The 72,089-nt window shown below is 43.7% G+C and overlaps 2 protein-coding genes across 2 annotated transcripts in view; one reads left to right on the top strand and one right to left on the bottom strand.

The window, feature by feature from the left end:
* Window positions 1–24,297: 24,297 nt before the first annotated feature.
* LOC140588347 (uncharacterized) lies at window positions 24,298–49,171 on the bottom strand. The gene is made up of 4 exons (XM_072710364.1): window positions 49,123–49,171; window positions 46,856–47,478; window positions 24,719–25,259; window positions 24,298–24,350 (listed from the first exon to the last, which is right to left on the bottom strand). Exons 1-3 carry the CDS (start codon window positions 49,133–49,135, stop codon window positions 24,741–24,743), a joined length of 1,155 nt encoding a protein of 384 aa, XP_072566465.1. The 5' UTR covers window positions 49,136–49,171; the 3' UTR covers window positions 24,298–24,350; window positions 24,719–24,740.
* Window positions 49,172–71,768: 22,597 nt separating this feature from the next.
* LOC140588335 (uncharacterized) overlaps window positions 71,769–72,089 on the top strand; it is a 4,866-nt gene continuing 4,545 nt past the window's right edge. The window contains exons 1-2 of the mRNA XM_072710347.1: window positions 71,769–72,003; window positions 72,086–72,089. The exon at window positions 72,086–72,089 is cut by the window's right edge and continues 62 nt beyond it. The gene's annotated coding sequence lies outside the window, so the exon portion shown is untranslated. The remainder of the gene's footprint in view (window positions 72,004–72,085) is intronic.

The raw sequence follows: 72,089 nt of genomic DNA on the forward strand, positions 1-72,089 counted from the left end.
GTTTAAAACTATTAATTGTTCAAAAAAATGTTTGGTTTTTATGATTATGAGGTCCTACTAATCCTAAATGGCTAAAGGAAATAACACATGCACACCAAACAAAAGCCCGAGAGTCAGGAGGATAGTGCTAATAGATAGCCCTAACGCTAGCCCCAAAAAAACCCCTAAAATCCTTACCCTAACCCCTAAAACAGGGGTGACCAATCTTATTCGCAAAGGGCCGGTGTGTATGCCGGTTTTTCGGATAACCTGTAGGTCAGCTGTTCAAACCCAGGTGTGAGGACTCTTCAGCCAATCAGTCCTGACCTGTATTCCATGTGTCAGGAGTGACTGACAGCTCCATTGCATTACCTGTATGTTGTTTTTCCTCATTCAGAATCAGACGAATGGCGAAAGCTGTCAGCTGGAGTGATGACCAGTACTGGGCAACATGGGACAAGTGGGGAGAGGTGATTGACCGGGGAGATGAGGAAGAGCTGTGCTCCCCAGCAGAATCACCCTCTGACCAGGCTGACAGTTTGAACGTGTGACACAACCGAAAGGCAATTGCCAAGGCAGTTAGCTGGACGGATGATGTGTATTGGGCAGCCTGGGACAAATGGGATGAAATCATCTGCTGGGGTGAAGCAAAAGAGTGCTCCCCAGCAACTCCACCCACCAACCAGCCTGGGGAGGATAAGGGGTTAGACGTGCATGGGTTAGAGGTCTTTGTGTTAAATGAAAAGACAGTCTCCATAAAGCCTGCAGACGACCACCAAGACAGGCTGAAAATAGAAGCCGTATTGGTCGACCTCTGCCAGTTTGAGCTTGATGATGTAAATCAAAGTAATGGTAAATTTGAAATTGTAGGAATAGAAATTGGAGAAGTCAAATTGGAGGAGACTGCAGAGAGGGGTTTTAATTCAGTATTTGAATTGGAAATGATGGATTTGGAGATAGAAGTTGTAGACAGTGAATTCCAGCTGAATGCTGTTAATTGGGACATTGCTGAAACTAAAGTGGATAAATTAACAGTGGAACACCTCAACGTAAATGATCCAGAAGCAGGCAGTGTGAAGGTGTCCACATCAATTGGCAATGTGGTGAAGGTGCCCCTGTAAGCAGGGCATGGGAAACAGAAGAAAGGAAAGAACCGGCAAAATTAGAGCCCACTGCCAACCACAAACTGAAGCTGAACATCCTTCTCAGCCTCTTATTTAAATTTGCCCCATTGAACCATTCACCTTCATACTTACAGCATCTCTGAAATACTTTAAATTGTAAACATGTTTCTTCTCTACATCCATTTATTTCTTATCTATTATGCAATGTAAAGGGAATCTTACTAATAATAATGCTAACTAATAGTAATGTAACTGTTTTGCTTATGTTTGGAAGTCCTGGGTTAAGGATACCTAGCTTAGGTGTGTGTGCTTGCATGCTGGTGTGTGTGCGTACCTACCTGTATGTATGCCTGTGTGTGCGCGTGCAAGTGTAACTGTGCATGCCTGTGTGCTTGCGTGCGTGCCTGCCTGTGTGTGTACCTGTGGGCGTGCGTGCGTGTGTGTGGGCCTGTGTGTGTGCGCTTGCCTGTGTTCTTGTGCATGCCCATGTACATGCGTGTGTCTGTACCTGTCTGTGTGCCTGCGTGTGTGCGTGCCTGCCTGCGTGCAATTGTACGTGCGTGCCTGTATGTGTCTGCATGCGTGCCAGTATGTGTCTGCATGCGTGCCTGTGTGTGTATGCGTGCGTGCCTGTGTGTGTGTCCGTGCCTTTGTGCATGTGTGTGCATGCCTGTATGTATGCCTGTGTGTGTGTGTGCAAGTGTAACTGTGCATGCCTGTGTGCTTGCGTGCGTGCGTCCCTGTCTGCATGCGTGCCTGCCTGCGTGCAATTGTGCGTGCGTGCCTGTGTGTGTCTGTGTGTGTCTGCGTGCGTCCCCGACTGTGTATGTACCTGTATGCATGCGTGTGTGCGTGCATGCGTGCCTGTCGGTGTACCTGTCTGTGTGCCTGTGTGTGTCTTCTCCGGAGAGTCGCCACCTTGTCGTGGTGGGGAGGCTTGCGTGTGCCAAAGATCCCGAGAGCGATACCGTCTGGAGCCACACTCCTGGTAGGGTCACCCTTGGCGGTAAGGTTGAGGGGGAGGTGCCAGACAAAGCGCGACTCAAGAAAGACCTCAACAGCGGAGCAGGCGGAGGATTGTGTCCAGGCATGCAGGTGGATCACAACAACGGCTGTGAAGGTGGAAGAAGGCTGCAGCAGAGATGGACCTTCAGCTGTCTTGGAGTCCATGCCGTTGATAATAGGTTTGTCTCTGTCAAGGACCGTGTGGTGGCTGTTTATGCCCCAGTCTCCCCACATTAAAAGAAGCCACGCACAGGCGTCCACCTGTTGGGATAAGGTTTGTGGTTCGAGAATTGGCCTCTTCAGCCATCTGAAGATCCACAATAAGGACCCTCCAGGTGGACCATCATACTCGATTGCGAGTGATCGCCGGTGATGCCTGTGTGTCTCTGTGTGCATGCATGCCTGTATGCCTGCGTACGTGCGTGCCTGTGTGCATGAGTGCCTGCCTGTGTACATGCGTACCTGTGTGCACCATTCACACCTATGGTCAACTTGGTAACTCCAATTAACCTCAGTATGTTCCCAGAGGCGGGTGGCACGGTGCTGCAGTGCTTAGCACTGTCGCCTCACATCTCTGGGACCTGGGTTTGAGTTTCTGCCCCTAGTCCAAAAACATGCTGAGGCTATCTCAAGTTACCAAATTGCCTGTAGGTGTGAGTGAATGGTGAGTGTGCTCTGTGATGGGTTGGCGCCCCATCCAGGGTTGTTTCCTGCTTTGTGTCCTGCTTCGGAGCCCCTGCAGCCCTGAACAGGAGAAGCGGTTTCAGAAAATGGATGTATGGATGGATGGATGGTCCCAGAGGCTAACCACTGCACCACTGTGCCATCCCCATGTATGGGATTTGTAGAAGAAAACTGTAACAGGTTATCCAGTGTGTGACAGATGTCAAATCACATGACCCAGTCTGTTCCCAAAGGTGAATCGAGAGATTCTGAGCTTAAGAGCCAGTAAGGCACAGTTTAAGTCTCCGTAGTGTTGTTAAGGAGAAGCAACTCTGAGTATTAATGTATAATTGTTGTCAAATATATGGCCATCAAGGGGTGGAAATGAGCCCGTTTGAAGGCACAGAGAAGTGGATCATCACCAAGTGCTGCAGCTCACATTTTTGCTCCTTTTACAACCGGGGTTATGAATCCCTACACTAGAACTACTATCCTGCGCAAATTTGCATAAATCCCCTAGAACTCCCTACAGCTCCTCCTAAGTCTGCGCAGACCTTCAGCCCCATTCTCCTCCTGCTTTTGTTGTGCAAACATGCCAATTACCTGTGAACCCTGGCACATTTGCATTTGTGTACTGAGACTGCTAGATGAAATTCAAGGCAGCCTGAACCTGTGTGTGTGACATGGGAACCTTCACTGAAGCTTGTCATATCTATTGTTGGGTGCGTGTGTGTGGGCCTGTGTGTGTGCGCTTGCCTGTGTTCCTGTGCATGCCTATGTACATGTGTGTGTCTGTACCTGTCTGTGTGCCTGCGTGTGTGCGTGCCTGCCTGCATGCAATTGTGCGTGCCTGTGTGTGTCTGCGCGCGTGCCTGTGTGTGTCTGCGTGCGTGCCTGTGTATGTGCCAATGTGCGTGCATGCCTGTGTATGTGCCAATGTGCGTGCGTGCCTGTGTGCATTCCTGCCTGTGAGCTTGTGTGCATGCATGCATGCCTGTGTACGTGCATGCCTGCCTGCATGTGTGTGTGCGTGACTGCCTGCATGCGTGCCTGTGTGTTCGTGCCTACGTGCAAGCGTGTGTGCCTTTGTGCATGTGTGCCTTTGTTCGTGCTTGCCTGTGTGCCTGCCTTCGTGCTTGTGTGTGTGCGTGTCTCTGTGCCTGTGTGCTTGCATGCGTGTGTGCGTGCCTGTGTGTGCGCGTGTCTGTGTGCTTGCATGCCTATGTGCATAACTGCCTGTGTGTGCGCGTTTGTGGTTTCACGTGTATGTGTGGGCGTCCCTGTATGTGTGCGTGCTTGTGTGCATTCGTGTCTGTGCGTGCCTGTGTGAATTCATGCCAGTGTGCATGCCTGCATGCGTGTGTGCCTTTGTGCTTGAGTGCTTTCGTGCCTGTGTATGTGCCTTCACGTGTGCGTGCCTGTGTGTGTGTGACTGCCTGCGTGCCTGCCTGCCTGTGTGCTTATGTGTGTGCGTGTCTCTGTGCCTGTGTGCTGGCATGCGTGCCTGCCTGTGTGCTTGCGTACCTGTGTGCTTGCGTGCATGTGTGCGGGAGTGCCTGTGTGCGTGCGTGCGTCCCTGTGTGCTTGCTTGCCTGTGTCCGTCCATGTCTGTGTGCGTTAATGTGTGCGTGCATGCGTTTCTGCCTGCCTGCGCGCATTCATGCCTGTGTACGTGTTTGCATGTGTCTGTGCCTTTGTCTCAGCGTACCTGCCTGTGTGTGTGCCTGCCTATGTTCGTGCGTGCCTGTGTGCATGTCTGCGTGCGTTCGTGCCTTTGTCTCTGCATACCTGCCTGTGTGTGTGCCTGCCTGTGTGCTTGCCTGTGTTCGCACGTTCCTGTGTGTGTGCCTGTCTGTTTGCCTGCCTGCCTGCCTTTGTGCACCATTCACACCTATGGTCAACTTGGTAATTCCAGTTAACCTCAGTTTGTTCCCAGGGGTGGGTGGCACGGCGATGGTGGTTGGCACTGTCACCTCACACCTCTGGGATCTGGGTTTGAGTTTCTGCCAGGGTTCCATGTGTGCAGTTTGCATGTTCTCGCCGTGTCATCGTGGGGTTTCTCCCCCTAGTCCAAAAACATGCTGAGGCTATCTCAAGTTACCAAATTGCCTGTAGGTGTGAGTGAATGGTGAGTGTGCTCTGTGATGGGTTGGCGCCCCATCCAGGGTTGTTTCCTGCTTTGTGTCCTGCTCCGGAGCCCCTGCAGCCCTGAACAGGAGAAGCGGTTTCAGAAAATGGATGTATGGATGGATGGATGGTCCCAGAGGCTAACCACTGCACCACTGTGCCATCCCCATGTATGGGATATGTAGAAGAAAACTGTAACAGGTTATCCAGTGTGTGACAGATGTCAAATCACATGACCCAGTCTGTTCCCAAAGGTGAATCGAGAGATTCTGAGCTTAAGAGCCAGTAAGGCACAGTTTAATTCTCTATAGTGTTGTAAAGTATTAATGTATAATTCTTGTCAAATATATGGCCATCAAGGGGTGGAAATGAGCCAGTTTGAAGGCACAGAGAAGTGGATCATCACCATTAGAAGGGAAGTGCTGCAGCTCACATTTTTGCTCCTTTTACAACCGGGGTTATGAATCCCTGCACTAGAACTACTATCCTGCGCAGATTTCCGTAAATTCCCTAGAACTCCCTACAGCTCCTCCTAAGCCTGTGCAGGCCTTCAGCCCCATTGTCCTCCTGCTTTTGTTGTGCAAACACGGAAATTACCTGTGAACCCTGGCACATTTGCATTTGTGTACTCAGACTGCTAGCTGAAATTTAAGGCAGCCTGAACCTGTGTGTGTGACATGGGAACCTTCACTGAAGCTTGTCATATCTATTGTTGGGTGAGTGTGTGTGGGCCTGTGTGTGTGCGCTTGCCTGTGTTCTTGTGCATGCCTATGTACATGCGTGTGTCTGTACCTGTCTGTGTGCCTGTGTGTGTGCGTGCCTGCCTGCGTGCAATTGTGCGTGCGTGCGTGCCTGTGTGTGTCTGCGCGCGTGCCTGTGTGTGTCTGCGCGCGTGCCTGTGTGTGTCTGCGCGCGTGCCTGTGTGTGTGTGCCTGTATGTATGCGTACCTATGGGCGTGCGTGCCAGTGCGTGTGTGTGGGCCTCTGTGTGTGCGCATGCCTGTGTTCTTCTGTGCATGCCTGTGTACATGCATGTGTCCGTACCTGTGTGTGTCTGCGTGTGTGCCTGTGTGTGCGTCCATGCCTTCGTGCATGTGTGTGTGTGCCTGTATGCATGCCTGTGTGTGTGTGTGTGTGTGCAAGTGTAACTGTGCATGTCTGTGTGCTTGCGTGCGTGCATCCCTGTCTGCGTGCGTGCCTGCCTGTATGCGTACCTGTGGGCATGCGTGCCTGTGTGTGTGTGTGCAAGTGTAACTGTGCATGCCTGTGCTTGTGTGCGTGCCTGCCTGTATGCGTACCTGTGAGCGTGCGTGGGCCTGTGTGTGTGTGCGTGCCTGCCTGCGTGCAATTGTGCGTGCGTGCCTGCCTGTATGTGTCTGCATGCGTGTAAGTATGTGTCTGCATGCGTGCCTGTGTGTGTCTGCGTGCGTGCCTGTGTGTGCGTCTGTAAGTGCCTGTATGTATGCCTGTGTGTGTGTGTGGTTGCAACTGTAACTGTGCATGCCTGTGTGCTTGCGTGCGTCCCTGTCTGCGTGCATGTGTGCCTGTGCGTGTGTGTGTGTCTGCGTGCGTGCCTGTGTGTGTCTGTGTGTGTCTTCTCCGGAGAGTCGCCACCTTGTCGTGGTGGGGAGGCTTGCGTGTGCCAAAGATCCCGAGAGCGATACCGTCTGGAGCCACGCTCCTGGTAGGGTCACCCTTGGCGGTAAGGTTGAGGGGGAGGTGCCAGACAAAGCGCGACTCAAGAAAGACCTCAACAGCGGAGCAGGCGGAGGATTGTGTCCAGGCATGCAGGTGGATCACAACAACGGCTGTGAAGGTGGAAGAAGGCTGCAGCAGAGATGGACCTTCAGCTGTCTTGGAGTCCATGCCGTTGATAATAGGTTTGTCTCTGTCAAGGACCGTGTGGTGGCTGTTTATGCCCCAGTCTCCCCGTGTCATCATGGGGTTTCCCCCCACAGTCCCAAAACATGCTGTGGCGAACTCAGGTTAGAGGGATGGTGGAGAGGGCAAATCAAACGCTGAAACAGAAATTGGCCAAAATTTCAGAGACGACAGGCCTGCCCTGGGTCGATGCAGGAAGGCCGATGCGTGTTTTGTCTCCCTCACGATATGTTACACTGGAGACCGTGGATGGGGATTTTCTGACTTATCTCACAGGTCTGCGGTGAGCGATAGGTGCAGCCTGGGACCAGGTTCGTGCCAATTGGAGGAATGCGGACGGTAAGCCGTTACAAGCTGTGACACCGCTCGAACCAGGGAACTGGGTGTTAGTTCGTGACTTGAGAGGGAAGAGATGGACCACGCCGAGATGGAGGGGACCACACCAGGTCCTGATGGTTACCCCTCACGCAGTGAAAGTGGAGGGAATCGACGCCTGGGTCCATCGGGTCCACTGCAGACGCGTGTCCGACCCTGGTGGTTCCTTCAAGACTGGCCCCCGAGAGGGTCACAATTGTGTGGAATCTACGGGATTCCGTACACCAATCATGATATGGCAGTCCTAAATCAAACTTGCTCCGGCTCTTTGTCCGTCATGGCTGCTCTGCTGACTGCGTGCTTATTCACGGAGCAGACGGTCTCTTAGTCGAACTGAGCAATGGTTTGGGGTTTATTCCATCCCTTGGTGTAGCAGACCTTCAGACAGAGGTGGCTGCCCTGCAGACTGCAGTTGAAAAAGTGACCAGTCAGACACTTGACACTGTGAAGGCCGTTAAAGGTGAATTATCCACAGCGAAGCAGGTAGCTCTGCAAAACCGTGAGGCATTGGATCTCCTATTAGCTGAGAAAGGTGGTGTTTGTGCTATAGTGGGGAAAGAATGTTGCACGTACATCCCTGATTCCTCTCAGGCTGTGCAGGATCTAGAGGACGCAGTGCACAAACAGCTGTCTGAGATACATGAAGAGCATGGCCTGTTTGAGTACAGCTGGGACAATTGGTTCTCCTCACTGGTTTATCCGGGGTGATTAAACCATTAGTTTTTAGTATATTGCTTTTGCTTGTAGTGTTGCTACTAATCATATTGCTAGTTCTGTCTTCCCAGGCAAAATCTCTTATGTTCCTGCAGGCTCCCTCTTTTCCATACGTGGATGATCCTCCCATTCCTGCCTGGCTCTATGGACCTCAGCCCCCGGTCGTCATCAATGTCACCAGCAACACCAACACTGCTGGTGACTCGTGTTCCATCCAACCGCCACCGGCCCACTTCTGCCCGTTGCGCTTTCGTCCAGAGGACTACTACACCGTGGACTCTGATTATTTGTGAACAGCGCGGATCTCGCGTGTTCAAAAGGGGGGAGTGTAGAAGAAAAATTGGACATTGGTAGGCCCGGGAGGGGAGGCATATTGGGTCTGTTATGTCTTAGGCTTTAGGCAAGAAGAGATTGTTTTGAACACTGCTCTACGTTTGAGCTCCATTTGTTGGTGTTTTGTGACCAATCAGGACTTAGAAGTCCTTATAGGGAATTGGGAGTTATGCTTTATCAACTGGTTGCTCTGTGTGCTCGGGGTACTTGGTACCGAGTGCCAGAGTGTGACGGGAGCGTTTGTTGGAATTGCTGGAATAAAAGAGATTTTCTTTACTCACCAAACTGAGAGGTCCAGACTTTTATTCTAGGTAACTCTCTGTGTTATCACACTGTAAAAAACATCTGTAAAATAAGTCAAAAGTCTGCCAGACAAAACCTGTTAACGGTGAAAAATATTTTCAGATAAGATGGTTAAAATCTGTTAAAATACAGTAACTTTAACTGATAGGAATACAAATTTATGCCATACTTCAACAGGTTTTGTAAGTTTTCTATCACATTAAGTAAGTTTAATAACATTTTTCAAGGTTGAATGATTATCTGTAAAAATAAGTTGTTAAATCACTAAATATTTTTGTGAAAAAAAATGGAAAACTGTCAATTTTAAATATCCTGTAAAACATTTAATTTAATGTGTAATTTGAAGGTTTTTAAGCTATAACTAAACAAGCCTTGTCTGGTTTTGGAAGGACCAGTTATCTATATGTACCACATAAAAAGACAAAAAGATCAGGTGGCAAGATAGTTTATTTTGCTTTTTCATTATTTCAGCACATCACCTATTGAAATGGAAAAAATACAGTAAGCAAATTAGTCTCCAACTTGGGACAAATAACCTTAATAACCTTAGGTAACAACTGCACAGCTTCCAAAAAATGTACAGAATTCAACTGGACCTTTTGGAACAAAGACTTAACTAGCCCTAACCCACACGGGGAGAGCATGCAAGATCCACAAAGAAAGCCTCAACGGGCATTCAACCCGGGGATCAAACCCAGGACCTTCTCACTGTGAGGCGGCAGCAGAAACCGCTGTGCCACCACACTGCCCACATATGAACATAAGAAATTTACAAACGAGAGGAGGCCATTCGGCCCATCAAGCTCATTTGGGGAGAACTTAACTAATAGCTCAGAGTTGTTCAAATCTTATCTAGCTCTGATTTAAAGGAACCCATGGTTTTAGCTTCCACTACACTAGCAGGAAGACTATTCCATACTCTAACTACACGCTGTGTAAAGAAGTGCTTCCTCAAATTTGTTTTAAAATGTTCTCCCGCTAATTTCCACTTATGGCCACGAGTTCTGGTATTTAGACTAATATTGAAATAGTAATTTGGCTGAACAGCATCCAAACCCATTAGAATCTTATAGACCTGAATCATATCCCCCCTTAGTCTCCTTTGCTCAAGGCTAAACAGATTCAGTTCCGCTAACCTCTCCTCATAAGACATTCCTCTAAGACCAGGAATCATTCTCGTAGCTCTTCGTTGCACCTTTTCTAAAGCAGCAATGTCCTTCTTGAGGTATGGTGACCAAACCTGCACACAGTATTCTAGGTGGGGTCTTACCAAGGAATTATATAAGTGTAACATCACCTCCCTTGACTTAAACTCCACACACCTAGAGATATAACCCAACATTCTATTGGCCTTTTTTATTGCTTCCCCACACTGGCGAGAGTGGGACATGGAAGCATCAACATACATACCTAGATCTTTCTCGTAATCAGCTACCTTTATTTCAGTGGAACCCATAAAATATCTGTACTTTATATTTCTGCTCCCTGCATGGATTACCTTACATTTATCTGTGTTAAATTTCATCTGCCAAGTATCAGCCCATTCGCTAATTAAATCCAGATCCCTTTGAAGCCTCTCTGCTGCTAGATCAGTATCTGCTACACCGCCCACCTTGGTGTCGTCTGCAAATTTAACCAATTTACTGTATGTATTTGTGTCAATATCATTAATGTAAATTAGGAACAATAGTGGTCCTAAAATTGAACCCTGCGGTACCCCACTATGAACGGAGGCCCACTGTGACATTGTGCCTCTAATAACTACTCGCTGCTTCCTGTCAGTTAGCCAGTTTTTGATCCAAACTGCCACAGTTCCTAAAATCCCTGCAGCTTTAAGCTTTAGCAAGAGCCGTTTGTGGGGGACAACATCAAAGGCCTTCTGGAAATCTAAGTAAATCACATCATAGGCCTTTTTGTGATCAATTTCACTTGTAGCTTCCTCAAAGAACTCAAGTAGATTCGTTAAGCAGGATCTACCTCTCCTAAATCCATGTTGGCTATCCTTTATAATGTTATTTGCATCTAGGTAATCTACCATTTTCACTTGAATTATAGCTTCCATTATTTTTCCAGTAATGCTAGTTAAACTGATTGGCCTATAGTTTGCTGGATTACTTCTATACTTCTATAGATTCTAACGGGTCTGGATGCTGTTCAGCCAAATGACTATTTCAATATTAGTCTAAATACTAGAACTCGTGGCCATAAATGGAAATTAGCGGGAGAACATTTTAAAACAAATTTGAGGAAGCACTTCTTTACACAGCGTGTAGTTAGAGTATGGAATAGTCTTCCTGCTAGTGTAGTGGAAGCTAAAACCCTGGGTTCCTTTAAATCAGAGCTAGATAAGATTTTAACAACTCTGAGTTATTAGTTAAGTTCTCCCCAAACGAGCTTGATGGGCCGAATGGCCTCCTCTCGTTTGTAAATTTCTTATGTTCTTATGTTCTTATCCGTTAACCAGTTATCAATCCAGGTCGCTACAGTTCCTAAAATACCTGTTGCTTTGAGTTTAAATAAGAGCCTCTTGTGGGGGACAACATCAAAAGCCTTTTGGAAATCTAAGTAGATGACATCATAGGCCTTCTTATGATCAACTCCCCTTTTTTGAAAATGGGCGTTATGTTGGCATGCTTCCAATCAGAAGGTACCACACCTTCAGATAAGGATTTTTGAAACAGTAATGTTAAGGGTCGGCAAATAATATCCCTCATCTCTTTTAACACTATAGGTAAGATGCCATCAGGGCCCTGTGATTTATTTATTTTGAGCTTAGCTAGGCTTTGCAAAACATCAGCTTCAATTATATATATATTAGTTATAGACGATGTTGGATTAGTAATAAGAACTGGTAAGTTACTAGTGTCCTCAACAGTGAATACCCGTGCAAAACTATCATTGAACTCATTTACTATGTCAATGTCGTTTTCAATTATAAGACCCTTACTATCCTGCAGATTAGTAATTTCAGCTTTTAGAGCTCTTTTAGAATTAAAATACTGGAAGAAACTTTTAACGTCATCCTTAGCCTCCAATGCGATCTTCCTTTCGACATTCCTTTTAGCTCGTCTAATGTCATTTTTTAATTCAGCCTGTAGATTTAGATACTCTTGCTTTATTATGTCATCATCAGTTATTTTCCATCTCTGGAACAAAGCCCTTTTCCTCCTTACTTTATACTTTATTTCCCTATTAAACCACCTAGGTTGCAATTTCCTAGATTTATTCTTGCTGGAAACAGGTATGAAGTCCTCTTGCACTTGCAATAATGTGCTTTTAAAAAATTCCCATGCCTCTTCAACAGTTTTGTTATTTAACTCCATCCAGTTCACAGTTTCTAGTTTTAATCTCATACAATTGAAGTTAGCCTTCCTAACATTATATATTTTTGATTTGGACTTTGCTCTTCGGGCACTAAACTTAACCTCAAATTTAACCATGTTATGATCGCTACTGTCAAGTGGTTCTAAAACGTCTAATTTACCAATCCTGTCCTGGTTATTAGACAAAACAAGATCAAGAATGGCATCTCCCCTGGTAGGGGTGTTAACAAACTGAGTAAAAAAACAATCCTGTACTAATTCCACCATCTCAAGTTCATTTTCAGAAGAGCCAGCAACAATGTCCCACTGCATCCCCGGTAGATTAAAATCACCCATAACTACCACATCATTTTTATTGCTCATAATCCTAATATCACTGTATAACAATCTGCTTTCCTCAGCAGCTACATTGGGTGCTCTGTAACAAACACCGACAATTAGGCTATTTGAGTTTGTAGCATCTAATTTTACCCATATAGCTTCCGTACTTTTACTTATATCAGTAAGCTCCCTTGCCTGCAAGTTTTCCTTTACATATACTGCAACATCACCTCCCTTCTTACCTATACGGTCTTTACGGAACAATGTGTAACCATCCATATTATATTCTTGTCCATCCTTATCACTCAACCACGTTTCAGTTATTGCTATAATATCATAAGAGTCTGATGAGATAAGAGCCTCTAAATCATGAATTTTATTCCTAATACTCCTGGCGTTTAAATACAGACAACAAAGGGTAGGACTATTACAGTGCCTACTTATAATATAATTTTTTGGGGCTTTCCATTTCCCCCCAGTTACATACTTAACTAACCTCCCTGCCCCCCCAGTCCCTAGTTTAAACATTCCTCAACTACTCTACAAATACGCCTTCCCAGTACACTGGTTCCCCTCCGGTTCAGATGCAACCCATCCGGCTTGAACAGGTCCCACCTGTTCCAGAAGGTCCTCCAGTGCCCCATAAACCTAAACCCCTCTTTCCTACACCATCCTTTTAGCCACGCATTTAATCTCCTTATCTCAGCTAACTTAGCCTGACTTGCGCGTGGCACGGGGAGTATTTCAGAAAATACCACCATGGACGTTCTGCTTCTAAGCTTATTGGCGACTTCTATAAATTTATCCTGCAGAACAGCCCTTCTACCCTTGCCTATGTCGTTGGTGCCAACATGCACCACGACAACTGGATCCACCCCAGCTGGTCGCAAACCTTGACCATGAGTGAGTCCACTAGCTTACATCGCTCGCAGATGAAGTCCGACTGGACACTAACGTCCAGAAGGGCAAACATCTTGCAAACGCAACACTGAGCCGGCCCCATAATTAACTAACTCACTATGGCCCCGTACTCCCAGCCCAGTAAATTTATATAGTGTATTTAACTATAAAGATTAATTTGCGTAACAATAAATGCAGTAACGTGCGGAGTACACTAAAATAAGTTATTACTTGTGTTAAAATGGAACTTAATTATTATTTTATTTTAAATTTTAAACCTGATAAATTTACTACTACTTACCAGAAGAACCTCTGCCTGAACCAAGTATGAACTAAAAACAAGGCGAAATCGAAGTTGCTCTTGGGAGGTCGAAAAACCACAAAAACCCCCTCACAGCAGGCTACTGCCGGAGCGGGAAAAAAGTGGAAAATGTCCTCCCCGGCCCCGACTGGCGACCGAGCAAAGCTCAGCAGCAACTGTCCTTTTCCGGCGCCGGGTAGTGATACCGACGTTAGATACTATTAGTTATAATCGCCCTGCGGGTGTTTGTTACGGAGTTTAAACGCGGACAGAAAAACGCCGCTCACGCGACACCCGCAGCTCTCTGTCGGTAATAATCGCGCTGTTAATTAACAGACAGGACAGACAAGCACTCACGCCGACCGAAATAAGAACAATAAATAGAAATAAACAGCCACCCATGTAAACAGGTAAAGCACACAAACACTCAAAACACTCCAAAAAACAATCCCAAACAATCCCAAACAATCGCTGCAGCTCAACACCACTCTCTCGCAGCAATCCCAGCAATCCTCGCAGCAATCCCAGCAATCCTTCTTTGTGCCAGTAGCTCTGGTTCTGGGTATCTTACTATAGGTAAGATGCCATCAGGGCCCTGTGATTTATTTATTTTGAGCTTAGCTAGGCTTTGCAAAGCACTGACGTGGAGAATTCCTCCCGCTGTGCAGTGTCCTTTGCAAGTGGAGGAAGTTCATGCCGAACTTTATTCACCGTGCCCAGTAGCGTTGTTTTGCGCTGAAGCAGTCTGTGTGACAGTGCCAGTGAGGTGAAGAAATTGTCCGTTGTGACATTTCTCTCATCATCCAAAAATGGCTCCATCAGATTCATGACCACGTTCTCTGCCAGCCTCTCCCACTTCTGACGACTGGGGTCCTTTCCGAAGTAAGGGGATGCATTGCAGACATATTCGGTCTCCAAATCTGCGGCCATCCAGAACTTGATCCCAAATTTGTCCGGCTTGGATACGATATACTGCTTGAATGGACAAGGAACCTTGGTAGGGAACAGCCGTTCATCTATGGTCATGTGTTCTCCTGGAGTGAAACTCTCAGCACAGTTCTTAGTGAAGCATGTCCCGCAGCAAATTTGTCTTTATTAGTCCCACAAGTGGAAAATTGCATCGTCACGGCAGAAAAGTGGACAGTGCAAGACAAGAGTAGCAAAATTAAAAATAATAGAATAAAAACTGTACCAACAGTACAGTATAAAAAGTGCACTATACAAACAATCTGGAAACATAAATTTGGATGAGCATATTGAAAAATATTTATATATATATGTGTGTATATGTAAACAGATAAATATATGTATGTATAAATAGAGTGTATGTATATTATGTACAGAGTGGATATATAAATATATGTACAGAGTGGATATATAAATATATGTACAACACTGGATATACCTATATGGACAGGCACGCAATGGAGTGACAGGGATTGACAAGAACTAATATTGCACATAGAAACTACCATGGTGTATTGGATGTGTGTGTGTGTTAGTCTATGTGTGTGGGGTCAGCTGCAAGGACTTTGTTGCAGAGTCTGACAGCGAACAGCATTTGAGCATAAGTATCTGAGTGAAGGTATTTGTTAACCTGGAGAGGCGCTTCTATGGGGTCACCTGTCTGTGTGGGACCATGTTGTTCATACTGCAGACAGTGAGTACATTACGCCTGCCTGTCCATGTTACATCATTGTAGCAGGATTGACCTGATCAAACTTAGGCATCTTGAGTGTGAACTGGATCATTAGCACCTAATAGCTGTGCTTTTATTATAGGTGCTCCACATTTTATTTACATTTTAAAAATATTTCTCCTCTTTCCATATTTAGCTGTGAGGTCTTCGGCAATGCCACCCGTTTTGTGTCACACTGTTGGGTGTCAGCAGGAGCCAGCTGACTTTCTATTTACTTGTCTCACCTCGTCTCAGTGACCTCCCATCATCAGCAAGGAACGGGAGAGATATATGTTGTCAGCTGAGCTCTAGTCTCCTTCTTATGTTCCCCTTCTGTTCAGGTAATGACCAGCTCCTTTTTTGAAGCTTACTCCAGCCTGAGATTTGGTTAGTCTGTTGTTTGACTAAAGTGTTTTTAACTTCCACAGAACTCTGGGGGCTGGCCGGGGATGGTCAACTTCCTGTGCAGGGTCACAGGGGGTCTGGAGACTATCCTGAAAGCTATGGGCACAAAGCAGGGAATAACCCAGGACGTGGTGCCAACTAGGGCTGCACGATTTGGGGAAAATATCGAATCGCCATTTTTATGACAGAAATTGCGATTACGATTTGATTTGCGATTTAATTTTTTTATGTCAAGCTTCAGTTCAATATTCAGTGTGTAGTCATTTTAAAACATATGACACAGGATGAGATACCATCAGTATTAACTGGTCTATATTCTAATGCAAGGATGAGAATTTAAAGATGTGATGTGTCAAGTTAAACAAAGTAATAATGAAAACAATTGCAGCATAAAGAAAAATAGCGATCTTGCAGGTAATGCCTCAGTGGATCTGTTTGGGCGGTAGGCGAACTGTAATGGGTCTATGGAATTTGGGATGGATGAACAGATTAAGTTATTTACCAGCCTTTCAAACACCTTCATGGCCAGAGATGTTAGGGCTACCGGGCGGTAGTCATTCAGGCTGGAGGGCTTGTTGTGCTTCGGGACGGGACTATGGTGGACCGTTTAAAACACGTTGGCACAATAGACAGAGCTAGGGACTGATGTATCAGCGCAGCTGATCAGCGCAGCATCGCAGGACTCGTCCTGAAATCCCGTCTGGTCCCGCTGCTTTTCTGATGCTCACCTGCTTCAGAGCCCGGCGCACATCGCGCTCTGCCAGGCTAACCAGAGCCGCGCTGCTGTCCTCGCTCACCGAGATCAGACTGTTGTTGTCTCCGCGGTGAGAGCTGTTTATCTCAAACCGTGCGAAGAACGCGTTCAGCTCGTCGGCGAACACAGCGTCAGTGCTCAACGCAACGGCGTGTTTATTCTTATAGTCCGTGATTGTATATATTCCTTGCCACAGTCGGCGGGAGTCATGAAGATGAAAATATGACTCCACCCGTTTCCGGTTTTAACAGCAGGCGCTGTTAGAACTACTTAAGACTTCCGAGTTGGCGTGTAATCAGCGTGGACGCTGGTAGCTATGACCATGCTGGGACTGATGTATCTCCAAGCTTAACTTCTGGCGTATCCTGCTAATACTGGGACAGGTATGTGTTGTTAATCCTGTACATGTCTTTGTCATGTCAGGATATTATGATTGGCCTGTTTGCATTTTTACCGTGTCCATGTTGTATTGTTTGTTTCAGAACATTACACTGCAGTCTGGGGTAACCTGTTGCATGTATTGTTTGCCCCGGCTGTTTTAAACTGTTTTGTATACTACCCAATTGGGAGATAAGTGTTGCTTTATTCAGTGTGTGTCAGGGTCAGCCCCTGCTGTGGTCCTACCGAGTCCTGAACTGCAAGACTTTCAATGGTCACTTAAGGTACCTGAGTACTGTGAGGGTTGCAGGGTATTGGATTGAAGTGTATATTAGGATAAGTGGGTTTGCACAGTCACGTGTGGTATAGAAACCCTAGCTTCCCACCAGTGTGTCTACCCGCACTTGGTTCAATAGGCCTCTGTCCCAATGTCTTGGTGATTTGTTTTCTTTTTTCATCTTCCCCTTTTTGTCTGTTTACTGTCCCTTCCCCAACATCAAGGTAGTGACCTATTTAATTGGTGACCAATCAAGAATATTTGTTGTTAAAGGTTGTACTTTTATATTTCTGTAAAACCTGCATCTGTACTTCTTATTAGAGCATTGTTCCCTTGCTCTGGCACACTCAGTAGGTAGTGAATCGCAAGGGGTGGCGTAGTCAGTGTACAGTAAGGGGCGCCACAACTAATAACACTCAAAATACCGTAATGTTCATCATAACAGAGTGGCTGTTCTGTCCTGAAACCGTAAAGCTGGAATTTTTTTAAACATAATATGCATTTTATAAAAAGAAGTTCTCAGATGACACCGCCATTAAGACTCAAAAAATTGGCCAAAAATGATGTAGAGAAGTGCAAACGTGATGAAAGTCGTACCCCTCGTTGCACAACCTCATAAAGGTTTTGTTTTTTTTAAATGATCATTCTGGTTGTTTTTTTTGCAACCAATTTTTTATTGGGTTTTACTACAATGCACAAAAAAGTGACACATCATAAACTGTTCAACATACAAAACAAAAAAAACACCAGAACCAACCCCCCCCCCCCCCCCTTTTATACACCTATAAATGCAAATGCATGCACACCCCCAGACATCCACATAGATACACAACACACACACCAAATATATTGCCATATAGCATATCTACATAACCGTACCAGAACATAAGAACATAAGAAATTAACCAGACACAATAGGTGATGTGCTCTCCTCAATGTACTGTAGTACAAGTGAAGCATTACGCTCCCAAATGTTGATGGTAACGTCTGAGGCACCATTTATTCAAGCAGCAGACAGCTCCAACATGATCAGATTGTAAAGGGAAGCCCTCCAGACTATGAAAGTGCAACGACTCGGGTCTTTCCACCTTGAGACCAACAGAAGCTTTGCAGCGACAGAGGATAAAGAAATCGTCTGTTGCTGAGAAGGGGAAAAAGAAAGGAGAGAGAAATCTAAGAGTAACAGAGATTGAGGAGAACAAGGGACAGTCACATCCAGCAGATCAGAAAGAAAGGAGGAGACCGCATACGAAAGAGCGGCCACAGGTGGACATTCCCAGAACATGTGGAGAAAAGTACCAAGGGCTCTAAGTGGGCACAATTTACAAAGGGTATCAGGATCGAGAGCCATAGCGAAGCGCAATCGTGGAGTACAGTACATCCTGTGCACAAAACTAAACTGAACGTGCTGGTGATTGGGATTTCTAGAAGCCCGCTTAATATTTTTTAAAATGGTGCGCCAGCACAATGGAGAAGGAGAAGAGATATCACCCCATTTACGGGCAACAGGTGGAATAACCTGACCAGCATTACGCAAAAACATGTACAGCGTGGAGACTGGTCTATTAGATTTGGACAGGGAAGCCACAAATTTGCAAAGGGGGTGAATAGGCAAAGGAGCAGAGAAGGAAATCCCACATGTTCTGAAGACAGATCGCAGTTGTAGAAAGAAAAAGAAGGAAGAAGGAGGGATAGGAAATTTAGAGCTGAGAGCCTGGAACGTGAGGAGGCCAGAGTCATCAAATAGATCACCCAAAACACGGATTCCGGACGAGATCCACCGGGAGTTTGTGATGGGCTGACCACCAATGTTAAGCGCTCTATTAAGAAATACTGGTGTATTTGAGTGCCAGACAGGGACAGAGCCAGTGCGCTTCTCGACCCGATGGAAAATCTGCACAGCATAAGACACAATTGAGCCTAGCACAGGTTTAGCTGCCTTAGCTTTCAGGGAGAGAAAAGGGAGATGTTGCAGCTGATGCGGACGCGCCAGATTCTCCTCTATTGGAAACCAGGAAGGCGGTGATGGGGGAGGCTGAAGCCAGTGCCAGACCGAACGGAGAACAAAGGACCAGTGGTACCATTCATATTCCGGTAGAGCGAGACCCCCATCATCTCTAGAAAGAGTAAGAAAGGAGTACCTTATGCGAGGCTTGCGGGCATTCCAGAGAAAGGACGTTACTGTCGACCGGACATCTTTCAAAAAGTGGGAAGGGGGCGGCAAAGGAAGCATAGCACTTAAGAAATTTAAGCGGGGCAAAAAAAAAATTTCCCAGAGGAAACTCCAATTAAGCCTGTCAAAGGCCTTCTCGGCATCCAATGAGAAAAGAGCAGTGGGAGAATAATCATTTTTAACAATATGCAGAAGACGACGCATATTGTCGGCTGCGTAGCGAGCTGAAATAAAACCAGTCTGATCGGGATGTACAATCTTAGCTATCATTAACTGAAGGCGGCGAGCCAACACCTTAGCCAATAGCTTAACATCAGAGTTCATTAAAGATAGGGGACGGTAGCTGGAACAATCAGCAGAGTCTTTGCCCTGTTTTAAAAGCAAAGAGATTATCACAGAATTTAAAGCGGGGTGGAGCTGAGAGGAGCGTATGGCGGAGGACAGCATACGAAACAGAGGGGAGGCTAACTGTGCCCAGAAGGTGAGCAGCACCTCAGCTTGAATACCATCCATCCCAGGAGCTTTATTCTTAGAAAATGACTTAAGGGCCTCAGTGAGCTCACAAAATGTAATGGGGGCTTCCAGTAGTAAGGCATCCTGCTGAGCAAGTATAGGGAGAGAAGCCAGGGAAAAAGGCGAGTCCAGGGCTGTCTGAGATGGAGGGCTGTCGGATAAGTAGAGATCCTTATAGAAATCAAGAAAACGGTCATTAATTTCAGAAGGCTTGGTGGTTACAGCTCCATCCTTGAATTTTACACTTGAAAAGTGTCACACTGGCGGAGCCTAAGCGCCAACAACTTACCAGGCTTAGCTCCACTAGCGTAATACCGTGTCCTAGTGCGATGTACAAGAAATTCAGCCTTACGCAAAAGTAAACCATTGCGTTCGGCCCGCACCCTGGCGATACGAGCCTCATGCGCTTGGTCCAAATGCTGAGAATGCATGGACTCCAAACTATTCAAATGTGCCTCCAAATCAGTAATTCTCCGGCGTGTCGTACGCGCAAGGTGAGAAGTAAAAGAAATAGTGAAATCCCGAATGAAACCTTTTATAGCCATCCAGACATAGCCAGGGTCCTGCACAGACTCTTCATTCCATGATATAAACTCTTCTAGGTTCGCCGCCAACCGCTGTACAAATGCAGTGTTCTGCAAAAGGGAAAGGTTAAACCGCCAGCGAGGAGCCTTCGATATTAGAGATGGCAGGTAAAATCTGAGCTGAACGTGCCTATGGTCAGATAGTGAGGAAGATGCCATAGATGAGTCGAGACAGAAAGATGCTAAAGATTTAGATATAAAAAGGTAATCAATTCTAGACAGTGTGTTGTGGCGGAAGGAAAATAAAGAGAAATCCTTAGCAGAGGGGTTAAGAAGGCGAAATGAGTCCAGTAAATTAAGATCAGCTACGAGATTAGACAAGGCACGAGATGATGGTGGAGCACGCCGGCCAACCAGAGGAGGTGATTTATCTAAAACAGGGTCAAGAAAAGCATTAGCATCCATACCGATTAGCAATTCGTGGTTGGAAAAGGACAGAATTTTACTCGTTATAGTTTGGAAGAATGAGTTACTAAAAGGCGTAGGTGTGTAAAGTGAAAAGCAGGCCAGTTTTCTCCCAGCCAGCTCAAACAACACATAACAATACCTGCCACCATCATCACCCCCACTGCCCAGGATCTTAACTTTAAACGAACGGCGGATGAGTATATGACGCCACTCTGGCGGGAAGACGCGGAACTTAGGAGTCATTTGGAGTCCTTAGACTCCAAATGTGTCTCCTGCAAAAAAGCAATGTCCACCCTATTTCTAAACAAAATGTCTGTGACACTAGAGCGCTTCTGAGGGGTCGAAAGCGTCCTCACGTTCCAGGTAGCCATAACTAAGTTAGCCATCAGCAGCTATAAAAGACATAGATCCACAGCACAATACTGGAGAGAGAGAGACAAAGAGGGAGACGTCAATAGAGTAGCACATCGTTAGAGAAGGAATTAGTGAAAACAGACAACCCATAAACAAATAAGCTCCAGTAATACAAACCCCTAACACCCCATAAGACAGAACACCATCATCCAATGAGCCGAAGGGCGCGAACCCCAAGGCAAAATAACCACAAAACACCCCCCTCCCCCCCATCCCCCCAGAACAGCGCGGGGCCAAAAGCCAGCGCGTGACACGCAGGGGATAAGGCATGCGTGAATACTCAAGCCCGCCGGCCACCCCCGGCGTAAACTACAAAGCAAAATCAACTATAGAACAGACACAAAATCGTTAACAGAAAAGCACCCGATTTATATACTCCACACGCACAGTGTGACCGCAATATTATAACAGGCAAACAACAAAGCAGACCGAATAGGCATATTAAATTGGCCAGGACCCGGTGGAGGTGAAAGCGCCGATTGCCTGAAGAGCTTCTTCTGGGTCGGTAAAAAACCACTGGTTACCCGCAAAAGAAAGGCGAACTTTAGTCGGGTACAACAGAAAAGCAGGAACACCAGCTTCCCGAGCCTTCTTCAGAACGGGGGACATAGCCTTGCGAGCTCGGGCCGTCTGGGCGCTGTAATCGGCGAAAAAAAGGATTTTTCGTCCCTCGAAACGAACCGGCGATCTCCGAGCCTCCTGCAGTATAATCTGCCGTTCGGTGTAGCGTAGGAGATTCAGAACAATGGGGCGCGGGCGCAAACCATCGCCACTGCCGGCAGACACCCGATGAGCCCTCATCACTTCGGGACTGAAGTTGGCAAGACCCGGAAACCACTTCGTCCACTGAAGATCCAAAAACCGCAGTAAGTTGCCCTTCTCCACGTCTTCCGGAACCCCGACGATCCTGATATTATTTCTCCGCTCCCTATCCTCTTGCTCGGCAAGCTTATTACGAAGGAGACCAACTTCGAAATTGAACCCCAGTTCAATTTCGTGTTTCTGGACTTGGCCTTGAAACAACTCAAAAGATTTACTCAAAAGATTTACCGAGCTTTTGCTGCTCCACCTTCAGATCGCCGACATCAGCCCTCAGATCTGTAAAATTCCTCTGGAAGGAGGACGGCAGGTTTGTATGGAGAGACTCAATCTGCTCCTTAACAAACTCTTTTAACCTGCAAACATCCGAACTCAGCGCGTCAGCACTGCCCGCCATGTTGCCAGCGCTGACGCAACATGCCCGCACATGGTTTTGTGCTTTCTTCGCCGGACTTGCGGTCGAAGATTGAGGAGGTGTTCTGCGCCCAGAGTGATCCATAATAGCAGTAAAGTTATGCGGATGAGTTCAGCAAAGTAAACCAAAATAAAAGTGCCTGATAGACATTCAAAAAAACGGGAAACCGGCGGTAGGACTTGGGGAGCGAGACTAAAACGCCGCCATGCACCACTGAGCGTCACGTGGTCCCTCACCCCATGAAGGTTTTAAAAAAATGAGAGAAAAACAAAAAGCAAAAAAATAAACATTAAAACACGCCAAACAAAACAATAAACAGGACAGAGCTGCTGTAACTCGCTGCTGATGAGAGAAAAAAAACAAAAAACAAAAAAAAACAATAGTCGGTAGTGGCAGCCCTAACGTCAACAGTATAAACAGAGAGCACCAGTGATAAAACAATATAAATAAAATTAAAGTAATGGAAACAACATAGACAGACACAGCAACGGTACAGCATGAGGTAATAGTGGCAGTGTGAGGAAATGTTAGTGTCATGTCAGACAGTGTGTGAAGACGATGTCTTGGAAGCTGTGTGCCCGAGGAACTTGACCCTGTTGATCTGCTCCACACCATCCTCTGCGATGTAGCTAGGACTTTGGAGAGTCACCTGCTTGTCAAAGTCCAGGATCAGCTACTTGGTTTTGCTAACGTTGACGGTGAGGTTGTTATCTCGACAGCATCCTTCAGGATCTCTGACCTCCTCATCATCGTTGCAGATCAGACCAATGACGGTGGTGTCGTCAGCAGCTTCAAGATGGAGTTGGAGCGAAACTTGGTTATGCAGTCGTGGGTGAAGATGGAGTAGAGCAGGGGGCTCAGCACACTGCCCTGCGGGGTTGCCCGTGTTGGTGATGATGGAGGAAGAGTTCTTCCCACCAATGCACACTTGTTGGGAGTCTGCCGGTGAGAAAGTCCAGAATCCAGTTACAGTACATGGTGAAGAGCTGACCCCAAGTTCAGGAGCTTAGCCGTGAGCCAGCATGGAATGATTCTGTTGAAGGCTCAGCTGTAGTCCACAAGCAGCAGCCTGATATAACAGATTTTATTGTCCAGGTGAGCCAGGTTGGTGTAGAGTGCCTGGAAATATTCCTGCAAAACACACAGAATACATTAAGAGTACCCATTTTTCCACAGGCCAACAGAGCAACTAACCCCAGAGGTTGACCAGGATTACACTACAGCTTTGGAGGACTATGTTCAGCCAGATCTGATATGCATACAAGACACATACTGAGGGGGTGTACCTGCGTTAATGTGGCTCTGACTGCTGGACTGCAGCAACACCCTGGCTTCCTCCATCTCTGAACCCTCTCACCCTCGCTGGCAGCACCTCGGGGCCTACAAATCCCAGCATTCAAGAGGTGAAAACACAGACCCAGAGGGAAATTGGGAATAGCCTGTTAAATGAGGCAGAAGCAAAAACATCCTTTGACTGTGCTCTTTATTCGTGTCTGTATAAATCTCACCGAGTGGAACTTTACAGATTAAATACTGGCTGAGAATGTAAATGTAAACGCTGATAAGGAGTCAGGAACATAAAGTGCTCATGTAGTGCACACCTGGGTCCAGAGGGCACTTGTTCAGGTGGAAAACTGAACAGGCATCCTTCATGCTAAATCACAGCCGGTGCTGCTCAAGATGATGGACACTGTGGGGAAGAGATTTGAATGAAAAGACACACAAGAGTAACAGTGCAGACTGTGAATGAGTCTTTGGTCACGTCTCCCCAGCTCATGCCTGTGCCAGGCTCCATACTGACCCTAAAACTGTCTTTACACACAGGAAACTCACAAACTCAACACAATATGATCCTTACCTTGCCAGTTTCACCTGGTTACTGAGATGCCAGGCAGCACAGACAGTCTTACCAGCAACAGATCCGCTATTAAGGGGTGCGAAGCATCTGCTGCCAGCACATGGCTTTACGTCTGTCAGCTGCATTTGTGCTGCTCCTCCCTCCTATAAAGCAAACGGTATAGAGATTGTGCAGAGTGAGGGACTTAGGGAGTAATACAGAAGAATAAAAGCTGAATCCCGTATCCAGGCGAGATGCGTGGCTGAGAGGCTGATGAACGTTTCAAACTCTTACCTCCACCGTACTGACAGCTGTTGTGCTGCTGTGGCGTCATGGCATCAAAAGTCTGTTTCTCCAGGCAAGAAAACAACCAAGACCAACCTTAATTATCTAAAGACTTTGAAGACTGATATAAATGGTAAATACGAGACGTGAGTACCACCCAACACTACCTGGTACTTACTGAATACTAAGTCATGCAGAAATGTAACCTAAAGTTATAATTATGGGGACGCGTGCCCGTCCGCTGCAGGTGTACTAAACTCTTTCATACTTAAAGAACGCTTACAGTTATTACTTTATAAGGACTCATAAAACTGCAGTAAATTTATGGAATATATACTGCAGCAACTACTTTTTGGTCATTTATTAAGTAACTGACTAATATTTTCCTGCGGGATCTTCTAATTATGTTGAAATAAAAATGTAACTTACAGCGTGAAAACATGGAATCCAGTCAGAAACGCATGGGCCTCTTGTGCGGTGGAGGAGAACTTGAGCCGCTGGTGTCGTCGGGCTCGGCCTTGCGCTTCCTCTGACTGGTGCCAGCGGGCCTCTGAGGAGGCCTCTCCTCCTGCCTCACGCCCCATGTTCGCAGAGAACTGCTCACATGCACGGAGACATGCACGGACATGAGCACGGTGTGGTCATCACCGTAGTCCGTAATGCCCCAGAGTCCCTCGGGGATGCTGAGCTCATCCAGCTTCCGCAGGTAGTTGCGGCCTTCGATCTCAAGCTGCTGCCACGTGCTGTTAGGGCCCACAGGGATCCAGGAGGTGGAGCTGGAGGGCTCAGCATGTTCTGGCTCAATCTGACTTCCAGGTTGAGTGTCAGAAGCCACAGATAAGGATGGAGATGAGGGCTCATCTTCACCCCAGGCCAAGGGGAGAGCCTCAGGAAGCCCATTAGCATCCTCAGTCGTGGATGCTGGAGCTGCAGGGGAAGCCTCCCTTCTAGAGCTGGGTGATGGCAGCTCCTGTCCGTAATGGTCATCCTCCTCAGCTGGTGATTCTCCATCCCCATGCTGGACACCAGTCTCTGTACCATGATGTACCACTTGCAGCCGTGCAGTTGCTACGTGCAATAGGCTGGGATCCAACTCCTCCCCAGTGAGCCGCCAATAAAATGAAGGGACACTGAGGGCCAGAGACAGCAAGTTCTCCATGGTCAGTGGGCTCCTCTCGAAGTTCACGACCAGAATGGAGATGAACTTGTCCTCCACAAACTCATGAACTGGGACAAAATGGAACACAGAGAGATATATAAGAACATGACAATAACTGGATAAATACTCTACTACAAAATCAGTTTAAAATGAGTCCATGGGCTTCAGATTGTCAGATATATGAAATAATGTGAATTACCGATAAAGCTAAGAAAGCTAAACCAGAAGACAAGATCCATGCATACGCTTACTCTCACACATATCCAAATGAATAAATATTAAATGAAACACATTTAGTCCTGCACTTTTGTCACTAACAGTGATCTTGCTTTTCATTTTCTTATTATTTAAACAAGATGAGCAAGAATGGGAGACAGAAGGGGAGTATAACGAATGGCATTTCCTATCACATCGTTACATTTTCTCATTTTAAAACTCTGCTTCCAATGTATCCGTTTGCAGTTCAAAATACATTTGTTTCTGTAGATAAAAGTTGAATTTTTCAACAGGTCGGTTATTTTACCTCGAAAACCAAAGGTGTTACTTATCAGCTTTACCTCAAGACTAACAAGCATTAGGCAAATGCAGACTTGGCCGTTCATTTCGTCTGTCACATACCGGGAGCTACAACTTTATTATCATTTAATCACTATAATCATTAATACCTTCTGGATCCATGTTCTCCACGTTTAAGGAGTGATGGATTCGAAATCTCATCGAGTAACAGTCCTTTATCTCAACTATCTGCACCATTTTGCCAAGAGCGAGAGTTTGCGCATCCAGAAAGTTTAACCGTTTTTGTTTTATTTCAAACTGCCTTCATTGACCGGAAACCGTAAATATTTTAAACTCTGCGCTAAGACACATTCGCATGGCGTTAGTTTTACCGATTCTGACGGGATAAGAAACGTGCGCAATTTCTCAAAATTACCACACAGTGGAGAATTAATGCCGGCAGGATCTTACTGTCTACAAAGCAAGTTCAATGCAAGCATAACCTTCACAAGTAAGACGAAGCATGGCGGCGGAAAAGAACAACATTTTTATTTTACAATTACTTCAAAATTAGGAACAAAAATACGACCAAAAATTCTTTAGTTTGACATGTGATCAAAATACAGAGTAAACTAATACATGATAGCATGCATGCAAAAGATCAACGGCAGAACAGGGACTTTTAACGTTGTCTGCATTAAAAAGGAATTAACCATCCCTCTCAATATAAAATTGGGATAATTTTTTTCTCTTCAGAGGCCTCCATAGAATAGTGCATCCCTCCCCTCACTCATGTGTATAGAGACGTATCCTAAGGCTCTGTCAGCAACATTCAGATCAACAACAGCATCAACAATTTCACAGCTAGTTTTAAAACTTGCTTAAACGCACAGTGATTGCAGAAAATGATAAACAAATTAGGTAATATTAATTAAATTATTAAATTGTGCAGATTAATAGTCAGAAAAGGTTATTGAATTTTACATTATGATAAATGAGAACTATACTTGATTACTAATTATTGTTAACTAATTTACTGTATGAATTTTTCCCTCTCGTTGTTAAAAATCATTATATGTCAGGGTGCCAGTCAGTGGAAGCACACAGACACGTTGGCCAGCTGTCCTATTCAACTACTTTTTGGTCATTTATTAAGTAACTGACTAATATTTTCCTGCGGGATCTTCTAATTATGTTGAAATAAAAATGTAACTTACAGCATAAAAACATGGAATCCAGTCAGAAGCGCATGGCCCTCTTGTGCGGTGGAGGAGAACTTGAGCCGCTGGTGTCGTCGGGCTCGGCCTTGCGCTTCCTCTGACTGGTGCCAGCGGGCCTCTGAGGAGGCCTCTCCTCCTGCCTCATGCCCCATGTTCGCAGAGAACTGCTCACATGCACGGAGACGACCACGGCGTGGTCATCACCATAGTCCGTAATGCCCCAGAGTCCCTCGGGGATGCTGAGCACATCCAGCTTCCATAGGTAGTTGCGGCCTTCGATCTCTAGCTGCTGCCACGTGCTGTTAGGGCCCACAGGGATCCAGAAGGTGGAGCTAGAGGGCTCAGCATGTTCTGGCTCAATCTGACTTCCAGGTTGAGTGTCAGAAGCCACAGATAAGGATGGAGATGAGGGCTCATCTTCACCCCAGGCCAAGGGGAGAGCCTCAGGAAGCCCATTAGCATCCTCAGTCGTGGATGCTGGAGCTGCAGGGAAAGCCTCCCTTCTAGAGCTGGGTGATGGCAGCTCCTGTCCGTAATGGTCATCCTCCTCAGCTGGTGATTCTCCATCCCCATGCTGGACACCAGTCTCTGTACCATGATGTACCACTTGCAGCCGTGCAGTTGCTACATGCAATAGGCTGGGATCCAACTCCTCCCCAGTGAGCCGCCAATAAAATGAAGGGACACTGAGGGCCAGAGACTGCAAGTTCTCCATGGTCAGTGGGCTCCTCTCGAAGTTCACGACCAGAATGGAGATGAACTTGTCCTCCACAAACTCATGAACTGGGACAAAATGGAACACAGAGAGATATATAAGAACATGACAATAACTGGATAAATACTCTACTACAAAATCAGTTTAAAATGAGTCCATGGGCTTCAGATTGTCAGATAAATGAAATAATGTGAATTACCGATAAAGCTAAGAAAGCTAAACCAGAAGACAACATCCATGCATACGCTTACTCTCACACATATCCAAATGAATAAATATTAAATGAAACACATTTAGTCCTGCACTTTTGTCACTAACAGTGATCTTGCTTTTCATTTTCTTATTATTTAAACAAGATGAGCAAGAATGGGAGACAGAAGGGGAGTATAACGAACGGCATTTCCTATCACATCGTTACATTTTCTCATTTTAAAACTCTGCTTCCAATGTATCCGTTTGCAGTTCAAAATACATTCGTTTCTGTAGATAAAAGTTGAATTTTTCAACAGGTCGGTTATTTTACCTCGAAAACCAAAGGTGTTACTTATCAGCTTTACCTCAAGACTAACAAGCATTAGGCCAATGCAGACTTGGCCGTTCATTTCGTCTGTCACATACCGGGAGCTACAACTTTATTATCATTTAATCACTATAATCATTAATACCTTCTGGATCCATGTTCTCCACGTTTAAGGAGTGATGGATTCGAAATCTCATCGAGTAACAGTCCTTTATCTCAACTATCTGCACCATTTTGCCAAGAGCGAGAGTTTGCGCATCCAGAAAGTTTAACCGTTTTTGTTTTATTTCAAACTGCCTTCATTGACCGGAAACCGTAAATATTTTAAACTCTGCGCTAAGACACATTCGCATGGCGTTAGTTTTACCGATTCTGACGGGATAAGAAACGTGCGCAATTTCTCAAAATTACCACACAGTGGAGAATTAATGCCGGCAGGATCTTACTGTCTACAAAGCAAGTTCAATGCAAGTATAACCTTCACAAGTAAGACGAAGCATGGCGGCGGAAAAGAACAACATTTTTATTTTACAATTACTTCAAAATTAGGAACAAAAATATGACCAAAAATTCTTTAGTTTGACATGTGATCAAAATACAGAGTAAACTAATACATGATAGCATGCATGCAAAAGATCAACGGCAGAACAGGGACTTTTAACGTTGTCTGCATTAAAAAGGAATTAACCATCCCTCTCAATATAAAATTGGGATAATTTTTTTCTCTTCAGAGGCCTCCATAGAATAGTGCATCCATCCCCTCACTCATGTGTATAGAGACGTATCCTAAGGCTCTGTCAGCAACATTCAGATCAACAACAGCATCAACAATTTCACAGCTAGTTTTAAAACTTGCTTAAACGCACAGTGATTGCAGAAAATGATAAACAAATTAGGTAATATTAATTAAATTATTAAATTGTGCAGATTAATAGTCAGAAAAGGTTATTGAATTTTACATTATGATAAATGAGAACTATACTTGATTACTAATTATTGTTAACTAATTTACTGTATGAATTTTTCCCCCTCGTTGTTAAAAATCATTATATGTCAGGGTGCCAGTCAGTGAAAGCACACAGACACGTTGGCCAGCTGTCCTATTCAACTACTTTTTGGTCATTTATTAAGTAACTGGCTAATATTTTCCTGCGGGATCTTCTAATTATGTTGAAACAAAAATGTAACTTACAGCGTAAAAACATGGAATCCAGTCAGAAGCGCATGGGCCTCTTGTGCGGTGGAGGAGAACTTGAGCCGCTGGTGTCGTCGGGCTCGGCCTTGCGCTTCCTCTGACTGGTGCCAGCGGGCCTCTGAGGAGGCCTCTCCTCCTGCCTCACGCCCCATGTTCGCAGAGAACTGCTCACATGCACGGAGACATGCACGGACATGAGCACGGTGTGGTCATCACCGTAGTCCGTAATGCCCCAGAGTCCCTCGGGGATGCTGAGCTCATCCAGCTTCCGCAGGTAGTTGCGGCCTTCGATCTCAAGCTGCTGCCACGTGCTGTTAGGGCCCACAGGGATCCAGAAGGTGGAGCTGGAGGGCTCAGCATGTTCTGGCTCAATCTGACTTCCAGGTTGAGTGTCAGAAGGCACAGATAAGGATGGAGATGAGGGCTCATCTTCACCCCAGGCCAAGGGGAGAGCCTCAGGAAGCCCATTAGCATCCTCAGTCGTGGATGCTGGAGCTGCAGGGAAAGCCTCCCTTCTAGAGCTGGGTGATGGCAGCTCCTGTCCGTAATGGTCATCCTCCTCAGCTGGTGATTCTCCATCCCCATGCTGGACACCAGTCTCTGTACCATGATGTACCACTTGCAGCCGTGCAGTTGCTACGTGCAATAGGCTGGGATCCAACTCCTCCCCAGTGAGCCGCCAATAAAATGAAGGGACACTGAGGGCCAGAGACTGCAAGTTCTCCATGGTCAGTGGGCTCCTCTCGAAGTTCACGACCAGAATGGAGATGAACTTGTCCTCCACAAACTCATGAACTGGGACAAAATGGAACACAGAGAGATATATAAGAACATGACAATAACTGGATAAATACTCTACTACAAAATCAGTTTAAAATGAGTCCATGGGCTTCAGATTGTCAGATAAATGAAATAATGTGAATTACCGATAAAGCTAAGAAAGCTAAACCAGAAGACAACATCCATGCATACGCTTACTCTCACACATATCCAAATGAATAAATATTAAATGAAACACATTTAGTCCTGCACTTTTGTCACTAACAGTGATCTTGCTTTTCATTTTCTTATTATTTAAACAAGATGAGCAAGAATGGGAGACAGAAGGGGAGTATAACGAACGGCATTTCCTATCACATCGTTACATTTTCTCATTTTAAAACTCTGCTTCCAATGTATCCGTTTGCAGTTCAAAATACATTCGTTTCTGTAGATAAAAGTTGAATTTTTCAACAGGTCGGTTATTTTACCTCGAAAACCAAAGGTGTTACTTATCAGCTTTACCTCAAGACTAACAAGCATTAGGCCAATGCAGACTTGGCCGTTCATTTCGTCTGTCACATACCGGGAGCTACAACTTTATTATCATTTAATCACTATAATCATTAATACCTTCTGGATCCATGTTCTCCACGTTTAAGGAGTGATGGATTCGAAATCTCATCGAGTAACAGTCCTTTATCTCAACTATCTGCACCATTTTGCCAAGAGCGAGAGTTTGCGCATCCAGAAAGTTTAACCGTTTTTGTTTTATTTCAAACTGCCTTCATTGACCGGAAACTGTAAATATTTTAAACTCTGCGCTAAGACACATTCGCATGGCGTTAGTTTTACCGATTGTGACGGGATAAGAAACGTGCGCAATTTCTCAAAATTACCACACAGTGGAGAATTAATGCCGGCAGGATCTTACTGTCTACAAAGCAAGTTCAATGCAAGTATAACCTTCACAAGTAAGACGAAGCATGGCGGCGGAAAAGAACAACATTTTTATTTTACAATTACTTCAAAATTAGGAACAAAAATACGACCAAAAATTCTTTAGTTTGACGTGATCAAAATACAGAGTAAACTAATACATGATAGCATGCATGCAAAAGATCAACGGCAGAACAGGGACTTTTAACGTTGTCTGCATTAAAAAGGAATTAACCATCCCTCTCAATATAAAATTGGGATAATTTTTTTCTCTTCAGAGGCCTCCATAGAATAGTGCATCCATCCCCTCACTCATGTGTATAGAGACGTATCCTAAGGCTCTGTCAGCAACATTCAGATCAACAACAGCATCAACAATTTCACAGCTAGTTTTAAAACTTGCTTAAACGCACAGTGATTGCAGAAAATGATAAACAAATTAGGTAATATTAATTAAATTATTAAATTGTGCAGATTAATAGTCAGAAAAGGTTATTGAATTTTACATTATGATAAATGAGAACTATACTTGATTACTAATTATTGTTAACTAATTTACTGTATGAATTTTTCCCCCTCGTTGTTAAAAATCATTATATGTCAGGGTGCCAGTCAGTGGAAGCACACAGACACGTTGGCCAGCTGTCCTATTCAACTACTTTTTGGTCATTTATTAAGTAACTGACTAATATTTTCCTGCGGGATCTTCTAATTATGTTGAAATAAAAATGTAACTTACAGCGTAAAAACATGGAATCCAGTCAGAAGCGCATGGGCCTCTTGTGCGGTGGAGGAGAACTTGAGCCGCTGGTGTCGTCGGGCTCGGCCTTGCGCTTCCTCTGACTGGTGCCAGCGGGCCTCTGAGGAGGCCTCTGCTCCTGCCTCACGCCCCATGTTCGCAGAGAACTGCTCACATGCCCGGAGACATGCACGGACATGACCACGGTGTGGTCATCACCGTAGTCCGTAATGCCCCAGAGTCCCTCGGGGATGCTGAGCTCATCCAGCTTCCGCAGGTAGTTGCGGCCTTCGATCTCAAGCTGCTGCCATGTGCTGTTAGGGCCCACAGGGATCCAGAAGGTGGAGCTGGAGGGCTCAGCATGTTCTGGCTCAATCTGACTTCCAGGTTGAGTGTCAGAAGCCACAGATAAGGATGGAGATGAGGGCTCATCTTCACCCCAGGCCAAGGGGAGAGCCTCAGGAAGCCCATTAGCATCCTCAGTCGTGGATGCTGGAGCTGCAGGGGAAGCCTCCCTTCTAGAGCTGGGTGATGGCAGCTCCTGTCTGTAATGGTCATCCTCCTCAGCTGGTGATTCTCCATCCCCATGCTGGACACCAGTCTCTGTACCATGATGTACCACTTGCAGCCGTGCAGTTGCTACGTGCAATAGGCTGGGATCCAACTCCTCCCCAGTGAGCCGCCAATAAAATGAAGGGACACTGAGGGCCAGAGACAGCAAGTTCTCCATGGTCAGTGGGCTCCTCTCGAAGTTCACGACCAGAATGGAGATGAACTTGTCCTCCACAAACTCATGAACTGGGACAAAATGGAACACAGAGAGATATATAAGAACATGACAATAACTGGATAAATACTCTACTACAAAATCAGTTTAAAATGAGTCCATGGGCTTCAGATTGTCAGATAAATGAAATAATGTGAATTACCGATAAAGCTAACAAAGCTAAACCAGAAGACAAGATCCATGCATACGCTTACTCTCACACATATCCAAATGAATAAATATTAAATGAAACACATTTAGTCCTGCACTTTTGTCACTAACAGTGATCTTGCTTTTCATTTTCTTATTATTTAAACAAGATGAGCAAGAATGGGAGACAGAAGGGGAGTATAACGAATGGCATTTCCTATCACATCGTTACATTTTCTCATTTTAAAACTCTGCTTCCAATGTATCCGTTTGCAGTTCAAAATACATTCGTTTCTGTAGATAAAAGTTGAATTTTTCAACAGGTCGGTTATTTTACCTCGAAAACCAAAGGTGTTACTTATCAGCTTTACCTCAAGACTAACAAGCATTAGGCCAATGCAGACTTGGCCGTTCATTTCGTCTGTCACATACCGGGAGCTACAACTTTATTATCATTTAATCACTATAATCATTAATACCTTCTGGATCCATGTTCTCCACGTTTAAGGAGTGATGGATTCGAAATCTCATCGAGTAACAGTCCTTTATCTCAACTATCTGCACCATTTTGCCAAGAGCGAGAGTTTGCGCATCCAGAAAGTTTAACCGTTTTTGTTTTATTTCAAACTGCCTTCATTGACCGGAAACCGTAAATATTTTAAACTCTGCGCTAAGACACATTCGCATGGCGTTAGTTTTACCGATTCTGACGGGATAAGAAACGTGCGCAATTTCTCAAAATTACCACACAGTGGAGAATTAATGCCGGCAGGATCTTACTGTCTACAAAGCAAGTTCAATGCAAGTATAACCTTCACAAGTAAGACGAAGCATGGCGGCGGAAAAGAACAACATTTTTATTTTACAATTACTTCAAAATTAGGAACAAAAATACGACCAAAAATTCTTTAGTTTGACATGTGATCAAAATACAGAGTAAACTAATACATGATAGCATGCATGCAAAAGATCAACGGCAGAACAGGGACTTTTAACGTTGTCTGCATTAAAAAGGAATTAACCATCCCTCTCAATATAAAATTGGGATAATTTTTTTCTCTTCAGAGGCCTCCATAGAATAGTGCATCCATCCCCTCACTCATGTGTATAGAGACGTATCCTAAGGCTCTGTCAGCAACATTCAGATCAACAACAGCATCAACAATTTCACAGCTAGTTTTAAAACTTGCTTAAACGCACAGTGATTGCAGAAAATGATAAACAAATTAGGTAATATTAATTAAATTATTAAATTGTGCAGATTAATAGTCAGAAAAGGTTATTGAATTTTACATTATGATAAATGAGAACTATACTTGATTACTAATTATTGTTAACTAATTTACTGTATGAATTTTTCCCCCTCGTTGTTAAAAATCATTATATGTCAGGGTGCCAGTCAGTGGAAGCACACAGACACGTTGGCCAGCTGTCCTATTCAACTACTTTTTGGTCATTTATTAAGTAACTGACTAATATTTTCCTGCGGGATCTTCTAATTATGTTGAAATAAAAATGTAACTTACAGCGTAAAAACATGGAATCCAGTCAGAAGCGCATGGGCCTCTTGTGCGGTGGAGGAGAACTTGAGCCGCTGGTGTCGTCGGGCTTGGCCTTGCGCTTCCTCTGACTGGTGCCAGCGGGCCTCTGAGGAGGCCTCTCCTCCTGCCTCACGCCCCATGTTCGCAGAGAACTGCTCACATGCACGGAGACATGCACGGACATGACCACGGTGTGGTCATCACCGTAGTCCGTAATGCCCCAGAGTCCCTCGGGGATGCTGAGCTCATCCAGCTTCCGCAGGTAGTTGCGGCCTTCGATCTCAAGCTGCTGCCATGTGCTGTTAGGGCCCACAGGGATCCAGAAGGTGGAGCTGGAGGGCTCAGCATGTTCTGGCTCAATCTGACTTCCAGGTTGAGTGTCAGAAGCCACAGATAAGGATGGAGATGAGGGCTCATCTTCACCCCAGGCCAAGGGGAGAGCCTCAGGAAGCCCATTAGCATCCTCAGTCGTGGATGCTGGAGCTGCAGGGGAAGCCTCCCTTCTAGAGCTGGGTGATGGCAGCTCCTGTCTGTAATGGTCATCCTCCTCAGCTGGTGATTCTCCATCCCCATGCTGGACACCAGTCTCTGTACCATGATGTACCACTTGCAGCCGTGCAGTTGCTACGTGCAATAGGCTGGGATCCAACTCCTCCCCAGTGAGCCGCCAATAAAATGAAGGGACACTGAGGGCCAGAGACAGCAAGTTCTCCATGGTCAGTGGGCTCCTCTCGAAGTTCACGACCAGAATGGAGATGAACTTGTCCTCCACAAACTCATGAACTGGGACAAAATGGAACACAGAGAGATATATAAGAACATGACAATAACTGGATAAATACTCTACTACAAAATCAGTTTAAAATGAGTCCATGGGCTTCAGATTGTCAGATAAATTAAATAATGTGAATTACCGATAAAGCTAAGAAAGCTAAACCAGAAGACAAGATCCATGCATACGCTTACTCTCACACATATCCAAATGAATAAATATTAAATGAAACACATTTAGTCCTGCACTTTTGTCACTAACAGTGATCTTGCTTTTCATTTTCTTATTATTTAAACAAGATGAGCAAGAATGGGAGACAGAAGGGGAGTATAACGAATGGCATTTCCTATCACATCGTTACATTTTCTCATTTTAAAACTCTGCTTCCAATGTATCCGTTTGCAGTTCAAAATACATTCGTTTCTGTAGATAAAAGTTGAATTTTTCAACAGGTCGGTTATTTTACCTCGAAAACCAAAGGTGTTACTTATCAGCTTTACCTCAAGACTAACAAGCATTAGGCCAATGCAGACTTGGCCGTTCATTTCGTCTGTCACATACCGGGAGCTACAACTTTATTATCATTTAATCACTATAATCATTAATACCTTCTGGATCCATGTTCTCCACGTTTAAGGAGTGATGGATTCGAAATCTCATCGAGTAACAGTCCTTTATCTCAACTATCTGCACCATTTTGCCAAGAGCGAGAGTTTGCGCATCCAGAAAGTTTAACCGTTTTTGTTTTATTTCAAACTGCCTTCATTGACCGGAAACCGTAAATATTTTAAACTCTGCGCTAAGACACATTCGCATGGCGTTAGTTTTACCGATTCTGACGGGATAAGAAACGTGCGCAATTTCTCAAAATTACCACACAGTGGAGAATTAATGCCGGCAGGATCTTACTGTCTACAAAGCAAGTTCAATGCAAGTATAACCTTCACAAGTAAGACGAAGCATGGCGGCGGAAAAGAACAACATTTTTATTTTACAATTACTTCAAAATTAGGAACAAAAATACGACCAAAAATTCTTTAGTTTGACATGTGATCAAAATACAGAGTAAACTAATACATGATAGCATGCATGCAAAAGATCAACGGCAGAACAGGGACTTTTAACGTTGTCTGCATTAAAAAGGAATTAACCATCCCTCTCAATATAAAATTGGGATAATTTTTTTCTCTTCAGAGGCCTCCATAGAATAGTGCATCCATCCCCTCACTCATGTGTATAGAGACGTATCCTAAGGCTCTGTCAGCAACATTCAGATCAACAACAGCATCAACAATTTCACAGCTAGTTTTAAAACTTGCTTAAACGCACAGTGATTGCAGAAAATGATAAACAAATTAGGTAATATTAATTAAATTATTAAATTGTGCAGATTAATAGTCAGAAAAGGTTATTGAATTTTACATTATGATAAATGAGAACTATACTTGATTACTAATTATTGTTAACTAATTTACTGTATGAATTTTTCCCCCTCGTTGTTAAAAATCATTATATGTCAGGGTGCCAGTCAGTGGAAGCACACAGACACGTTGGCCAGCTGTCCTATTCAACTACTTTTTGGTCATTTATTAAGTAACTGACTAATATTTTCCTGCGGGATCTTCTAATTATGTTGAAATAAAAATGTAACTTACAGCGTAAAAACATGGAATCCAGTCAGAAGCGCATGGGCCTCTTGTGCGGTGGAGGAGAACTTGAGCCGCTGGTGTCGTCGGGCTCGGCCTTGCGCTTCCTCTGACTGGTGCCAGCGGGCCTCTGAGGAGGCCTCTCCTCCTGCCTCACGCCCCATGTTCGCAGAGAACTGCTCACATGCACGGAGACATGCACGGACATGACCACGGTGTGGTCATCACCGTAGTCCGTAATGCCCCAGAGTCCCTCGGGGATGCTGAGCTCATCCAGCTTCCGCAGGTAGTTGCGGCCTTCGATCTCAAGCTGCTGCCATGTGCTGTTAGGGCCCACAGGGATCCAGAAGGTGGAGCTGGAGGGCTCAGCATGTTCTGGCTCAATCTGACTTCCAGGTTGAGTGTCAGAAGCCACAGATAAGGATGGAGATGAGGGCTCATCTTCACCCCAGGCCAAGGGGAGAGCCTCAGGAAGCCCATTAGCATCCTCAGTCGTGGATGCTGGAGCTGCAGGGGAAGCCTCCCTTCTAGAGCTGGGTGATGGCAGCTCCTGTACGTAATGGTCATCCTCCTCAGCTGGTGATTCTCCATCCCCATGCTGGACACCAGTCTCTGTACCATGATGTACCACTTGCAGCCGTGCAGTTGCTACGTGCAATAGGCTGGGATCCAACTCCTCCCCAGTGAGCCGCCAATAAAATGAAGGGACACTGAGGGCCAGAGACTGCAAGTTCTCCATGGTCAGTGGGCTCCTCTCGAAGTTCACGACCAGAATGGAGATGAACTTGTCCTCCACAAACTCATGAACTGGGACAAAATGGAACACAGAGAGATATATAAGAACATGACAATAACTGGATAAATACTCTACTACAAAATCAGTTTAAAATGAGTCCATGGGCTTCAGATTGTCAGATATATGAAATAATGTGAATTACCGATAAAGCTAAGAAAGCTAAACCAGAAGACAAGATCCATGCATACGCTTACTCTCACACATATCCAAATGAATAAATATTAAATGAAACACATTTAGTCCTGCACTTTTGTCACTAACAGTGATCTTGCTTTTCATTTTCTTATTATTTAAACAAGATGAGCAAGAATGGGAGACAGAAGGGGAGTATAACGAATGGCATTTCCTATCACATCGTTACATTTTCTCATTTTAAAACTCTGCTTCCAATGTATCCGTTTGCAGTTCAAAATACATTCGTTTCTGTAGATAAAAGTTGAATTTTTCAACAGGTCGGTTATTTTACCTCGAAAACCAAAGGTGTTACTTATCAGCTTTACCTCAAGACTAACAAGCATTAGGCCAATGCAGACTTGGCCGTTCATTTCGTCTGTCACATACCGGGAGCTACAACTTTATTATCATTTAATCACTATAATCATTAATACCTTCTGGATCCATGTTCTCCACGTTTAAGGAGTGATGGATTCGAAATCTCATCGAGTAACAGTCCTTTATCTCAACTATCTGCACCATTTTGCCAAGAGCGAGAGTTTGCGCATCCAGAAAGTTTAACCGTTTTTGTTTTATTTCAAACTGCCTTCATTGACCGGAAACCGTAAATATTTTAAACTCTGCGCTAAGACACATTCGCATGGCGTTAGTTTTACCGATTCTGACGGGATAAGAAACGTGCGCAATTTCTCAAAATTACCACACAGTGGAGAATTAATGCCGGCAGGATCTTACTGTCTACAAAGCAAGTTCAATGCAAGTATAACCTTCACAAGTAAGACGAAGCATGGCGGCGGAAAAGAACAACATTTTTATTTTACAATTACTTCAAAATTAGGAACAAAAATACGACCAAAAATTCTTTAGTTTGACATGTGATCAAAATACAGAGTAAACTAATACATGATAGCATGCATGCAAAAGATCAACGGCAGAACAGGGACTTTTAACGTTGTCTGCATTAAAAAGGAATTAACCATCCCTCTCAATATAAAATTGGGATAATTTTTTTCTCTTCAGAGGCCTCCATAGAATAGTGCATCCATCCCCTCACTCATGTGTATAGAGACGTATCCTAAGGCTCTGTCAGCAACATTCAGATCAACAACAGCATCAACAATTTCACAGCTAGTTTTAAAACTTGCTTAAACGCACAGTGATTGCAGAAAATGATAAACAAATTAGGTAATATTAATTAAATTATTAAATTGTGCAGATTAATAGTCAGAAAAGGTTATTGAATTTTACATTATGATAAATGAGAACTATACTTGATTACTAATTATTGTTAACTAATTTACTGTATGAATTTTTCCCCCTCGTTGTTAAAAATCATTATATGTCAGGGTGCCAGTCAGTGGAAGCACACAGACACGTTGGCCAGCTGTCCTATTCAACTACTTTTTGGTCATTTATTAAGTAACTGACTAATATTTTCCTGCGGGATCTTCTAATTATGTTGAAATAAAAATGTAACTTACAGCGTAAAAACATGGAATCCAGTCAGAAGCGCATGGGCCTCTTGTGCGGTGGAGGAGAACTTGAGCCGCTGGTGTCGTCGGGCTCGGCCTTGCGCTTCCTCTGACTGGTGCCAGCGGGCCTCTGAGGAGGCCTCTCCTCCTGCCTCACGCCCCATGTTCGCAGAGAACTGCTCACATGCACGGAGACATGCACGGACATGACCACGGTGTGGTCATCACCGTAGTCCGTAATGCCCCAGAGTCCCTCGGGGATGCTGAGCTCATCCAGCTTCCGCAGGTAGTTGCGGCCTTCGATCTCAAGCTGCTGCCATGTGCTGTTAGGGCCCACAGGGATCCAGAAGGTGGAGCTGGAGGGCTCAGCATGTTCTGGCTCAATCTGACTTCCAGGTTGAGTGTCAGAAGCCACAGATAAGGATGGAGATGAGGGCTCATCTTCACCCCAGGCCAAGGGGAGAGCCTCAGGAAGCCCATTAGCATCCTCAGTCGTGGATGCTGGAGCTGCAGGGGAAGCCTCCCTTCTAGAGCTGGGTGATGGCAGCTCCTGTACGTAATGGTCATCCTCCTCAGCTGGTGATTCTCCATCCCCATGCTGGACACCAGTCTCTGTACCATGATGTACCACTTGCAGCCGTGCAGTTGCTACGTGCAATAGGCTGGGATCCAACTCCTCCCCAGTGAGCCGCCAATAAAATGAAGGGACACTGAGGGCCAGAGACTGCAAGTTCTCCATGGTCAGTGGGCTCCTCTCGAAGTTCACGACCAGAATGGAGATGAACTTGTCCTCCACAAACTCATGAACTGGGACAAAATGGAACACAGAGAGATATATAAGAACATGACAATAACTGGATAAATACTCTACTACAAAATCAGTTTAAAATGAGTCCATGGGCTTCAGATTGTCAGATATATGAAATAATGTGAATTACCGATAAAGCTAAGAAAGCTAAACCAGAAGACAAGATCCATGCATACGCTTACTCTCACACATATCCAAATGAATAAATATTAAATGAAACACATTTAGTCCTGCACTTTTGTCACTAACAGTGATCTTGCTTTTCATTTTCTTATTATTTAAACAAGATGAGCAAGAATGGGAGACAGAAGGGGAGTATAACGAATGGCATTTCCTATCACATCGTTACATTTTCTCATTTTAAAACTCTGCTTCCAATGTATCCGTTTGCAGTTCAAAATACATTCGTTTCTGTAGATAAAAGTTGAATTTTTCAACAGGTCGGTTATTTTACCTCGAAAACCAAAGGTGTTACTTATCAGCTTTACCTCAAGACTAACAAGCATTAGGCCAATGCAGACTTGGCCGTTCATTTCGTCTGTCACATACCGGGAGCTACAACTTTATTATCATTTAATCACTATAATCATTAATACCTTCTGGATCCATGTTCTCCACGTTTAAGGAGTGATGGATTCGAAATCTCATCGAGTAACAGTCCTTTATCTCAACTATCTGCACCATTTTGCCAAGAGCGAGAGTTTGCGCATCCAGAAAGTTTAACCGTTTTTGTTTTATTTCAAACTGCCTTCATTGACCGGAAACCGTAAATATTTTAAACTCTGCGCTAAGACACATTCGCATGGCGTTAGTTTTACCGATTCTGACGGGATAAGAAACGTGCGCAATTTCTCAAAATTACCACACAGTGGAGAATTAATGCCGGCAGGATCTTACTGTCTACAAAGCAAGTTCAATGCAAGTATAACCTTCACAAGTAAGACGAAGCATGGTGGCGGAAAAGAACAACATTTTTATTTTACAATTACTTCAAAATTAGGAACAAAAATACGACCAAAAATTCTTTAGTTTGACGTGATCAAAATACAGAGTAAACTAATACATGATAGCATGCATGCAAAAGATCAACGGCAGAACAGGGACTTTTAACGTTGTCTGCATTAAAAAGGAATTAACCATCCCTCTCAATATAAAATTGGGATAATTTTTTTCTCTTCAGAGGCCTCCATAGAATAGTGCATCCATCCCCTCACTCATGTGTATAGAAACGTATCCTAAGGCTCTGTCAGCAACATTCAGATCAACAACAGCATCAACAATTTCACAGCTAGTTTTAAAACTTGCTTAAACGCACAGTGATTGCAGAAAATGATAAACAAATTAGGTAATATTAATTAAATTATTAAATTGTGCAGATTAATAGTCAGAAAAGGTTATTGAATTTTACATTATGATAAATGAGAACTATACTTGATTACTAATTATTGTTAACTAATTTACTGTATGAATTTTTCCCCCTCGTTGTTAAAAATCATTATATGTCAGGGTGCCAGTCAGTGGAAGCACACAGGCACGTTGGCCAGCTGTCCTATTCAACTACTTTTTGGTCATTTATTAAGTAACTGACTAATATTTTCCTGCGGGATCTTCTAATTATGTTGAAATAAAAATGTAACTTACAGCGTAAAAACATGGAATCCAGTCAGAAGCGCATGGGCCTCTTGTGCGGTGGAGGAGAACTTGAGCCGCTGGTGTCGTCGAGCTCGGCCTTGCGCTTCCTCTGACTGGTGCCAGCGGGCCTCTGAGGAGGCCTCTGCTCCTGCCTCACGCCCCATGTTCGCAGAGAACTGCTCACATGCACGGAGACATGCACGGACATGACCACGGTGTGGTCATCACCGTAGTCCGTAATGCCCCAGAGTCCCTCGGGGATGCTGAGCTCATCCAGCTTCCGCAGGTAGTTGCGGCCTTCGATCTCAAGCTGCTGCCATGTGCTGTTAGGGCCCACAGGGATCCAGAAGGTGGAGCTGGAGGGCTCAGCATGTTCTGGCTCAATCTGACTTCCAGGTTGAGTGTCAGAAGCCACAGATAAGGATGGAGATGAGGGCTCATCTTCACCCCAGGCCAAGGGGAGAGCCTCAGGAAGCCCATTAGCATCCTCAGTCGTGGATGCTGGAGCTGCAGGGGAAGCCTCCCTTCTAGAGCTGGGTGATGGCAGCTCCTGTCTGTAATGGTCATCCTCCTCAGCTGGTGATTCTCCATCCCCATGCTGGACACCAGTCTCTGTACCATGATGTACCACTTGCAGCCGTGCAGTTGCTACGTGCAATAGGCTGGGATCCAACTCCTCCCCAGTGAGCCGCCAATAAAATGAAGGGACACTGAGGGCCAGAGACAGCAAGTTCTCCATGGTCAGTGGGCTCCTCTCGAAGTTCACGACCAGAATGGAGATGAACTTGTCCTCCACAAACTCATGAACTGGGACAAAATGGAACACAGAGAGATATATAAGAACATGACAATAACTGGATAAATACTCTACTACAAAATCAGTTTAAAATGAGTCCATGGGCTTCAGATTGTCAGATAAATGAAATAATGTGAATTACCGATAAAGCTAAGAAAGCTAAACCAGAAGACAAGATCCATGCATACGCTTACTCTCACACATATCCAAATGAATAAATATTAAATGAAACACATTTAGTCCTGCACTTTTGTCACTAACAGTGATCTTGCTTTTCATTTTCTTATTATTTAAACAAGATGAGCAAGAATGGGAGACAGAAGGGGAGTATAACGAATGGCATTTCCTATCACATCGTTACATTTTCTCATTTTAAAACTCTGCTTCCAATGTATCCATTTGCAGTTCAAAATACATTTGTTTCTGTAGATAAAAGTTGAATTTTTCAACAGGTCGGTTATTTTACCTCGAAAACCAAAGGTGTTACTTATCAGCTTTACCTCAAGACTAACAAGCATTAGGCCAATGCAGACTTGGCCGTTCATTTCGTCTGTCACATACCGGGAGCTACAACTTTATTATCATTTAATCACTATAATCATTAATACCTTCTGGATCCATGTTCTCCACGTTTAAGGAGTGATGGATTCGAAATCTCATCGAGTAACAGTCCTTTATCTCAACTATCTGCACCATTTTGCCAAGAGCGAGAGTTTGCGCATCCAGAAAGTTTAACCGTTTTTGTTTTATTTCAAACTGCCTTCATTGACCGGAAACCGTAAATATTTTAAACTCTGCGCTAAGACACATTCGCATGGCGTTAGTTTTACCGATTCTGACGGGATAAGAAACGTGCGCAATTTCTCAAAATTACCACACAGTGGAGAATTAATGCCGGCAGGATCTTACTGTCTACAAAGCAAGTTCAATGCAAGTATAACCTTCACAAGTAAGACGAAGCATGGCGGCGGAAAAGAACAACATTTTTATTTTACAATTACTTCAAAATTAGGAACAAAAATACGACCAAAAATTCTTTAGTTTGACATGTGATCAAAATACAGAGTAAACTAATACATGATAGCATGCATGCAAAAGATCAACGGCAGAACAGGGACTTTTAATGTTGTCTGCATTAAAAAGGAATTAACCATCCCTCTCAATATAAAATTGGGATAATTTTTTTCTCTTCAGAGGCCTCCATAGAATAGTGCATCCATCCCCTCACTCATGTGTATAGAGACGTATCCTAAGGCTCTGTCAGCAACATTCAGATCAACAACAGCATCAACAATTTCACAGCTAGTTTTAAAACTTGCTTAAACGCACAGTGATTGCAGAAAATGATAAACAAATTAGGTAATATTAATTAAATTATTAAATTGTGCAGATTAATAGTCAGAAAAGGTTATTGAATTTTACATTATGATAAATGAGAACTATACTTGATTACTAATTATTGTTAACTAATTTACTGTATGAATTTTTCCCCCTCGTTGTTAAAAATCATTATATGTCAGGGTGCCAGTCAGTGGAAGCACACAGACACGTTGGCCAGCTGTCCTATTCAACTACTTTTTGGTCATTTATTAAGTAACTGACTAATATTTTCCTGCGGGATCTTCTAATTATGTTGAAATAAAAATGTAACTTACAGCGTAAAAACATGGAATCCAGTCAGAAGCGCATGGGCCTCTTGTGCGGTGGAGGAGAACTTGAGCCGCTGGTGTCGTCGGGCTCGGCCTTGCGCTTCCTCTGACTGGTGCCAGCGGGCCTCTGAGGAGGCCTCTCCTCCTGCCTCACGCCCCATGTTCGCAGAGAACTGCTCACATGCACGGAGACATGCACGGACATGACCACGGTGTGGTCATCACCGTAGTCCGTAATGCCCCAGAGTCCCTCGGGGATGCTGAGCTCATCCAGCTTCCGCAGGTAGTTGCGGCCTTCGATCTCAAGCTGCTGCCATGTGCTGTTAGGGCCCACAGGGATCCAGAAGGTGGAGCTGGAGGGCTCAGCATGTTCTGGCTCAATCTGACTTCCAGGTTGAGTGTCAGAAGCCACAGATAAGGATGGAGATGAGGGCTCATCTTCACCCCAGGCCAAGGGGAGAGCCTCAGGAAGCCCATTAGCATCCTCAGTCGTGGATGCTGGAGCTGCAGGGGAAGCCTCCCTTCTAGAGCTGGGTGATGGCAGCTCCTGTACGTAATGGTCATCCTCCTCAGCTGGTGATTCTCCATCCCCATGCTGGACACCAGTCTCTGTACCATGATGTACCACTTGCAGCCGTGCAGTTGCTACGTGCAATAGGCTGGGATCCAACTCCTCCCCAGTGAGCCGCCAATAAAATGAAGGGACACTGAGGGCCAGAGACTGCAAGTTCTCCATGGTCAGTGGGCTCCTCTCGAAGTTCACGACCAGAATGGAGATGAACTTGTCCTCCACAAACTCATGAACTGGGACAAAATGGAACACAGAGAGATATATAAGAACATGACAATAACTGGATAAATACTCTACTACAAAATCAGTTTAAAATGAGTCCATGGGCTTCAGATTGTCAGATATATGAAATAATGTGAATTACCGATAAAGCTAAGAAAGCTAAACCAGAAGACAAGATCCATGCATACGCTTACTCTCACACATATCCAAATGAATAAATATTAAATGAAACACATTTAGTCCTGCACTTTTGTCACTAACAGTGATCTTGCTTTTCATTTTCTTATTATTTAAACAAGATGAGCAAGAATGGGAGACAGAAGGGGAGTATAACGAATGGCATTTCCTATCACATCGTTACATTTTCTCATTTTAAAACTCTGCTTCCAATGTATCCGTTTGCAGTTCAAAATACATTCGTTTCTGTAGATAAAAGTTGAATTTTTCAACAGGTCGGTTATTTTACCTCGAAAACCAAAGGTGTTACTTATCAGCTTTACCTCAAGACTAACAAGCATTAGGCCAATGCAGACTTGGCCGTTCATTTCGTCTGTCACATACTGGGAGCTACAACTTTATTATCATTTAATCACTATAATCATTAATACCTTCTGGATCCATGTTCTCCACGTTTAAGGAGTGATGGATTCGAAATCTCATCGAGTAACAGTCCTTTATCTCAACTATCTGCACCATTTTGCCAAGAGCGAGAGTTTGCGCATCCAGAAAGTTTAACCGTTTTTGTTTTATTTCAAACTGCCTTCATTGACCGGAAACCGTAAATATTTTAAACTCTGCGATAAGACACATTCGCATGGCGTTAGTTTTACCGATTCTGACGGGATAAGAAACGTGCGCAATTTCTCAAAATTACCACACAGTGGAGAATTAATGCCGGCAGGATCTTACTGTCTACAAAGCAAGTTCAATGCAAGTATAACCTTCACAAGTAAGACGAAGCATGGCGGCGGAAAAGAACAACATTTTTATTTTACAATTACTTCAAAATTAGGAACAAAAATATGACCAAAAATTCTTTAGTTTGACATGTGATCAAAATACAGAGTAAACTAATACATGATAGCATGCATGCAAAAGATCAACGGCAGAACAGGGACTTTTAACGTTGTCTGCATTAAAAAGGAATTAACCATCCCTCTCAATATAAAATTGGGATAATTTTTTTCTCTTCAGAGGCCTCCATAGAATAGTGCATCCATCCCCTCACTCATGTGTATAGAGACGTATCCTAAGGCTCTGTCAGCAACATTCAGATCAACAACAGCATCAACAATTTCACAGCTAGTTTTAAAACTTGCTTAAACGCACAGTGATTGCAGAAAATGATAAACAAATTAGGTAATATTAATTAAATTATTAAATTGTGCAGATTAATAGTCAGAAAAGGTTATTGAATTTTACATTATGATAAATGAGAACTATACTTGATTACTAATTATTGTTAACTAATTTACTGTATGAATTTTTCCCCCTCGTTGTTAAAAATCATTATATGTCAGGGTGCCAGTCAGTGGAAGCACACAGACACGTTGGCCAGCTGTCCTATTCAACTACTTTTTGGTCATTTATTAAGTAACTGACTAATATTTTCCTGCGGGATCTTCTAATTATGTTGAAATAAAAATGTAACTTACAGCGTAAAAACATGGAATCCAGTCAGAAGCGCATGGGCCTCTTGTGCGGTGGAGGAGAACTTGAGCCGCTGGTGTCGTCGGGCTCGGCCTTGCGCTTCCTCTGACTGGTGCCAGCGGGCCTCTGAGGAGGCCTCTCCTCCTGCCTCACGCCCCATGTTCGCAGAGAACTGCTCACATGCACGGAGACATGCACGGACATGACCACGGTGTGGTCATCACCGTAGTCCGTAATGCCCCAGAGTCCCTCGGGGATGCTGAGCTCATCCAGCTTCCGCAGGTAGTTGCGGCCTTCGATCTCAAGCTGCTGCCATGTGCTGTTAGGGCCCACAGGGATCCAGAAGGTGGAGCTGGAGGGCTCAGCATGTTCTGGCTCAATCTGACTTCCAGGTTGAGTGTCAGAAGCCACAGATAAGGATGGAGATGAGGGCTCATCTTCACCCCAGGCCAAGGGGAGAGCCTCAGGAAGCCCATTAGCATCCTCAGTCGTGGATGCTGGAGCTGCAGGGGAAGCCTCCCTTCTAGAGCTGGGTGATGGCAGCTCCTGTCTGTAATGGTCATCCTCCTCAGCTGGTGATTCTCCATCCCCATGCTGGACACCAGTCTCTGTACCATGATGTACCACTTGCAGCCGTGCAGTTGCTACGTGCAATAGGCTGGGATCCAACTCCTCCCCAGTGAGCCGCCAATAAAATGAAGGGACACTGAGGGCCAGAGACAGCAAGTTCTCCATGGTCAGTGGGCTCCTCTCGAAGTTCACGACCAGAATGGAGATGAACTTGTCCTCCACAAACTCATGAACTGGGACAAAATGGAACACAGAGAGATATATAAGAACATGACAATAACTGGATAAATACTCTACTACAAAATCAGTTTAAAATGAGTCCATGGGCTTCAGATTGTCAGATAAATGAAATAATGTGAATTACCGATAAAGCTAAGAAAGCTAAACCAGAAGACAAGATCCATGCATACGCTTACTCTCACACATATCCAAATGAATAAATATTAAATGAAACACATTTAGTCCTGCACTTTTGTCACTAACAGTGATCTTGCTTTTCATTTTCTTATTATTTAAACAAGATGAGCAAGAATGGGAGACAGAAGGGGAGTATAACGAATGGCATTTCCTATCACATCGTTACATTTTCTCATTTTAAAACTCTGCTTCCAATGTATCCGTTTGCAGTTCAAAATACATTCGTTTCTGTAGATAAAAGTTGAATTTTTCAACAGGTCGGTTATTTTACCTCGAAAACCAAAGGTGTTACTTATCAGCTTTACCTCAAAACTAACAAGCATTAGGCCAATGCAGACTTGGCCGTTCATTTCGTCTGTCACATACCGGGAGCTACAACTTTATTATCATTTAATCACTATAATCATTAATACCTTCTGGATCCATGTTCTCCACATTTAAGGAGTGATGGATTCGAAATCTCATCGAGTAACAGTCCTTTATCTCAACTATCTGCACCATTTTGCCAAGAGCGAGAGTTTGCGCATCCAGAAAGTTTAACCGTTTTTGTTTTATTTCAAACTGCCTTCATTGACCGGAAACCGTAAATATTTTAAACTCTGCGCTAAGACACATTCGCATGGCGTTAGTTTTACCGATTCTGACGGGATAAGAAACGTGCGCAATTTCTCAAAATTACCACACAGTGGAGAATTAATGCCGGCAGGATCTTACTGTCTACAAAGCAAGTTCAATGCAAGTATAACCTTCACAAGTAAGACGAAGCATGGCGGCGGAAAAGAACAACATTTTTATTTTACAATTACTTCAAAATTAGGAACAAAAATACAACCAAAAATTCTTTAGTTTGACATGTGATCAAAATACAGAGTAAACTAATACATGATAGCATGCATGCAAAAGATCAACGGCAGAACAGGGACTTTTAACGTTGTCTGCATTAAAAAGGAATTAACCATCCCTCTCAATATAAAATTGGGATAATTTTTTTCTCTTCAGAGGCCTCCATAGAATAGTGCATCCATCCCCTCACTCATGTGTATAGAGACGTATCCTAAGGCTCTGTCAGCAACATTCAGATCAACAACAGCATCAACAATTTCACAGCTAGTTTTAAAACTTGCTTAAACGCACAGTGATTGCAGAAAATGATAAACAAATTAGGTAATATTAATTAAATTATTAAATTGTGCAGATTAATAGTCAGAAAAGGTTATTGAATTTTACATTATGATAAATGAGAACTATACGTGATTACTAATTATTGTTAACTAATTTACTGTATGAATTTCTCCCCCTCGTTGTTAAAAATCATTATATGTCAGGGTGCCAGTCAGTGGAAGCACACAGACACGTTGGCCAGCTGTCCTATTCAACTACTTTTTGGTCATTTATTAAGTAACTGACTAATATTTTCCTGCGGCATCTTCTAATTATGTTAAAATAAAAATGTAACTTACAGCGTAAAAACATGGAATCCAGTCAGAAGCGCATGGGCCTCTTGTGCAGTGGAGGAGAACTTGAGCCGCTGGTGTCGTCGGGCTCGGCCTTGCGCTTCCTCTGACTGGTGCCAGCGGGCCTCTGAGGAGGTCTCTCCTCCTGCCTCACGCCCCATGTTCGCAGAGAACTGCTCACATGCACGGAGACATGCACGGACATGAGCACGGTGTGGTCATCACCGTAGTCCGTAATGCCCCAGAGTCCCTCGGGGATGCTGAGCTCATCCAGCTTCCGCAGGTAGTTGCGGCCTTCGATCTCAAGCTGCTGCCACGTGCTGTTAGGGCCCACAGGGATCCAGAAGGTGGAGCTGGAGGGCTCAGCATGTTCTGGCTCAATCTGACTTCCAGGTTGAGTGTCAGAAGCCACAGATAAGGATGGAGATGAGGGCTCATCTTCACCCCAGGCCAAGGGGAGAGCCTCAGGAAGCCCATTAGCATCCTCAGTCGTGGATGCTGGAGCTGCAGGGAAAGCCTCCCTTCTAGAGCTGGGTGATGGCAGCTCCTGTCCGTAATGGTCATCCTCCTCAGCTGGTGATTCTCCATCCCCATGCTGGACACCAGTCTCTGTACCATGATGTACCACTTGCAGCCGTGCAGTTGCTACGTGCAATAGGCTGGGATCCAACTCCTCCCCAGTGAGCCGCCAATAAAATGAAGGGACACTGAGGGCCAGAGACTGCAAGTTCTCCATGGTCAGTGGGCTCCTCTCGAAGTTCACGACCAGAATGGAGATGAACTTGTCCTCCACAAACTCATGAACTGGGACAAAATGGAACACAGAGAGATATATAAGAACATGACAATAACTGGATAAATACTCTACTACAAAATCAGTTTAAAATGAGTCCATGGGCTTCAGATTGTCAGATAAATTAAATAATGTGAATTACCGATAAAGCTAAGAAAGCTAAACCGGAAGACAACATCCATGCATACGCTTACTCTCACACATATCCAAATGAATAAATATTAAATGAAACACATTTAGTCCTGCACTTTTGTCACTAACAGTGATCTTGCTTTTCATTTTCTTATTATTTAAACAAGACGAGCAAGAATGGGAGACAGAAGGGGAGTATAACGAACGGCATTTCCTATCACATCGTTACATTTTCTCATTTTAAAACTCTGCTTCCAATGTATCCGTTTGCAGTTCAAAATACATTCGTTTCTGTAGATAAAAGTTGAATTTTTCAACAGGTCGGTTATTTTACCTCGAAAACCAAAGGTGTTACTTATCAGCTTTACCTCAAGACTAACAAGCATTAGGCCAATGCAGACTTGGCCGTTCATTTCGTCTGTCACATACCGGGAGCTACAACTTTATTATCATTTAATCACTATAATCATTAATACCTTCTGGATCCATGTTCTCCACGTTTAAGGAGTGATGGATTCGAAATCTCATCGAGTAACAGTCCTTTATCTCAACTATCTGCACCATTTTGCCAAGAGCGAGAGTTTGCGCATCCAGAAAGTTTAACCGTTTTTGTTTTATTTCAAACTGCCTTCATTGACCGGAAACCGTAAATATTTTAAACTCTGCGCTAAGACACATTCGCATGGCGTTAGTTTTACCGATTCTGACGGGATAAGAAACGTGCGCAATTTCTCAAAATTACCACACAGTGGAGAATTAATGCCGGCAGGATCTTACTGTCTACAAAGCAAGTTCAATGCAAGTATAACCTTCACAAGTAAGACGAAGCATGGCGGCGGAAAAGAACAACATTTTTATTTTACAATTACTTCAAAATTAGGAACAAAAATATGACCAAAAATTCTTTAGTTTGACATGTGATCAAAATACAGAGTAAACTAATACATGATAGCATGCATGCAAAAGATCAACGGCAGAACAGGGACTTTTAACGTTGTCTGCATTAAAAAGGAATTAACCATCCCTCTCAATATAAAATTGGGATAATTTTTTTCTCTTCAGAGGCCTCCATAGAATAGTGCATCCATCCCCTCACTCATGTGTATAGAGACGTATCCTAAGGCTCTGTCAGCAACATTCAGATCAACAACAGCATCAACAATTTCACAGCTAGTTTTAAAACTTGCTTAAACGCACAGTGATTGCAGAAAATGATAAACAAATTAGGTAATATTAATTAAATTATTAAATTGTGCAGATTAATAGTCAGAAAAGGTTATTGAATTTTACATTATGATAAATGAGAACTATACTTGATTACTAATTATTGTTAACTAATTTACTGTATGAATTTTTCCCCCTCGTTGTTAAAAATCATTATATGTCAGGGTGCCAGTCAGTGGAAGCACACAGACACGTTGGCCAGCTGTCCTATTCAACTACTTTTTGGTCATTTATTAAGTAACTGACTAATATTTTCCTGCGGGATCTTCTAATTATGTTGAAATAAAAATGTAACTTACAGCGTAAAAACATGGAATCCAGTCAGAAGCGCATGGGCCTCTTGTGCGGTGGAGGAGAACTTGAGCCGCTGGTGTCGTCGGGCTCGGCCTTGTGCTTCCTCTGACTGGTGCCAGCGGGCCTCTGAGGAGGCCTCTGCTCCTGCCTCACGCCCCATGTTCGCAGAGAACTGCTCACATGCACGGAGACATGCACGGACATGACCACGGTGTGGTCATTACCGTAGTCTGTAATGCCCCAGAGTCCCTCGGGGATGCTGAGCTCATCCAGCTTCCGCAAGTAGTTGCGGCCTTCGATCTCAAGCTGCTGCCATGTGCTGTTAGGGCCCACAGGGATCCAGAAGGTGGAGCTGGAGGGCTCAGCATGTTCTGGCTCAATCTGACTTCCAGGTTGAGTGTCAGAAGCCACAGATAAGGATGGAGATGAGGGCTCATCTTCACCCCAGGCCAAGGGGAGAGCCTCAGGAAGCCCATTAGCATCCTCAGTCGTGGATGCTGGAGCTGCAGGGGAAGCCTCCCTTCTAGAGCTGGGTGATGGCAGCTCCTGTCTGTAATGGTCATCCTCCTCAGCTGGTGATTCTCCATCCCCATGCTGGACACCAGTCTCTGTACCATGATGTACCACTTGCAGCCGTGCAGTTGCTACGTGCAATAGGCTGGGATCCAACTCCTCCCCAGTGAGCCGCCAATAAAATGAAGGGACACTGAGGGCCAGAGACAGCAAGTTCTCCATGGTCAGTGGGCTCCTCTCGAAGTTCACGACCAGAATGGAGATGAACTTGTCCTCCACAAACTCATGAACTGGGACAAAATGGAACACAGAGAGATATATAAGAACATGACAATAACTGGATAAATACTCTACTACAAAATCAGTTTAAAATGAGTCCATGGGCTTCAGATTGTCAGATAAATTAAATAATGTGAATTACCGATAAAGCTAAGAAAGCTAAACCAGAAGACAACATCCATGCATACGCTTACTCTCACACATATCCAAATGAATAAATATTAAATGAAACACATTTAGTCCTGCACTTTTGTCACTAACAGTGATCTTGCTTTTCATTTTCTTATTATTTAAACAAGATGAGCAAGAATGGGAGACAGAAGGGGAGTATAACGAATGGCATTTCCTATCACATCGTTACATTTTCTCATTTTAAAACTCTGCTTCCAATGTATCCGTTTGCAGTTCAAAATACATTCGTTTCTGTAGATAAAAGTTGAATTTTTCAACAGGTCGGTTATTTTACCTCGAAAACCAAAGGTGTTACTTATCAGCTTTACCTCAAGACTAACAAGCATTAGGCCAATGCAGACTTGGCCGTTCATTTCGTCTGTCACATACCGGGAGCTACAACTTTATTATCATTTAATCACTATAATCATTAATACCTTCTGGATCCATGTTCTCCACGTTTAAGGAGTGATGGATTCGAAATCTCATCGAGTAACAGTCCTTTATCTCAACTATCTGCACCATTTTGCCAAGAGCGAGAGTTTGCGCATCCAGAAAGTTTAACCGTTTTTGTTTTATTTCAAACTGCCTTCATTGACCGGAAACCGTAAATATTTTAAACTCTGCGATAAGACACATTCGCATGGCGTTAGTTTTACCGATTCTGACGGGATAAGAAACGTGCGCAATTTCTCAAAATTACCACACAGTGGAGAATTAATGCCGGCAGGATCTTACTGTCTACAAAGCAAGTTCAATGCAAGTATAACCTTCACAAGTAAGACGAAGCATGGCGGCGGAAAAGAACAACATTTTTATTTTACAATTACTTCAAAATTAGGAACAAAAATACGACCAAAAATTCTTTAGTTTGACATGTGATCAAAATACAGAGTAAACTAATACATGATAGCATGCATGCAAAAGATCAACGGCAGAACAGGGACTTTTAACGTTGTCTGCATTAAAAAGGAATTAACCATCCCTCTCAATATAAAATTGGGATAATTTTTTTCTCTTCAGAGGCCTCCATAGAATAGTGCATCCATCCCCTCACTCATGTGTATAGAGACGTATCCTAAGGCTCTGTCAGCAACATTCAGATCAACAACAGCATCAACAATTTCACAGCTAGTTTTAAAACTTGCTTAAACGCACAGTGATTGCAGAAAATGATAAACAAATTAGGTAATATTAATTAAATTATTAAATTGTGCAGATTAATAGTCAGAAAAGGTTATTGAATTTTACATTATGATAAATGAGAACTATACTTGATTACTAATTATTGTTAACTAATTTACTGTATGAATTTCTCCCCCTCGTTGTTAAAAATCATTATATGTCAGGGTGCCAGTCAGTGGAAGCACACAGACACGTTGGCCAGCTGTCCTATTCAACTACTTTTTGGTCATTTATTAAGTAACTGACTAATATTTTCCTGCGGGATCTTCTAATTATGTTGAAATAAAAATGTAACTTACAGCGTAAAAACATGGAATCCAGTCAGAAGCGCATGGGCCTCTTGTGCGGTGGAGGAGAACTTGAGCCGCTGGTGTCGTCGGGCTCGGCCTTGCGCTTCCTCTGACTGGTGCCAGCGGGCCTCTGAGGAGGCCTCTGCTCCTGCCTCACGCCCCATGTTCGCAGAGAACTGCTCACATGCACGGAGACATGCACGGACATGACCACGGTGTGGTCATCACCGTAGTCCGTAATGCCCCAGAGTCCCTCGGGGATGCTGAGCTCATCCAGCTTCCGCAGGTAGTTGCGGCCTTCGATCTCAAGCTGCTGCCACGTGCTGTTAGGGCCCACAGGGATCCAGAAGGTGGAGCTGGAGGGCTCAGCATGTTCTGGCTCAATCTGACTTCCAGGTTTAGTGTCAGAAGCCACAGATAAGGATGGAGATGAGGGCTCATCTTCACCCCAGGCCAAGGGGAGAGCCTCAGGAAGCCCATTAGCATCCTCAGTCGTGGATGCTGGAGCTGCAGGGGAAGCCTCCCTTCTAGAGCTGGGTGATGGCAGCTCCTGTCCGTAATGGTCATCCTCCCCAGCTGGTGATTCTCCATCCCCATGCTGTACACCAGTCTCTGTACCATGATGTACCACTTGCAGCCGTGCAGTTGCTACGTGCAATAGGCTGGGATCCAACTCCTCCCCAGTGAGCCGCCAATAAAATGAAGGGACACTGAGGGCCAGAGACTGCAAGTTCTCCATGGTCAGTGGGCTCCTCTCGAAGTTCACGACCAGAATGGAGATGAACTTGTCCTCCACAAACTCATGAACTGGGACAAAATGGAACACAGAGAGATATATAAGAACATGACAATAACTGGATAAATACTCTACTACAAAATCAGTTTAAAATGAGTCCATGGGCTTCAGATTGTCAGATAAATGAAATAATGTGAATTACCGATAAAGCTAAGAAAGCTAAACCAGAAGACAAGATCCATGCATACGCTTACTCTCACACATATCCAAATGAATAAATATTAAATGAAACACATTTAGTCCTGCACTTTTGTCACTAACAGTGATCTTGCTTTTCATTTTCTTATTATTTAAACAAGATGAGCAAGAATGGGAGACAGAAGGGGAGTATAACGAATGGCATTTCCTATCACATCGTTACATTTTCTCATTTTAAAACTCTGCTTCCAATGTATCCGTTTGCAGTTCAAAATACATTCGTTTCTGTAGATAAAAGTTGAATTTTTCAACAGGTCGGTTATTTTACCTCGAAAACCAAAGGTGTTACTTATCAGCTTTACCTCAAAACTAACAAGCATTAGGCCAATGCAGACTTGGCCGTTCATTTCGTCTGTCACATACCGGGAGCTACAACTTTATTATCATTTAATCATTATAATCATTAATACCTTCTGGATCCATGTTCTCCACGTTTAAGGAGTGATGGATTCGAATTCTCATCGAATAACAGTCCTTTATCTCGACTATCTGCACCATCTTGCCAAGAGCGAGAGTTTGCGCATCCAGAAAGTTTAAACGTTTTTGTTTTATTTCAAACTGCCTTCATTGACCGGAAACCGTAAATATTCTAAACTCTGCGCTAAGACACATTCGCATGGCGTTAGTTTTACCGATTCTGACGGGATAAGAAACGTGCGCAATTTCTCAAAATTACCACACAGTGGAGAATTAATGCCGGCAGGATCTTACTGTCTACAAAGCAAGTTCAATGCAAGCATAACCTTCACAAGTAAGACGAAGCATGGCGGCGGAAAAGAACAACATTTTTATTTTACAATTACTTCAAAATTAGGAACAAAAATACAACCAAAAATTCTTTAGTTTGACATGTGATCAAAATACAGAGTAAACTAATACATGATAGCATGCATGCAAAAGATCAACGGCAGAACAGGGACTTTTAACGTTGTCTTCATTAAAAAGGAATTAACCATCCCTCTCAATATAAAATTGGGATAATTTATTTCTCTTCAGAGGCCTCCATAGAATAGTGCATCCATCCCCTCACTCATGTGTATAGAGACGTATCCTAAGGCTCTGTCAGCAACATTCAGATCAACAACAGCATCAACAATTTCACAGCTAGTTTTAAAACTTGCTTAAACGCACAGTGATTGCAGAAAATGATAAACAAATTAGGTAATATTAATTAAATTATTAAATTGTGCAGATTAATAGTCAGAAAAGGTTATTGAATTTTACATTATGATAAATGAGAACTATACGTGATTACTAATTATTGTTAACTAATTTACTGTATGAATTTCTCCCCCTCGTTGTTAAAAATCATTATATGTCAGGGTGCCAGTCAGTGGAAGCACACAGACACGTTGGCCAGCTGTCCTATTCAACTACTTTTTGGTCATTTATTAAGTAACTGACTAATATTTTCCTGCGGGATCTTCTAATTATGTTAAAATAAAAATGTAACTTACAGCGTAAAAACATGGAATCCAGTCAGAAGCGCATGGGCCTCTTGTGCGGTGGAGGAGAACTTGAGCCGCTGGTGTCGTCGGGCTCGGCCTTGCGCTTCCTCTGACTGGTGCCAGCGGGCCTCTGAGGAGGTCTCTCCTCCTGCCTCACGCCCCATGTTCGCAGAGAACTGCTCACATGCACGGAGACATGCACGGACATGACCACGGTGTGGTCATCACCGTAGTCCGTAATGCCCCAGAGTCCCTCGGGGATGCTGAGCTCATCCAGCTTCCGCAGGTAGTTGCGGCCTTCGATCTCAAGCTGCTGCCACGTGCTGTTAGGGCCCACAGTGATCCAGAAGGTGGAGCTAGAGGGCTCAGCATGTTCTGGCTCAATCTGACTTCCAGGTTGAGTGTCAGAAGCCACAGATAAGGATGGAGATGAGGGCTCATCTTCACCCCAGGCCAAGGGGAGAGCCTCAGGAAGCCCATTAGCATCCTCAGTCGTGGATGCTGGAGCTGCAGGGGAAGCCTCCCTTCTAGAGCTGGGTGATGGCAGCTCCTGTCCGTAATGGTCATCCTCCCCAGCTGGTGATTCTCCATCCCCATGCTGTACACCAGTCTCTGTACCATGATGTACCACTTGCAGCCGTGCAGTTGCTACGTGCAATAGGCTGGGATCCAACTCCTCCCCAGTGAGCCGCCAATAAAATGAAGGGACACTGAGGGCCAGAGACTGCAAGTTCTCCATGGTCAGTGGGCTCCTCTCGAAGTTCACGACCAGAATGGAGATGAACTTGTCCTCCACAAACTCATGAACTGGGACAAAATGGAACACAGAGAGATATATAAGAACATGACAATACCTGGATAAATACTCTACTACAAAATCCGTTTAAAATGAGTCCATGGGCTTCAGATTGTCAGATAAATGAAATAATGTGAATTACTGATAAAGCTAAGAAAGCTAAACCAGAAGACAACATCCATGCATACGCTTACTCTCACACATATCCAAATGAATAAATATTAAATGAAACACATTTAGTCCTGCACTTTTGTCACTAACAGTGATCTTGCTTTTCATTTTCTTATTATTTAAACAAGATGAGCAAGAATGGGAGACAGAAGGGGAGTATAACGAACGGCATTTCCTATCACATCGTTACATTTTCTCATTTTAAAACTCCGCTTCCAATGTATCCGTTTGCAGTTCTAAATACATTCATTTCTGTAGATAAAAGTTGAATTATTCAACCGGTCGGTTATTTTACCTCGAAAACCAAAGGTGTTACTTATCAGCTTTACCTCAAAACTAACAAGCATTAGGCCAATGCAGACTTGGCCGTTCATTTCGTCTGTCACATACCGGGAACTACAGTACAACTTTATTATCATTTAATCACTATAATCATTAATACCTTCTGGATCCATGTTCTCCACGTTTAAGGAGTGATGGATTCGAAATCTCATCGAGTAACAGTCCTTTATCTCAACTATCTGCACCATTTTGCCAAGAGCGAGAGTTTGCGCATCCAGAAAGTTTAACCGTTTTTGTTTTATTTCAAACTGCCTTCATTGACCGGAAACCGTAAATATTTTAAACTCTGCGCTAAGACACATTCGCATGGCGTTAGTTTTACCGATTCTGACGGGATAAGAAACGTGCGCAATTTCTCAAAATTACCACACAGTGGAGAATTAATGCCGGCAGGATCTTACTGTCTACAAAGCAAGTTCAATGCAAGTATAACCTTCACAAGTAAGACGAAGCATGGCGGCGGAAAAGAACAACATTTTTATTTTACAATTACTTCAAAATTAGGAACAAAAATACGACCAAAAATTCTTTAGTTTGACATGTGATCAAAATACAGAGTAAACTAATACATGATAGCATGCATGCAAAAGATCAACGGCAGAACAGGGACTTTTAACGTTGTCTGCATTAAAAAGGAATTAACCATCCCTCTCAATATCAAATTGGGATAATTTTTTTCTCTTCAGAGGCCTCCATATAATAGTGCATCCATCCCCTCACTCATGTGTATAGAGACGTATCCTAAGGCTCTGTCAGCAACATTCAGATCAACAACAGCATCAACAATTTCACAGCTAGTTTTAAAACTTGCTTAAACGCACAGTGATTGCAGAAAATGATAAACAAATTAGGTACTATTAATTAAATTATTAAATTGTGCAGATTAATAGTCAGAAAAGGTTTTTCAATTTTACATTATGATAAATGAGAACTATACGTGATTACTAATTATTGTTAACTAATTTACTGTATGAATTTTTCCCCCTCGTTGTTAAAAATCATTATATGTCAGGGTGCCAGTCAGTGGAAGCACACAGACACGTTGGCCAGCTGTCCTATTCAACTACTTTTTGGTCATTTATTAAGTAACTGACTAATATTTTCCTGCGGGATCTTCTAATTATGTTGAAATAAAAATGTAACTTACAGCGTAAAAACATGGAATCAAGTCAGAAGCGCATGGGCCTCTTGTGCGGTGGAGGAGAACTTGAGCCGCTGGTGTCGTCGGGCTCGGCCTTGCGCTTCCTCTGTCTGGTGCCAGCGGGCCTCTGAGGAGGCCTCTCCTCCTGCCTCACGCCCCATGTTCGCAGAGAACTGCTCACATGCACGGAGACATGCACGGACATGACCACGGTGTGGTCATCACCGTAGTCCGTAATGCCCCAGAGTCCATCGTAGATGCTGAGCTCATCCAGCTTCCGCAGGTAGTTGCGGCCTTCGATCTCAAGCTGCTGCCACGTGCTGTTAGGGCCCACAGGGATCCAGAAGGTGGAGCTGGAGGGCTCAGCATGTTCTGGCTCAATCTGACTTCCAGGTTGAGTGTCAGAAGGCACAGATAAGGATGGAGATGAGGGCTCATCTTCACCCCAGGCCAAGGGGAGAGCCTCAGGAAGCCCATTAGCATCCTCAGTCGTGGATGCTGGAGCTGCAGGGGAAGCCTCCCTTATAGAGCTGGATGATGGCAGCTCCTGTCCGTAATGGTCATCCTCCTCAGCTGGTGATTCTCCATCCCCATGCTGGACACCAGTCTCTGTACCATGATGTACCACTTGCAGTCGTGCAGGTGCTACATGCAATAGGCTGGGATCCAGCTCCTCCCCAGTGAGCCGCCAATAAAATGAAGGGACACTGAGGGCCAGAGACTGCAAGTTCTCCATGGTCAGTGGGCTCCTCTCGAAGTTCACGACCAGAATGGAGATGAACTTGTCCTCCACAAACTCATGAACTGGGACAAAATGGAACACAGAGAGATATATAAGAACATGACAATAACTGGATAAATACTCTACTACAAAATCAGTTTAAAATGAGTCCATGGGCTTCAGATTGTCAGATAAATGAAATAATGTGAATTACCGATAAAGCTAAGAAAGCTAAACCAGAAGACAACATCCATGCATACGCTTACTCTCACACATATCCAAATGAATAAATATTAAATGAAACACATTTAGTCCTGCACTTTTGTCACTAACAGTGATCTTGCTTTTCATTTTCTTATTATTTAAACAAGATGAGCAAGAATGGGAGACAGAAGGGGAGTATAACGAACGGCATTTCCTATAACATCGTTACATTTTCTCATTTTAAAACTCCGCTTCCAATGTATCCGTTTGAGGTTCTAAATACATTCATTTCTGTAGATAAAAGTTGAATTATTCAACCGGTCGGTTATTTTACCTCGAAAACCAAATGTGTTACTTATCAGCTTTACCTCAAAACTAACAAGCATTAGGCCAATGCAGACTTGGCCGTTCATTTCGTTTGTCACATACCAGGAGCTACAACTTTATTATCATTTAATCATTATAATCATTAATACCTTCTGGATCCATGTTCTCCACGTTTAAGGAGTGATGGATTCGAATTCTCATCGAATAACAGTCCTTTATCTCGACTATCTGCACCATCTTGCCAAGAGCGAGAGTTTGCGCATCCAGAAAGTTTAAACGTTTTTGTTTTATTTCAAACTGCCTTCATTGACCGGAAACCGTAAATATTCTAAACTCTGCGCTAAGACACATTCGCATGGCGTTAGTTTTACCGATTCTGACGGGATAAGAAACGTGCGCAATTTCTCAAAATTACCACACAGTGGAGAATTAATGCCGGCAGGATCTTACTGTCTACAAAGCAAGTTCAATGCAAGCATAACCTTCACAAGTAAGACGAAGCATGGCGGCGGAAAAGAACAACATTTTTATTTTACAATTACTTCAAAATTAGGAACAAAAATACAACCAAAAATTCTTTAGTTTGACATGTGATCAAAATACAGAGTAAACTAATACATGATAGCATGCATGCAAAAGATCAACGGCAGAACAGGGACTTTTAACGTTGTCTTCATTAAAAAGGAATTAACCATCCCTCTCAATATAAAATTGGGATAATTTATTTCTCTTCAGAGGCCTCCATAGAATAGTGCATCCATCCCCTCACTCATGTGTATAGAGACGTATCCTAAGGCTCTGTCAGCAACATTCAGATCAACAACAGCATCAACAATTTCACAGCTAGTTTTAAAACTTGCTTAAACGCACAGTGATTGCAGAAAATGATAAACAAATTAGGTAATATTAATTAAATTATTAAATTGTGCAGATTAATAGTCAGAAAAGGTTATTGAATTTTACATTATGATAAATGAGAACTATACGTGATTACTAATTATTGTTAACTAATTTACTGTATGAATTTCTCCCCCTCGTTGTTAAAAATCATTATATGTCAGGGTGCCAGTCAGTGGAAGCACACAGACACGTTGGCCAGCTGTCCTATTCAACTACTTTTTGGTCATTTATTAAGTAACTGACTAATATTTTCCTGCGGGATCTTCTAATTATGTTGAAATAAAAATGTAACTTACAGCGTAAAAACATGGAATCCAGTCAGAAGCGCATGGGCCTCTTGTGCGGTGGAGGAGAACTTGAGCCGCTGGTGTCGTCGGGCTCGGCCTTGCGCTTCCTCTGACTGGTGCCAGCGGGCCTCTGAGGAGGCCTCTCTTCCTGCCTCATGCCCCATGTTCGCAGAGAACTGCTCACATGCACGGGGACATGCACGGACATGACCACGGTGTGGTCATCGCCGTAGTCCGTAATGCCCCAGAGTCCCTCGGGGATGCTGAGCTCATCCAGCTTCCGCAGGTAGTTGCGGCCTTCGATCTCAAGCTGCTGCCACGTGCTGTTAGGGCCCACAGGGATCCAGAAGGTGGAGCTGGAGGGCTCAGCATGTTCTGGCTCAATCTGACTTCCAGGTTTAGTGCCAGAAGCCACAGATAAGGATGGAGATGAGGGCTCATCTTCACCCCAGGCCAAGGGGAGAGCCTCAGGAAGCCCATTAGCATCCTCAGTCGTGGATGCTGGAGCTGCAGGGGAAGCCTCCCTTCTAGAGCTGGGTGATGGCAGCTCCTGTCCGTAATGGTCATCCTCCTCAGCTGGTGATTCTCCATCCCCATGCTGGACACCAGTCTCTGTACCATGATGTACCACTTGCAGCCGTGCAGTTGCTACGTGCAATAGGCTGGGATCCAACTCCTCCCCAGTGAGCCGCTAATAAAATGAAGGGACACTGAGGGCCAGAGACTGCAAGTTCTCCATGGTCAGTGGGCTCCTCTCGAAGTTCACGACCAGAATGGAGATGAACTTGTCCTCCACAAACTCATGAACTGGGACAAAATGGAACACAGAGAGATATATAAGAACATGACAATAACTGGATAAATACTCTACTACAAAATCAGTTTAAAATGAGTCCATGGGCTTCAGATTGTCAGATAAATGAAATAATGTGAATTACCGATAAAGCTAAGAAAGCTAAACCAGAAGACAACATCCATGCATACGCTTACTCTCACACATATCCAAATGAATAAATATTAAATGAAACACATTTAGTCCTGCACTTTTGTCACTAACAGTGATCTTGCTTTTCATTTTCTTATTATTTAAACAAGATGAGCAAGAATGGGAGACAGAAGGGGAGTATAACGAACGGCATTTCCTATAACATCGTTACATTTTCTCATTTTAAAACTCCGCTTCCAATGTATCCGTTTGAGGTTCTAAATACATTCATTTCTGTAGATAAAAGTTGAATTATTCAACCGGTCGGTTATTTTACCTCGAAAACCAAATGTGTTACTTATCAGCTTTACCTCAAAACTAACAAGCATTAGGCCAATGCAGACTTGGCCGTTCATTTCGTTTGTCACATACCAGGAGCTACAACTTTATTATCATTTAATCATTATAATCATTAATACCTTCTGGATCCATGTTCTCCACGTTTAAGGAGTGATGGATTCGAATTCTCATCGAATAACAGTCCTTTATCTCGACTATCTGCACCATCTTGCCAAGAGCGAGAGTTTGCGCATCCAGAAAGTTTAAACGTTTTTGTTTTATTTCAAACTGCCTTCATTGACCGGAAACCGTAAATATTCTAAACTCTGCGCTAAGACACATTCGCATGGCGTTAGTTTTACCGATTCTGACGGGATAAGAAACGTGCGCAATTTCTCAAAATTACCACACAGTGGAGAATTAATGCCGGCAGGATCTTACTGTCTACAAAGCAAGTTCAATGCAAGCATAACCTTCACAAGTAAGACGAAGCATGGCGGCGGAAAAGAACAACATTTTTATTTTACAATTACTTCAAAATTAGGAACAAAAATACAACCAAAAATTCTTTAGTTTGACATGTGATCAAAATACAGAGTAAACTAATACATGATAGCATGCATGCAAAAGATCAACGGCAGAACAGGGACTTTTAACGTTGTCTTCATTAAAAAGGAATTAACCATCCCTCTCAATATAAAATTGGGATAATTTATTTCTCTTCAGAGGCCTCCATAGAATAGTGCATCCATCCCCTCACTCATGTGTATAGAGACGTATCCTAAGGCTCTGTCAGCAACATTCAGATCAACAACAGCATCAACAATTTCACAGCTAGTTTTAAAACTTGCTTAAACGCACAGTGATTGCAGAAAATGATAAACAAATTAGGTAATATTAATTAAATTATTAAATTGTGCAGATTAATAGTCAGAAAAGGTTATTGAATTTTACATTATGATAAATGAGAACTATACGTGATTACTAATTATTGTTAACTAATTTACTGTATGAATTTCTCCCCCTCGTTGTTAAAAATCATTATATGTCAGGGTGCCAGTCAGTGGAAGCACACAGACACGTTGGCCAGCTGTCCTATTCAACTACTTTTTGGTCATTTATTAAGTAACTGACTAATATTTTCCTGCGGGATCTTCTAATTATGTTAAAATAAAAATGTAACTTACAGCGTAAAAACATGGAATCCAGTCAGAAGCGCATGGGCCTCTTGTGCGGTGGAGGAGAACTTGAGCCGCTGGTGTCGTCGGGCTCGGCCTTGCGCTTCCTCTGACTGGTGCCAGCGGGCCTCTGAGGAGGTCTCTCCTCCTGCCTCACGCCCCATGTTCGCAGAGAACTGCTCACATGCACGGAGACATGCACGGACATGACCACGGTGTGGTCATCACCGTAGTCCGTAATGCCCCAGAGTCCCTCGGGGATGCTGAGCTCATCCAGCTTCCGCAGGTAGTTGCGGCCTTCGATCTCAAGCTGCTGCCACGTGCTGTTAGGGCCCACAGTGATCCAGAAGGTGGAGCTAGAGGGCTCAGCATGTTCTGGCTCAATCTGACTTCCAGGTTGAGTGTCAGAAGCCACAGATAAGGATGGAGATGAGGGCTCATCTTCACCCCAGGCCAAGGGGAGAGCCTCAGGAAGCCCATTAGCATCCTCAGTCGTGGATGCTGGAGCTGCAGGGGAAGCCTCCCTTCTAGAGCTGGGTGATGGCAGCTCCTGTCCGTAATGGTCATCCTCCCCAGCTGGTGATTCTCCATCCCCATGCTGTACACCAGTCTCTGTACCATGATGTACCACTTGCAGCCGTGCAGTTGCTACGTGCAATAGGCTGGGATCCAACTCCTCCCCAGTGAGCCGCCAATAAAATGAAGGGACACTGAGGGCCAGAGACTGCAAGTTCTCCATGGTCAGTGGGCTCCTCTCGAAGTTCACGACCAGAATGGAGATGAACTTGTCCTCCACAAACTCATGAACTGGGACAAAATGGAACACAGAGAGATATATAAGAACATGACAATACCTGGATAAATACTCTACTACAAAATCCGTTTAAAATGAGTCCATGGGCTTCAGATTGTCAGATAAATGAAATAATGTGAATTACTGATAAAGCTAAGAAAGCTAAACCAGAAGACAACATCCATGCATACGCTTACTCTCACACATATCCAAATGAATAAATATTAAATGAAACACATTTAGTCCTGCACTTTTGTCACTAACAGTGATCTTGCTTTTCATTTTCTTATTATTTAAACAAGATGAGCAAGAATGGGAGACAGAAGGGGAGTATAACGAACGGCATTTCCTATCACATCGTTACATTTTCTCATTTTAAAACTCCGCTTCCAATGTATCCGTTTGCAGTTCTAAATACATTCATTTCTGTAGATAAAAGTTGAATTATTCAACCGGTCGGTTATTTTACCTCGAAAACCAAAGGTGTTACTTATCAGCTTTACCTCAAAACTAACAAGCATTAGGCCAATGCAGACTTGGCCGTTCATTTCGTCTGTCACATACCGGGAACTACAGTACAACTTTATTATCATTTAATCACTATAATCATTAATACCTTCTGGATCCATGTTCTCCACGTTTAAGGAGTGATGGATTCGAAATCTCATCGAGTAACAGTCCTTTATCTCAACTATCTGCACCATTTTGCCAAGAGCGAGAGTTTGCGCATCCAGAAAGTTTAACCGTTTTTGTTTTATTTCAAACTGCCTTCATTGACCGGAAACCGTAAATATTTTAAACTCTGCGCTAAGACACATTCGCATGGCGTTAGTTTTACCGATTCTGACGGGATAAGAAACGTGCGCAATTTCTCAAAATTACCACACAGTGGAGAATTAATGCCGGCAGGATCTTACTGTCTACAAAGCAAGTTCAATGCAAGTATAACCTTCACAAGTAAGACGAAGCATGGCGGCGGAAAAGAACAACATTTTTATTTTACAATTACTTCAAAATTAGGAACAAAAATACGACCAAAAATTCTTTAGTTTGACATGTGATCAAAATACAGAGTAAACTAATACATGATAGCATGCATGCAAAAGATCAACGGCAGAACAGGGACTTTTAACGTTGTCTGCATTAAAAAGGAATTAACCATCCCTCTCAATATCAAATTGGGATAATTTTTTTCTCTTCAGAGGCCTCCATATAATAGTGCATCCATCCCCTCACTCATGTGTATAGAGACGTATCCTAAGGCTCTGTCAGCAACATTCAGATCAACAACAGCATCAACAATTTCACAGCTAGTTTTAAAACTTGCTTAAACGCACAGTGATTGCAGAAAATGATAAACAAATTAGGTACTATTAATTAAATTATTAAATTGTGCAGATTAATAGTCAGAAAAGGTTTTTCAATTTTACATTATGATAAATGAGAACTATAGGTGATTACTAATTATTGTTAACTAATTTACTGTATGAATTTTTCCCCCTCGTTGTTAAAAATCATTATATGTCAGGGTGCCAGTCAGTGGAAGCACACAGACACGTTGGCCAGCTGTCCTATTCAACTACTTTTTGGTCATTTATTAAGTAACTGACTAATATTTTCCTGCGGGATCTTCTAATTATGTTGAAATAAAAATGTAACTTACAGCGTAAAAACATGGAATCAAGTCAGAAGCGCATGGGCCTCTTGTGCGGTGGAGGAGAACTTGAGCCGCTGGTGTCGTCGGGCTCGGCCTTGCGCTTCCTCTGTCTGGTGCCAGCAGGCCTCTGAGGAGGCCTCTCCTCCTGCCTCACGCCCCATGTTCGCAGAGAACTGCTCACATGCACGGAGACATGCACGGACATGACCACGGTGTGGTCATCACCGTAGTCCGTAATGCCCCAGAGTCCATCGTAGATGCTGAGCTCATCCAGCTTCCGCAGGTAGTTGCGGCCTTCGATCTCAAGCTGCTGCCACGTGCTGTTAGGGCCCACAGGGATCCAGAAGGTGGAGCTGGAGGGCTCAGCATGTTCTGGCTCAATCTGACTTCCAGGTTGAGTGTCAGAAGGCACAGATAAGGATGGAGATGAGGGCTCATCTTCACCCCAGGCCAAGGGGAGAGCCTCAGGAAGCCCATTAGCATCCTCAGTCGTGGATGCTGGAGCTGCAGGGGAAGCCTCCCTTATAGAGCTGGATGATGGCAGCTCCTGTCCGTAATGGTCATCCTCCTCAGCTGGTGATTCTCCATCCCCATGCTGGACACCAGTCTCTGTACCATGATGTACCACTTGCAGTCGTGCAGGTGCTACATGCAATAGGCTGGGATCCAGCTCCTCCCCAGTGAGCCGCCAATAAAATGAAGGGACACTGAGGGCCAGAGACTGCAAGTTCTCCATGGTCAGTGGGCTCCTCTCGAAGTTCACGACCAGAATGGAGATGAACTTGTCCTCCAAAAACTCATGAACTGGGACAAAATGGAACACAGAGAGATATATAAGAACATGACAATAACTGGATAAATACTCTACTACAAAATCCGTTTAAAATGAGTCCATGGGCTTCAGATTGTCAGATAAATGAAATAATGTGAATTACCGATAAAGCTAAGAAAGCTAAACCAGAAGACAACGTCCATGCATACGCTTACTCTCACACATATCCAAATGAATAAATATTAAATGAAACACATTTAGTCCTGCACTTTTGTCACTAACAGTGATCTTGCTTTTCATTTTCTTATTATTTAAACAAGATGAGCAAGAATGGGAGACAGAAGGGGAGTATAACGAACGGCATTTCCTATAACATCGTTACATTTTCTCATTTTAAAACTCCGCTTCCAATGTATCCGTTTGAGGTTCTAAATACATTCATTTCTGTAGATAAAAGTTGAATTATTCAACCGGTCGGTTATTTTACCTCGAAAACCAAATGTGTTACTTATCAGCTTTACCTCAAAACTAACAAGCATTAGGCCAATGCAGACTTGGCCGTTCATTTCGTTTGTCACATACCAGGAGCTACAACTTTATTATCATTTAATCATTATAATCATTAATACCTTCTGGATCCATGTTCTCCACGTTTAAGGAGTGATGGATTCGAATTCTCATCGAATAACAGTCCTTTATCTCGACTATCTGCACCATCTTGCCAAGAGCGAGAGTTTGCGCATCCAGAAAGTTTAAACGTTTTTGTTTTATTTCAAACTGCCTTCATTGACCGGAAACCGTAAATATTCTAAACTCTGCGCTAAGACACATTCGCATGGCGTTAGTTTTACCGATTCTGACGGGATAAGAAACGTGCGCAATTTCTCAAAATTACCACACAGTGGAGAATTAATGCCGGCAGGATCTTACTGTCTACAAAGCAAGTTCAATGCAAGCATAACCTTCACAAGTAAGACGAAGCATGGCGGCGGAAAAGAACAACATTTTTATTTTACAATTACTTCAAAATTAGGAACAAAAATACGACCAAAAATTCTTTAGTTTGACATGTGATCAAAATACAGAGTAAACTAATACATGATAGCATGCATGCAAAAGATCAACGGCAGAACAGGGACTTTTAACGCAGTCTGCATTAAAAAGGAATTAACCATCCCTCTCAATATAAAATTGGGATAATTTTTTCTCTTCAGAGGCCTCCATAGAATAGTGCATCCATCCCCTCACTCATCTGTATGAAGACGTATCCTAAGGCTCCGTCAGCAACATTCAGATCAACAACAGCATCAACAATTTCACAGCTAGTTTTAAATCTTGCTTTAACGCACAGTGATTGCAGAAAATGATAAACAAATTAGGTAATATTAATTAAATTATTAAAATGTGCAGATTAATAGTCAGAAATGGTTTTTGAATTTTACATCATGATAAATGAGAACTATACGTGATTACTAATTATTGTTAACTAATTTACTGTATGAATTTTTCCCCCTCGTTGTCACGGTGCCAGTCAGTGGAAGAACACAGACACGTTGGCCAGCTGTCCTATTCATTCAGCACCAGCCCATCTAGTAGAGAATTCAGCACCACGGACAGTGACCTGTGTTACTATGACATCAGGTTCCTTCATTGGCTCTATATGTTTTTCTAGAAATAACTAAATGGCTCTGTTGCAGAAATTTCCAGCCATAGACTTGGTTCCTGTATGAAGAGGATATTTTATTTTTACTCAGACCTACAGAAAACCAGCTCTGCACGCGATCTCCCCTTTACTGCTGGAGCAGGGCACACGCAGATCAACAAGTGACAATGCAGCAAATACAGATGAACAATTTCTCACAGCTTCAGAAGGAGTCAGATTACTTTGTAATTCAGAGTTTGTCTAAGACTTCTGCTAGAACATTTTGTGCACTTGAGCCTACTTTCAAAATGTATGGCACCTGGGTCTACTAAAACAAGGTGATGCTGCCTGAACCACCAACCAAGGCTGGGGAGGAAAGGGAGGAATACTAGCCAAAGCAAGGAAGAAAAGCAGCCCACCCTATCTCATGGTCATGAATACAAGAGTTAGGGAGTGTTATGAAGAAGACACCACACTTAAGACCACACAGTGAATTACACCAGAGAGAGTTATTGCATTCTAGCTGTGTTACGTAACATTCCTCAGCCTTCGGTTTTTTCCACACTATGAAGGACATAATTCAGGGTGACAAACAAAACAGCGGAACTGTAGGGCAGCCATTTATTTGTTTCAGTAGTTTTAAGAAAACTTGAACATACCTGTAAAATGTTTGTTTTGCTTAGATATAAGTCCAGTTGTAGCAGACTTATATTGGCTTTAAGTGATGGATGTTGCTTGTGTTAATACTGCTTTGATTTTGAGGATGAAGTCTGAAGTGTAGGTGACATAGAAGCATGTAGTTTGATGTTTGGAGGTTGTAGTTTTTCATGGGACAATTTGAATATGGAGTACTGGTGTTGTACTTTTTAAGAGGACAGCTCACGAAAACTAATACAGAGTATTATAAGTACCTCTCTTTAAAGGAACTGAGCTCTCTTAGTGTATTTTACATCACATACACTCTTGGTTCGCTGGGCGGTCCATCCCACTGTAGTTGGAGAAAGCTGCCATCAGTCGTTCGGTGTAGCACTCGCAGGATTTACTAGGCTCCTGCTTAAACTGATGCATCATCATCCAGTCCATGCGCGGGGCGACCTGTATCAGAAGGGCTGCCACATAGCGAGGTCTGTTCTGCCTGGGATCCAGCAGGTCACTGACAATGTCCTTCAACTCCTTCATCTACAGTGTCAGATGACCAAAGTTATCTCCCTCTTGAGGATTTGTAAATAACAACATAGGGGCAAGAATTTTTTCTGCCTCGTCCTACTGCCTGAGTTTTTGACCGCGGCACGTCGTCACTGATAAGGAGGTGGAGTCGGGCGCTGAATGGTTATGATCCTCATCTGCAGGGGGGAGAGGGGAAGGGGCAGGGGAACCAGTTGCTACTCCTCCCTCGGCGGCATAAGGAGGAGACTGCTGTTTGGGCAGCAATGCTTGGGCAGGGGCCACACAGTTTATTCCTGGGTATCTAATTAGCAGACACCTTTTGGTTCCTTCAGGGGCTCCACAGACAAACTCATTGACAAAATAGAGTCGTCACAGACAAATGCTTTGTCACATGCTCAGCCGACATGGACTGTGTGCTGTTTACATATTTTTGGCAGAAACGGAAAGCTCATATGCATATCAGCATATTTTTGGCACAAGTGGAACTCCATCATTTTAAAGAGGGTAAACTCTTCAGGAAATTTACAATGTCAGAATAAACTGATTTTTTAACAGGAGTAACTAATGTGCCCTAATAAGGAAATACATACAATCAGAATAAAATACCTGTGGTTTTTAACAGTGGTAACAATCTGATACGGAAAGGTATCAGATCAACATATCTATAGCATGTAACGGAGCTTGCTCCCCTCCAGAACTCATTGTTCCAGTAGTTATCTGAAATTGTCGTTATTTGGAATATTAAAGACTATGAACAAAAATGGACAATGCAAGAAAATAAAACAATGAGTATGACAGAAAACTAGAGTATTGTTGCAACGGTTGGTACTAGCTGGGTTATGTACTAGCTCACATTAGAGAAACATCATAAATGCTACTAATACACAACTGGGGGGGGGGGGGTGTGTGGCTCAGTACATGGGCTAAGTCCTTGTGCCTGTAATCAGAAGGTCACCGGTCCAAACCCAACCTCAGCACGTCCTTTAGCAAGGCCCTTAACACCCAGCTTCCTGGGGGCCCACACAGGTGACTGTAGAGAGATGGAGAATACCGGTTATGTCAAAATGACAGGTTGGGTCAAAGGTCACAAAGGTCAAATAAATCAAAAAGTGACAGGCGGGGGCTGCAAGCCGGGTGACGTCATGAGGTAGTGGGAGGGGGTGTTTTTTTTTTTGGCTGTGAGCGAGTTGAGCGTTGGGATAGGGGTTTATTTGTATATAGTTTATTTATTTATTATAATTTAATTATGTATTATTATTTAATTATTTATTATAATGTAATTATTATTATTTTAATTTTTAGGAGAGTGCTTATGAGTGTGGTGTTTTGTCTGCATCCACCGGGTGCCGAGCAGGGGGGACTGAGCAGGGGGGTTAAGGTCCCAAACACTGGGTCTGAGTGGGGGTGGGTTACCTGATGGAGTGTGAGCGTACGCTGTACCACCGTGGTAAGGTCCGTGGCTTTGGAGAATCTGTGGAAAAGGGCTCGGAGAGAGCGATGCTGTGTCTGTTGCGGTACCGTGGTAAGGTCCCGTGGCTTTGGATAATCCGCAAAGGACTCGGAGAGAGCGATGCCGGAGAGCTGAGAGTTGTGCTGCGCGAGACTGAAAGAAATCCTGTGAGAATGACCAAGTTGGAGCTAAGAATGAGAGGAGGAGCTGGGTCTGACGTCCAGTAAAAAAACGCTTAGCAGTAGTTTGACCGTCTGTGTGTGTATGTGTGTGTGTGTGTGAAAGCCGACACCCCCCTGCAGCAGTAGCAGTTTGGCCTTGTGTTTTTCCTCATGCAACCTATGTACATCCCGATAGGTCAAATCCCGGTCAAACTGTAATTTGGGGCACAGATCAAGTTTGACACTTTGTATTTCAGTAAATTTTGTTAAAGTTTTGTCTTTTCCCCCCCCGACTCCCCGCCACACATCAAGTTTGACATTTTGTATTTCAGTAAATTTTGTCTTTTCCCCCCGACTCCCCCCCATACCGTCTGCGCAGTTAAAACGTACATCGAAATAGACAACAGATAAAACTTGACAGGACGTATATTTCTCCTTAAAGAATCCTAAAAAGTAACCAACCACAGAAATTTTTAGTATGCCGAGAAGGGTTTCACTCCTTTGGTAAAGAGACACAAGTACCCCACACCCAGTATCATCATCAAGGCCTTGCCCTACTGGAAAGAGAAAACTACTCGGGACCTGCATAGAGTGAGTATATTATTTCTTTTATGCGTGTTTTATGATAAACACCATACAATAAAATAACTTAAAATAATTATTTTATTTTTAGAGAT

This window comes from Paramormyrops kingsleyae, chromosome 3, assembly GCF_048594095.1.
Source record: "Paramormyrops kingsleyae isolate MSU_618 chromosome 3, PKINGS_0.4, whole genome shotgun sequence".
NCBI lineage: Eukaryota > Metazoa > Chordata > Actinopteri > Osteoglossiformes > Mormyridae > Paramormyrops > Paramormyrops kingsleyae.

Bases quoted from the DNA above. Each gene is read 5' to 3' on its own strand.
- LOC140588347 (XM_072710364.1), bottom strand. The intron at 25,260-46,855 runs GTGAGCAGTTCT...CATTACGGACAG, and splicing joins CCGTGCATGTCTCCGTGCAT to GAGCTGCCATCACCCAGCTC.